Raw genomic sequence first — 72089 nt, forward strand, 5'->3', positions numbered from 1 at the left:
TATGAAAAAGTCAACACAGCAAACAAATTTCATTCACAGATGATTCATCGAAAAAATATGTGGTATGTGCTCGTTAAATTATAAACAAGTGTGCCCCCTGCTAGTATTTTTCCGTCCTTTTTTTCTGCTGAGCCTCGCCTCTCCATGTGTATCCATCCAGTCTGCCAGCCAGCGCGCTTGCAGGCCTACCTACCAGATACTGATGCCAGCCTCCCCCGGCCCTCCCCGGCTATCAACCAGCAGCAGGGGTGGAGAGGCCAGGCTGAAGAGCCCACTCAGCCTGCCCAGTGATTGCCTCAGTCTATCATCAGCCAGAAGATTTCTATTATTGCAGATGGATGATTGGTCTGGCTAGCTGCCGGCCTGGCAAAGCAAGCTCATTTTAGAGCAGTTTGAAGTGCAAGCCCCACTGTATTGAAGCAAAGGAGGGGGTGGGGGGACAAATCGAAAGGGGGATTTGGTGACGGGTGCTGAAATAATGGAGCAGAAATGGTCGTAATGACAAGCCGTGCAGACGTTGGGAGCATTATGCACGGAGGACGAGGTTGTTAATGTGGACTGCCTCTATTTCCGACAGCAATTTAAACGCTAATGGGGAAGGCTTTTCTGCTAAATAAATCGACGCCCAGCTCTTAGAACAAGGAGTTTGTTTACTGTTTGTATGTTGACGCTGGATGAACCCAAAACACCGTAACAAATTCATTGCATTCGTGTAAGCGTCATCATCTCCTTAGCAGATTTATTCAATGAAACGTCAGAACCTTTTGGTCATAGTGGATGAAAGGTGCAGCACTCAGAAGTAAGCACGATTATGAGTTTATGCAGTTGGAGACACTTCCAAAGGACCTTGACTGAATGAACGGCTTTTTGTATTATGTGTACCTTCTCTAATGGATTTCAAAATGTTAAGAGTTCCTCCTCTTCTCCAAACACAGCATCGCCTTTTCCTCACTCTAATCCATTACAGTGAATTAGGGTCAAAAGGCAGCACCCAAACCAACCCTTCACCCTTCTGTGTATCAGACAAAAGACGCAGTATTCACCACAGCTAACAACCAAAGGGGATTTGAATGAAAAAAAAAAAACGATCATATGACTGTCATGTGGCCACATCCACTTCCCCCCTCCACCATGTTTAACTTTGTTGTTGTGTGGAACAGAAAATCAAATTACCACAATACATTTCAGCTGTGAATCTGACTATTTAAAGCACTTTATGGGCTAACTTAGCAATACTGGCTGCCTTTATTGCCTGGCCTGAGGTCAGTTTGGGCTCTTGTTGAAGCATTAGACTCTGCGCCCTGTAACCTGAATCAATAGTCTTAAGGGACTTTATCTGACTAAATGGCCTCTGCACTGGGGAGATTGGAGACTTATAGGAAATACAACCCAACATGTTTTTTTCATACATTATTGATCTTTGAATTCAGAGCTTTAAAGTAGTATATTGTGTAATAGGGGTCAATAAATGATTTTGTTTGAATTATTAACGATTGCATCAAACAATTGCAGTACATCAGTGTCTTATGTTATCCTCTATGCTTTAAAAACTAGTCGAATTTGTTTCTATTTTGTATTATCAATCATTTTGTTGAGCAGTTGTCACATTTTTAATGGTGGATATTTTAGTTTGGAACAAAAATCTGCACATGTATGATCATCATGCCTAGAGATATCTCCCAGCCAGCCGTTTCCACAGTGCTTCCTTTGACTCTCTCTCTCTCTCTCTCTCTCTCTCTCTCTCTCTGTCTCATCTGTTTATGTAGCAAAGATGCTTTGAACCTCAGTGCATCGGTGGCTCTGTGGCTGCCGCTGTCACCTGCTAATGTCATCGGTAATGATGTGAGGCTCGTTTCCTTGAAACAGCATCACAGAGCCGGGACTCAATCATTTCATTTACGCAAAACAAAGTGAGACAGCGACAACTGTGAACCAGCCAAGAGAGAGAACCGGCGACGCTTTCGTCTGCAAATCATTTCACTAACACCTTTGAAGTGGCGACACGCCCCTGGAAAATGTAGCGAGAAGCCCCCGGTTTCTCGGATGAAAGGGAAGTCAGCTTCTCGTCAACTTTTGACCTCTATACGCGAGAGATCACATGGGGTTTGGGCCAGCTGCTGCTCCAGACGCTGCTGTTGTGTTTGATAAACGACAGTGAGGCTTTTTTTTTCATACCTTATTGAATTGAACTGAACTGGAGACAACTATAGTGATGAGTTAAACTGAACTCAAATGAAGTGAACTGAGCTCAAATGAACGGACCTGAACCAACTCAGCACAAAAATCAATTTATTTGTAATTACTTACTCCTCCTCCGCTCGGTAGTCGGAGCGCAGGTTCAGCTACAAAACAACTGGAGCAGGTAGAGATTCAGTTTCTTGCTCAAAGACACTAATGCAAGGTGGATTGTTGCTGTCGAGAATAATAATATATTTGGACTATACCGCAGTCTGGATACAGCACAAGGACTGGAGTTCGTCTGAAGTGGGCTCTATCTTGTGGCACAACACAGGTGAAGCACATGGAGGTCAAATGACAAAGTACTAAGCAGGAGATCCATGGCAAATGTGATTAGCCTTCTGGAGCATCCGCCTTAAGAAAACAACCCCCACTCCCCCTCAAAGCGCTTTCTTCCTCATACTAATGAAGACTCCTGGTCTTCGCAGAGGTTAACCACTACTCATCGGGAAATAATCTGCCATTTGGAGGATACTTTCACCTTAAAGTGCAATGAGTAAATCCATTTTTAGCATAGGTGGGCCCAGTGAGAATTGAACTCCTAACCCCTGCAGTGTTAGTGCCTTGCTCTATACCATTGGCCTATTCAAGGCCTTTTACTTGAGAGCTCTTATTAGCAGGGATTACATCAATTGTGTATCCTATTTTATTTTTTAATTATCTTTTTTTTTTTTTACAATCTAGATAAAATATTTGTAATAGGCATTATGGCATTAGGCATTTTAGCAAGTCATTTAGCCTGTTATTGAGTCCTAAATCATAATTTTCTTAAAATAAGTGAAAACATCTGTCAGTAAGGTTACATAATTTCACTTGTGTCCAATGCAAATCAACTTGTTTCAAGAATTTTTAAGAATCAAGTTTAATTTTCTTGATAGTAGTGCAGTGATCTGCCTTATTGTAAGATTTCAAGATAGAAATAGAATAGAATAGAATATAGAATATTCTATTCTATTGACAGAATTTTTCTCTTGAAAAATAAGATTTGAAAGCTGAATATGAGACCAAATGACTTGTTAAGATGGAAGTTTTTTGCAGTGTAGAGCTGAAACCGCCTCTTACAATAGAATACAATGCAATGCAATGCCATTAATTGCTCTGAGAGAACTTAAATGTGCAAGGCAAGCTCAGAAGACACAACAGTGGCACACGGACAACACGAAAGTTCACAACATTCACCGCTGAATTATCACTCCCGGCAGTCTGAGAATAACGTTTAGCATTTGCATAGATTCCCTGCGAGGATTGTTTTCCAACACGCCACCGTCCTTATTGAATTCAGCTTGAAACCTGTGAGTCTAGTGTGCGCTAAGCCCTTACACTGATCGCTGATGCGGTGGGCGTGCTGTCAATATTGGCCCATTCACTGTGAGTGAGCAAATCTCCCCTTGACATGGCCAGCCATGCGAGTAATAGCTAGGATTAAGATAGGAAGGTACACACATGAATATACAAAACGCAGTATGGCGCGGGCGGATCTGAGGCGGCAGCCGGGGGAAATTACCGAGGCCTCAGATGTGCAGCGTGCATAGAAACGAGACCGACTGGGAGCTCGGACATGAAAAGACTCATTCATTGTCAGTGACCCTGATGACGAATGAAGCTTTTAAATCTGAAGCCATTGTGAATACATAGAGGTAATTTCGACTGCTGAACGGTTTCATGTTGACAAAGTATGAGAGGCTATAGTCAGACTGCGTGATTGTGTGTGTGTGTGTGTGTGTGTGCACCTGTAAGTGTTGAATGCAGATAAATGTCTTCTTTGCTGCCAACTCGGAGGCTTCGTCTCTGAAGGTCAGTCCCTGACAGATGCTTCGCTATAGCCACCGTTGCCATGGCTCCCCAGAGAAGCGCCGTGCTTTTCTGACCTCGTGGCTCCCGTTTTATGCCAAGTCACCTCATACAGCTTGTCATCGAGTCATTATGCTCCGCTCTCACGGCCTTACGCACCAACACACACACACACACACACACACACTTACTGTACAGCACCTTTAAGTCTGGCACACGTGGGCGAACATGCGTGGGGGGGGCAGGCAAATACACGCACACACACACACATGCAAACATATGCAGACACCCACGGATGCAGTCACACCTACACACACACACACACACACACAGCCTCAAAGACACTGACTTCGAATAGCTTATCTATGGAGCCTGTCACTGAAAGCAGCTCAAACTCCCCATCAGAAACAAGTCGCAGCTCCATTTTTCCTCATCCCACCTTATCGTTTTCTGTGTCGTGGGCAAAATACAAGAGTGAACTCGCTCGCTAATTGGATGCTTGACGCGGGACATTGTCCTTTTGCCGTGATGTGACAGGCTCATAGAAAACGCTCCTTTCACTGGCCTTCAGACGAGGCCGGGGCCAGGCGGAGACAAGACTAAATGGAACACCGAATCGTAACCCATATTCAGCCTGGCATGGCGTTACCTAACAGGCAGAGAGAGAGAGAGAGAGAGAGGGAGAGAGAGAGAGAGGGAGGGAGATAGAGAAAGAGAGAGACTTCCAGAAAACTGACAGGGATTAGGCCCTATTTGTTTCCCATTTTGACTATCCCTCTCTGCCTGCTTGTGTGTGTGTGTGTGTGTGTGTGTATTTCTGTCTCCCACTCATCGTTGTCTAATTGGCACTTAACAGCTGCCCTTCATGGCCTCCTCACTAACTCCGTTTCCGCTCGCTTTTTCCCGCCGTAGGAAGCAGCGGCGCCGCATCAAACATCACCCAGCTGAGAGGGCACTTTCTCTTGCACCCTTCACTCCCTTCACTCCCTCGCACCCCACCCCTCCCCTCCCCCTTCACCCCTTCCCCCCCCTTCCCCTCTCCTCCCTCGCAGCTATCTGCGCGGGAAGGAGTTTGCACCCCAGACAGCCCCGAGCGCTCATTATCGCTTTTCTCAGTCGGCCTGTCGCTCTGAAATCCACCCCTCCTTCCCGCTCGTCACCCTCCTCCTCCTCTGCCTTTTCCCCCCTTTTTTTTCCCCCCGGCTCTTCCCCTATATGTGGAAGAGTAGCATGAAGAAGACGTCAGGGTGTCGAGGATGTTCTGCGTCTAGGCTCCGAGCCAAAAGGGACGGTACATACGGCAGACATATGGCGAGGTTTGAAAATCTTATCTTTATTTCGCCAGGCACATCAATCAAGAACAAATTTCCTTTTTTTTGCGGCGAGGGCCTGGCAAAAGGAGACGGGATGTTCCGAAATGTTCCGAAATTTGTAGCCTCTAAACATAAAGGCAGACGGTGTGCAGTATTTGTATAAATGGTATGTTCAAACACATCAGTGCATTTGAACGTCATATTACTCTAAATGAGGTGAAATGAAGCGAAGCGCTGACACTCAAGGTCCCCCGGTTGCAGCAGACTAATGGAAGGAGAAGCGAGCTTGAGACTGGAAAACATCAAGTGGAAGAGGGGAGGGGGAGGGGGAGGGGGTGACAAGACATGCCCTCCTGTCCCAGAACAACTACCATCAATGTGCCCTTGAACAACACACATAACCCACAACAAAGCTCTGCTCAGTGGCCAACACAGGAGAGGATGGGGCTTGTACTGGGCAGCTCCCAGGTGTGAATGTGTAGAGCCATGTGACTGTAAAAAAAACCCCAAAAACCTTTTTTAACAAGTATTGGGTCTTAAAATCTTATTCTTTTGTGAAAATAAGTGAAAAAATCTGCCAGTGGGGTGAGATAATTTCATTTATTTCCTTTACAAATCAACTTATTTCAAGATTTTTCATTAAGTGGCATTTTTGTGATGTTGGTGGAGTAATCTGCCTTTCAAGAAAATTGAAATGGAAACAAGTGAAATTATCTCACCCTATTGACAGATCATTTTTCCATTCTTTTTCCACTTGTTTTAAGGAAAGATTTTACAACTCAATACTACACTAAATTACTTCTTAGGATGGTCATTTTTTTGTCATTTTATGTGTGAACAGCATACATGCTTGGTAGATGTTAAAAAAAGAAGAAAAAAAAGAAAGTTAAAGTCATTTAAAAAAAAAAATAGTGTTATGAAGTTTTAACCCCGGCAATGTCAGCTAACCATATTAGCATTCCCACATGGGGTTTGGCTGTGAGTTGGAATAGAAATGGGCTGGTTCAGTGAGCAGGGGGAGTCGAGGTCCCATTCGTCTTGTCCTGTTTAAATACACTGGTTAACTCCTGCCAACAGGGAAGCCATTCAGCAAAAGGCCAAGGGCATCTGTCATGTGTTCAGCACATTGATATTGTCCCCTTCCATCTTCCTCTCCCTCTCTTTCTCCACCTCTTCCTTTCTTCTTCTCTCTTTGTTTATCTCTCTCTCCCTCGGTTTCCCGCTGTCACTCTCACGCTTACTCCTTCTCCCTCTGTCTCTCACTCTCTCTCTCTCTCACTCTCTCCTCCTCTGTCTCTCTCTTTTGATGAGAAGGAGTGAATATGCAGGGAGCTGACATGATTAGCAGCCTCATATCCCCATGATGGATGGCGCCTGCTCCATTATTAATACAGTAAAAGCACCAACTGCCAGGTAAGAGCAATGTCAGCATCCACAATATAACGCTGTGTGCCCACGGATAATGGTGTGCACTTATTTTTTATCTATGATATGCATGGGCTTGGGCCCGGGGAGGGGGGTCCTCGACTGAGAACGGGCATTAAGACGAAGCTTTCACTTTTTATTTGGTAATTCCCCGGTCCTGGTGGCGGGATGGCACACTGCAAAAATACCTATTTCAGCAAATAATCTTAATTTGAGTCTTCGAATCTTTGAGTCTTTTCTGAACACCAGTGAAAAATTCTGCCAACAGTGTGAGATGAGCGGGTGAGAAATGCACTTTGCTTCAATGCAGTTTCACAAGTTACAGGAATTTCCTTGAAATGAGGCAGATCACCTAAGTAGAGTCAAGATGACCCTACAAAAAAAATCACTATGCCTATAATATTCCCATAATGTTCCTACTTAGGGATGTAGATTGTGTCTGTGTCACTTTTAGCATCGTTTAGGCTGTATACTAACTAGCAGCGCTACTCACCGGCAGCAGTGGGTTTCCCCATGAGATGCCAACCAGTTGACAACCAAACGACACGCAGATGTTAAAGAATAATTCCTGATATTTGAATGTGATGTTCAGATGGTTCTTTTAACTTCAAACGTTAATAAAAAATCAGTCACCATGCACCGCTAATGTGAAGTGAACGGGAGTCACAGCGGCAACAACAGCATGTTTAAAATTTTGGGCAAAATCATCATTTTTTAACATAAAAGGTATAGTCATTGAATTAACATGGTTTAAATCATTTGACCAAGAATTAGGCTACATAACATTGGCAAAAATTAACCACTGCTAATGCTAAATGAGCAGGAGACATAGGGCCAACAGCAGCATGTTTCAAATGTTGGACTAAATGATCACTGTTTGACATGAAACAATGTGTTGTCATTGATGTAAAATTACATAAGATGCTGTAAAAAATACCCACCACTAATGCTAAATGAATGGGAGTGAAAGGGGCAACCTTCAACGTTATATGGCCTACCTCTTGATCAAATCATTTTAAATCATTGTAAATCAGTGACTCATTTTCTGTTATTCGACAATGATTTAACCCAAAATATGAAAAATATTGCGCTTGTCCCTGTGCCTCCTCTTCATCTAGGTGACTAATTGTTGCTGATGTTTGTGTAGAAACCAAACCCTTCTTTTTCAGTTTCACCTGGCTCTTAGACTGGCTCCTCCCAGGCCAAAAAAACATCTGAACATCCCACGAAAACACCAGAAATGATCTGTTAAATATTTTATGCTTCGGTCAGCCGTGTGGAGATAGGCTAAGGAGGACACAGCCGTGCCGGGTTGTTGTTTTTTTTCTTTCTATTCTTTTCTCTGTTCACCCACCGCTGTGGAGCACATGGCCCTCGGTTGATGTTGATGTCGTCTGTTTCCCTTCTGTCTTATCTTCCTGTACTCTATCCATTCCTGCTGAACGCACCGGCAGTGAAATATAGTCTGTGTTACAGGATTATGGGAGTAGGAGAGAGAGAGGGGGGAGGGGGGGGGGGGGGTTAGAGAGAGATTGACAGAGAGAGAGGGAGAGTGGCAGGAAGAGAGGGAGACAGACAGACAGAGCAATAGAGAATCAGAGAGAATGAAAGAGAGAGAGAGGGGAGGGGGAAAAGGGAGAAAATGAAAGATAAGCAGAGGGAAACAGAAAGAGAAAGAACCACAGAGGAAGAGAGAGTTGTGTCAAATGGATAAATGTCAGCGGGCGCTTCATCGGCCGTCTGAGCCCGAGCTCTCCCTCCCAAAATGCCATGTGTAAATCGCATAGCCAGGGCCGTGGGCCAGCCTCCCCTAGCACTGTAATGAGATTACAGACCTCTACAACGCTCACTGTGTGTGTATGCGAGTGTGTGGCTGTGTGTGTGTGTGTGTGTGTGTGTGTGAGAGAGAGTGCTATTGTGCATGCATGGAAGTGTGCGATTTTGATGGCTTACATGGAGCGAGTGAATAAGTGGCATTACTCACACCACCAAATAAGACGTATTGAAGTAGATTTTGCTACTACTTATTTATCATTCCACACACGGCCGGCGGATGATTTTTTTTTTTTTTTTTGCCATACTTAGAGCACATGGGCTGCATACAGGAAGTCTACAGTCTGATTTCTATCAATGTGGGTCAGTATTATAAGCCTATCCACTGCCACATGTTAAGGGAATTTTGTTTTTACAATATTGACAACTTTTAAACTACCTTCCCATTCTCATTCTCTATTTAGTGTGTACCCTTATTTTAAAAACTACAGTAATCCTATAGTGAATTATACAAGATACAAATATCACAACAAAGTCCCTATAGCAATATTATAGTGCCACCATAAGAGATTTAAAATATATCATGAAGCAGGATATGGTCACATGTAGTCGCTATTGAATACCATAGACACACTTTAAGTCTCTATGGGAATATTATAGTGATACCATAGGAGATACAAAATACTATAAAGTACATTAAGTTCACTATAAATTCACTATCACAGACCTTATAGGAACATTATAGGAATAATATGGTGATACTATCAAAGATGAAAAATAGCATTAATCATGATAAGGTCACTATAAACTCTATTAAGACACATATTCCCTATAGGAATAATATAGTGATACCGTTGGGACAGTGGTTCCCAACATGGGGTCCGGGGACCGCCAAGGGTCCTTGAGGGGGTTCCAGGGGGTCCACAGCAAATTAACACAATTAGAGAATGTAGAAGAAGACTGTTTTGATCATAGTTTCACTGTTATCTCTCTACCTACGATACAGATATAGCCATGGAATTATGGACAATATCTAAGAATTAAAATATTCTCAGATTTCGGTCCGAGAGACAAAATCTCATCACATGGGGGTCTGTGGCTCTAATGTGGACTAAATTAGAGGTCCTTGATATGCAAAAGGTTGAGAATCACTGCCATAGGAGATAAAAAAAATAAAAAAATAACATAAAGTAGGCTGCAGTAAGGTCACTATAAACTCACTATTGAGCACCACAGACCCTCTAGGAACATTATAGGAATATTATAGCGATACCGTAGGAAATTAAGTACTGAGACACACTATAAATCCCTGTAGGAGCATTACAGGAATATTACAGTGTGTTTTTCCTTATGGTTAGCCAGTGGAGAGCAGGTGATCCCACCTGCCTCATACATCTCATTACAATTAAAAATGTAAACCGTGGAACAATGCAGTCTAATATTAATGCTGTTTCCAGCTCCTGTTTGAGAGCACACGATGTTTACACCACGGCTTCTCCTCTCAGACTAGCCTTTCAGACCTTCTTCCAAATCTAATATACCCATCCATAAATAGCTCACCTATCGAGCCCATATTTGGCATGAGTGACACGGCAGGAGAGCCTATCCCGGCGCGGGGATCTGCATAGCCCCGCCTCTCCACACTCCGCCGCCGCTCTAATCACTCGCCCACCGCCCATTTACCGTATACGGGCACGCAGGGCAGTTGATTGACAAACTAAGCCACGCCCATTCACTTACCGGGCCCCTCCCCTCCTTTGGCTCCCTATCAGTGTCTATTTTGGCAATACGGATACGCATGGAGCCTCCATCACCTCCAGTCTCTTTTACGCACAAAGTCCGATAATGCGCGCAGGTACAGGAACCCCAGCAGCCAGATTTCACATCAATACACTGAGCAATTAATTTCCTCTTATGGACTAATGTGAAAGAAGTGGATGTAGAAATCTGACACAGCCAAGAAGGAGGTATATTTCTTGTGGATCATTCTTGTTTTCCATAACCCAGCGTCACCATGGATGTCTTGGCGAACCACAGTATCTTTCAGGAACTTCAGCTCGTCCACGACACCGGCTACTTCTCTGCCATGCCGTCGTTGGAGGAAAACTGGCAGCAGGTACGTCTAACTTTTCATTCTAGCCGATGTAACCCTCATCACAGAGCTAGAACCACAGTCCGACCGCTGATGGTTTGCGCTCGGGATGCAGGCGTCAACTTTTGCCCGAGCGTGGCTCTCTAGTTGAGGGAGAAATACGGAGATGAAATGGTTTATATCACTCGCATATCTTTAAATGAGAGAGAGATGGCAGTGTGGATAAGATGTGAACGCACGCCGGTGTTTTAACCCTGCGCGTAATAAAGCTGTCAAATGCGATTTGGGAAGATGAAGAGCTGAATCCCATAATAAAGACGGAATCGGCGGTGAATAAAACATCCGCCTCCCTCAGATTACTCAGAGTTGTGACTCCCCCGGCACGTAGAGAAGTCCCCGGTCTTATTTATAATAGATACCCTAACATGTCTGTCTTTGTAGCATCTTTGAATGCGGTGGAAAAAAAATGTGGGAAGGCTGTGCGGGGAGAATAGCTGTCATGAGTGGAATATCTGCGGTTTCGCTTCCACATTTATCCCCCCCACACACCCCCACCACCACTTCTTCAAGTTCATTGGATGAATATGGAGAAATGACCGAAACACAAGGGAATCCACGCAGGCAGCCACATGGTGATGGATGCGTGGGGAGACGCACCGGCACTTTGCATGGCCATTACTGCTCTCAGTTATTTTCCTCTCTGTCACAGTATCACATCTCTGTTTTCTGTTGATATCAGTCCAATTGCTGATAAAGTTTCCTAATATAAAGTATGAGTGTGTATTTTAAGGCTTGGTTGTGATCCTGTGTAATTTCCATGCGTTTAAAACAATCTTAAAATAGGCTTATCCACACTGTAGTACCAAATAGTGCTTCTCTATAGGCTTGTAGCATAGCAGAACCCTTTTTGGTGCTATAAAGAACCCTATTAGAGAGGTTCTCTGTCACACATGGGTCTACATAGAACCTTTATGGTGCTGTGAAGAACCGTTTAAGAATGCAGGAAATGTTTAAAATCAGTGGTATTAAAAAATAACTTTTTTAAGAATCACATTGTGGTTTTTTAGTCTAATTTGCCATTTTCTTTAATTCCAACACATATTAGATGTCATTATGGTTCTATATGAGCACTACCCTAACCACTGAACCCTCGTTTTGCGGTGTGTAAGCGCAGAGAAGGGCCATGCGGCCGTCGGCCCACCTGCATTGCTGCTGCTGCTGCTGCTGCTGGTGATAATGCTTCCCTGCTGCACTTGACTGACCGGGCAAAAATCATTGCATGGAAATTTGATGCCGGTATTGTTCATGCAATGGGAGCTTCAGCTTTACCCCCCCTTCTCCCCTGTCCCATGCGTAAAGAGAGAGAGAGAGAGGAGAGAGAGAGAGACGGCGATGCGTGACCACGAATCCAGTCGTTGTGGCCAGGCAGCCTAATTGGCATCCCACTGTTAGCCACTGACGCATCCTTTCATAACAAGTATCCAACTCCCCCCTTCACTGTCAGTGAATTGTAAATTGCAGGAGTCTACATTTACAATATGCTGTCCATCTCTCTCCTGTATCTTTCATATCACACCCACACCCTGCACATTACAATCAATACCTAATGCAAATGGCATGGTGCTGTAGGGTTGTGTAGGTAAGGCTGACATGGCTCTTATCTTATTAGACTGGAAATGTCAGTCTGCTCTGACTGGAATGACTGTCTGCAGCTCATTCGACCACGCTGAACCGCTCCAAGACAACAGTAAGTGAATGGCTCAGTTCCAAAAGACAACGTATCCATTTTGGAATAAAAAACATCATTACCTCAAGTTTATCATTCACTATCTCTGAAATATAGAGGATCCAGTTTGTAGAAGTGTAATTTTGTCAATCAAGCATTTACGTTATCTACTGTCCTTTAGAAACTAGCATAATTTGTTTTTCATTTTGTAAGAGAAAGTGACACTTTTTCACATAGTGGTTATCTCATTTTAGAGGTAAACTCTTCAACTGTACCCGCAGCTTTAGTCCCAGGTACGCAGATGACATTTCAAGAAAGAAATGCCACAACTTGCCTGATAATATCTAGATCCCCGTTGGACCCGTCAGGGATGTAAGCCTACAAGCCTCTTGCTCCTTCTGCCATTTCTGCTTACAAATGTGTTCACTCATGTTTCATCTTTTTATCATACATATTTTTTTTACCATCATCATAATTCAAAACAGGACAGGATATTCATGAAAAAATTAGTTTAAAAAGGGCTAATTGCATCTCTCATCATTAAAAAAATAACTTAGGTTTTTCTACAGATTGCCCTTTTTTTGGTTGAACCACTGTGTCACAAATATGCACAGTTCAGTCTGATCCAATTTAAAAGACCTCTTTCTACCAATGTGCTGGATCTTGGATCTTGAGCCTCGTTAGTCTTGTGTCCCATTACAAGTCAATGGAATAAATATCTAAGCTGTAAGACGTTTTTGGAAAAGCCACCCTTGTTCTGTTTACTGTTGGGATGTGAAGATTGCCTTCTGTCCTCCTGAACACAGGGATTATGACTTGTAACACACTTTAAATCCTCTCTCTCCAGCACAGACATGTTTTTTGGCAAAACCAGCCTTGTTCTGTTCATTGTGGGGACATGAAGATGCCATTGGCTCCTCCTGAATACAGGAATGATGACTTGTGGCTCACTTTAAAAGCTCTGTCTATAGCAGAGACCTATGGTTTGAGCAATCCCCTCTGTACTCCAGGCACAATTCAGATTTGATGCTTTTACGGGGTCTGATGGGGAGATAGGAGGCCGTTGTGGTCGGCCCTAAATGGCTCCCTGAGATGTGATGGCAAGAATGATGACTGTGTCCCCTGTTGGTGTCTGTGAGGCATGATTCAGATGGTTATAGGGGGATGGGGAGTGGAAGAGGAGGAAAGTGTTTTGGAGGTCTGCAGATGGTACATTTGGGGCTGCTATTTGTTCCATTATTGAACCTAACAGTGCCAAACTGAACTGCGCTGTCTTGTTCCAAATCCCAATACAGTTGGTTGTTCGGAGTTGGAACAAACAGCAGGATTCACTTGGATCTGGAACAAGCAGAGCTGGTCAGAACGTACTCATTATTTGTGGAGCCCAGTTTCCCTGAAAACAAAATGTACACATGTTCTCTTGCATCATTTTACTAACAGAGATGGCTTGTGATCTGGGCTGCAGCTTCCAGTGCTCGTTATCCTGTTTTGTAAGGATTTTCAGCTGGGATTCGCCTTGGTAAAGCCTCATTTGGCTTTACTGTGGAAAATATACTGCCATATTGGCACAGGTAGTTGCTATAGTGTCAAAGATGTAACAGCTGGATTGAATTTCAGGCGGAATTGATAGGATTTTTCACCTGCCTTCAGGCTCCATTGGATGATGCTCCCTCCTCCACAACACTTGACCCTGATGGGCAGGATGTAACAGGACACCACCGATGTCTGTCTGTCATTGACCTCGGGACACACTCCATACCCTCCAACACACACAGTCCCTCAGGGTTCAAACACACACACACACACACGCACACAGACTGAGTGCCTACCCAGTGTAATGATGCCTACCCAAGCAAAATGGCTGTATGTTGCCGCACGGTGCATTACAGGCTTCTATATGTGGATATGTGGACAAATCTGTGTTTCTAAATGTGGAGGTAGCAGCATGTCGCTTCAGCACGACCTCCATATGTGCGCTTAGATACTGTACGTCCACTTACATTTCTTTCTTGCACGCGAACACATGCGCGTCCGTCCGTCCGTGCACGGCTCCTCCGCCAGCAGCAGCAGCGGCGTCTGGGGGGGGGGGGGATGGAGAGGTGGTGGAGGGAAGTTGCCGAGCACGCACATTCTCCCCGCCGCAGGGTTTCGCATTTCACAGTCCGGTGGGCTCGAAACCCCCCCAGGAGCGACGCGCGTACACAGATAGACAGACAGAGAAGAAGAGGGTAAAGAGCTGTGGTGTCCTGAAGAAGAAGAAGAAGAAGAAGAAGAGGGGGGCGGGGGGAGTGTAGGGATGCAGACGGATGGGAGTGTTTCGTATTTGACTGAGGTTGCTCCACACCGGGCTGTTAAAAGCCGCGGTCAGGGCCAGCGAGATATATCGGCACGGTGACCCGGATCCCTCTGTGTCAGCCTCTTCCTGGATGGAGAGGAGGAGGAGGAGGGCTAGAGAGAGAGAGACGGAGGGATGTAGAAAAGAAGATAGAGAGTAAGAGATAGAGAGATAGACAGAGAACGGAAGGGACAGACTGAGAAATCGTGTGTGCAGCTGCGTGTATGTATGCGTAAGTGGAACTGTGTGTGTGTGTGTGTGTGTATATATATATATCCATATGTGGCCGTGCGCGTGCCTGCGTACGTGCGCGCCCGTGCGTATGTGTCTTAGTATGTTATGTAATCCTCAGTAGGCCACAGCTGCTTTCTCACACACAGCAGGCAGGCCGGGGAGCGCAGCCAACTGGCCCCCTCCTTCCTGTCTCTCTCGCTCTCTCTTCCTCTTTCTCTATCCCGACCCTTCTCTCTCTCTCTCCCTCCCTCTCTATCTCTCTCTCTCTCCGCTTCCTCATATAGAATCAGCACACTATGGATTTTTGATCTCTGCAGGGCTGTTGTATAAGCGCAGGACATAAGTGCGTTTTCAACACACTGCTGAATTCCTATCTGAGGACATCGGTCATTGTAACACCCAAGTCACTTTTGCTCACTTTTTTTTTTTTTTGCAGAGATCCAGTGATGAGAATGACGTGTAGAAGTCTGCTGTAAATCCTGTTATTGATGTTGTATAATGTTTTTACTGTCCAGGTGAGGAGCTGTAATAAACCTCACTTCTCATATCTTTTTGCATGACCTTTTACTCAACCGCTATTTGATGTAAATTTTTATGCAAATCAAAATCAAATCAAATAACTGGCGCAGTTCAGGCTAGTATCCTGCGAGCGGAGGAAGAGGTGGATAAGAGGACTGGGATGAATCTTATTCGTCTCAAAAGAGCTCCTTGCGCTGTCGCCTTTTATTATTTTTATTACTCGCCCGTGGCTTTATTAAACTGTCAAATCAACTGTAAGTATTTGACATGGAAAGGCTGAAATCAAGGTTGGATGCCCCCCACAGTGAAATTGAGTTAATTCCCTTTCAGTCTAATTGACATCTGGTCCTGTTTTCACAAAGCCTCTCGAAATGCGATGAAAGGTAGGAGAGTGATGCTGCCATCTCGCCCCAGACGGGACAGCAGCAGCATCACTCCCTCTCCCCTGTTTTAACCAATAGTGTACAATAGTGCTACTTGGGCATTTGGTTTATAATTTTTCATTTTATTCATTATTGGTTAGTACAGACATTTTTCCCCCCACACATAGCACACATAAGCACTTTTTCTTTCACTGCAATTAATTTCCTCGAAGGATCTGGATGAGCGTGTGCTACCTCATGACGCTCAGATGTGGTACATGAATTGGATTTGTTGTTTTCTTGCCTCTGACTAGATATCAGTCAGAGGATCTTGAGGACGGAGGCCACATCTATTAGACATGGCTCAACCCCATGATGCACCGAGGCATGAAAGGAAGTCTTTGTGGGGTGGTGCACAATGCGGCATCTCCGCCAGACGCCCTAAGTGTATTCAAACACAAGCTTATTACTTAATGCAGCAATTCTAGGAAAAAAATGGGCATGAGTTGAAAAGGAAAAGGGCTTTAATAATAGAGCTATGAGTTTATCCAATTAGTATAAACAGACAAATGAGCTGTAACAGCAAAAACTCAATTTGGCTGCTAAGCAGTAGCAGTGCTTGCTGTTTGCTGGATAGCAGTTGTAGCAGTTACTTGTAAGCACAATACATCACTTACACTAACTTCATACGGGTTCATATCATACTGAGATGATACTGTTCATATTACACTGTGTGTGCTTCTGTGTATGTGTGTACACTACCAGTCAAAGTTTGGACACACCTGATTGAATGCACTATGTTTCTCATTCTCTTAAAGCCATTTTGATCTAAAGGCTTATGCTTAAATGCTTGAAATTTGTTTCTTAGACAAATATAAATAGTGTAGTTGATGCCTATGTATGAATTTCTTTCCAAAGCCTTTGCCTTTCCATCAAGGCAAAGGGCGACTTTGGTCACTGCATAATTCGTTTGTGTTATTTACTATTATTCTAAAATGTGAAAAGTAGTAAAAATAGTAAAGTAGTAAAAAAGAAAAATGTGTGTGTCCAAACTTTTGCCTCGCGTATGTATGTATGAGTGCATGCATGTGTGTATATGTGTGTGTATTTCACCCTCCCGCACTGGTGTATGAGTTGCTGTTTGTGTATGTCTGTGTGTGTGTGTGTGTGTAATGAGATGTGTGAGCGACCCCCTGACCCAGTAACATCCATTCCTCGCCATCAGAGCGCCGAGTGAACTCCGCTCCCTCCGCCTCATCACTCAGAGCAGCCGGTGGAGTGATTGCCGGTGATAGGTGCCCGCTCCTGCTTTATGGGCGTTGATGAAAAGGTGGGGAAGCGCTGATGAAAGAGAGGAACGGCGGAGGATGTATTCATTTGTCTGACGCCTCGGTGACTGGCCCGTCAGCTGCCGCCCGGAGAGGAGGCAGAGGAGGAGGTGATAGAGGAGGAGGAGGTGTAGGAGAAAGAGGCTGGGGGGTGGGGTGGGTGGGGGGGGTGGGAGCGCGGTGAACAAGCACATCTTTATGTATGGCTTCCGTCTGCGAAGCGCTCCGCCACCCCAGGTTTGATTAACAGTGAGCAGAAGAGCCAGTCATTTTTTTCGCCTCACACCAGCACACATGGCTTGGCAATGACTTTCACATCATTTGAGGCGAAATCGGGAAGCCGTTACAGCGCCTTACAGTGATCCGACATGCTTCGCTGCTGCCATCCGGCTTGGCAACCGCAGGGAGGAGAGAGCGAGGAAAAGAGAGAGAGAGAGAGAGAGGGGGGGGGGGGGGTCCTCAAGCATTCGTTTTATGTTTAGGAATCACTACCGGACTCTCTCTCTCTCTTTTTTTTTTCTGTCTTTCTGACATATTCCGAGAAGAGTCACAGTTGAATATCACTTTGTTTGATTTGCCCTGGTGTAACCCCTATTTAAAAGTCAGTTTCTCTTCAAAAAAAAAAAAAAAAAAGTTGTACCTAGGAGAGTTATGCAATCACAATTTAGCACAATGCTGAACAACACTGTAAAGGCTTCGAGTGATGCTTGGTTGCCTTGGTTACTTCCTCTGTATCTTCCTACTTGGCCCCACAATTTGTTTAATTCTCCAGCCTGCTCAGATATTTGGAGAGCCATTGCCTTCTGATAATGGCTACACGTTCAGACAATGTCCAGGCATTTTAAAGCCGTCCTTGGCTGTGACATACCAAGCATTACATCCCATCCTACTGCCTACCTGTTGCTAGGCAGCCTTGGCAAGCGGAAGGGCAGCTTTGGCCTATTTGTTTGTTTAGCTGTCAGTCTGGGAGGCTAATCCCACCCCAAGGGACTTCTAGCCATCCAGAAACCGGAGAGCCGGCCATGTGGACCATCCCTCACCCGAGACTGAGGGAGAGGGAGAGGGAGAGAGATGGAACAAGGTTTAGAAGAGGGGAGAGAGACAAGGGCAATTTGCCCTGAGTAAACACCGCTGCTTGTTGTTGTCATCCAAAGCCAGTCATCAATCACGGCCCTAAGCTCTCGGCGGTGACAGCCACAAGGACGCGCCGCGCTCCGAAACCGGCCGGATAGTTTATAAACCGAGACAGTCATTGGCAAAGATCACAGCTGAATCGCCAATGCGGACCTTGTTGACTTGTTAAGGAGAGAGCGTGCTTTCGTAAAAAATACATTTAAAAGGGTGTTACACCCGCTTGCAGGGTGCCACAGAACTCAGTTAAACCATAAGAACGCCGCTTACCATGTTGGAGGAGGGGTATGGGCTCGAGAAAGAGTTAGGAGACCTTGTAGTTGTATATTACGTAAGCACCAACAGGTTTGTGTGTATTTGAGTGTGTGTCTGCTTTGCATGCAGTCCTCAGCACTCGTGCGGCTGCCCAACATGCAAAACCAGCGGTGTTTTTCCATCTGCTCCCAGGCCAGCCGGTCAGCCAGTCACTGTGTCAGGACCTCTCTCTTCCCTCGCTCTCTCTCTTTCGCCATCCCTCTCTCCGCCATCGATCCGCCTGTCCTGCTTCCCCCCCCCCCCCCCCCCCCGTATCACTCTGCCCACCTCCTTCTCCCCCCCTCCTCCGGTCCCTTCCTTCTTATCTCTCACCGTTGTCACTCCGTTGTTCCATCTTCCTTTCCCTCCTTTATCTATCTACCCATCTCTGTTTCTCCGTTTTCCTCTCTCTATCTCTCCCTCTATTTCTCTACTCTGCTTGATATCATTTACTTTGAATGCAACGCGTCGTGTCTGCTTTGGCAGCTCCATACTGTGATTAGGATGAGGATGCAGAGACGGATAGTCAGAGCAGGCAAACAGATGGAGGGATAGTGAGGGATAGACGGATGCAGTGTCTTTCAAAGATGGGGTCAGGAACTGATGGCAATTTCACCGGAAGATTAAACTGGGTCCCAAATTACCCTAAAGGTATTGGGGTATCTACAGCAACTGGGTATGTCACATTGCTTCTGTCATTTCAAGGCCCTGCAGTGCTAAGTTGTCTGAATAAGACACGACTTGTGGGTTTGTAGCCTCAAAACAAGGCAGATTTGGCTCGATTTGGGATTAGCCTATATGCCAAAGCCTGAAAAAACATTTTTTTCAGTACAAAAATGATTATTTTGACATGCACCCTCGGCGAAAAAAGATCGTATATGTGTCGGACCACAAGAGTAGATAGACGGACAGAGGGGTGAGATGATTTTACACTCTGCTTAACTCTTAAAATGGCCTGGGAAGTGCCCTTCAGTGATTTAATGAGACCTGTGGGAAGAGCCATTCATCAGTGTGACAGCGCACCTCTGTTTCCCATTGTTCTGTTCTGGTATGTGAGGGGAGCAGTGTGTGTTTTAGCCTTAATGATGGGCTGGCAACCCTTTGATTAGATGAATCTCCTGACGCTAATTAAGAATTGGGCTGCCAAAAGACATCTGTGTTTATGTCTTCCTTGCCCCCTCTCTCTCTCTCTCTCTCTCTCTCTCGCTGCATGTGAAAGCACTGTACTTCCATTCGTGGCCATTTTCATGTTTTGACGTGAACTGGGAGTTTGGGTGGTTGACATAACCGCAGGGCCAGTGAAACACACGCAAAAGCAATGTGCTGTTTGACTGAGTTCCTTATCATCTGCATTGCTGCACGGGTGTGTGAGACTGTGTGTGTGCTCACCTGCATGTGTGTGAATGTATGTGCATGCTTCCCATGTATCAGTGGTTCTCAAAGTGGAGACCTTTAGGGCAGTGGTTCTCAACCTTTTTCATATCAAGGACCCATAATTTAGTCCACATTAGAGCCACGGACCCCCATTTGATGCAATTTTGTCCCTCGGACCCAAATCTGAGAATATTTTTATTGTTAGATATGATTTTGTCCAGAACTCCATGACTATCTGTATTGTAGGGAGAGAGATAACAGTGAAACTATGATCAAAATAGTCAGTCTCCTACATTCTATAATTGTTCTTGTAAATTAAATAATGAAGTTTAACGATTCATCAATTTGCTGGGGACCCCCTGGGATGTTTCAGAAGGTTCCCAGCAAAATGAACAATAGATACGGTAAGCCATAGGATTTATCCCAATTAGACAATGTGTAATATTCTAATCATAGGTTTCACTCTCGCTGCTTTTTGTGTCCATGTACAGTGCAGACAGCTCTAAAATTCAACAGTAAATCAACAACAACAAAACTTTTCTCATATGGGAACAAAATCTTAGCAAATGGGGGTTCGTGACATAAAAACATTTGCCGCTGTATGTTTTTTCACTTTGAACTAAAAGGATGATGGTTACATAAATGTTTTATCTATCACATTTCCCCCCTTACATGTATTCAGGGGAGTGGATGTGATAACTTATGCTAACTAGAGGGAAGGCATTCCCTGTCCTCCCCGCCTCAAATCGCTCCCTGCTCGTCTCTGTGCAAGTATTTGTGTGGCTAGACAGCGTACCCTCCAACTTTCCAGTTTACTGCTATGTGTTATTCAGTCTATTGCCCCAGATATTATTTCATTGTAAAATGATGCCAATTAGTAAAGCCAGTCGCCGGTGGCTGTGGTCTGGCTCCCTCTCCGTTCCGGCGGGGAAAGTTATTTGGGTCGGAAGCTATTTTCAGCCTGTGATGTTGCCAGGAATACTTTAGGGAGCAGCCACTGTTTTATAAGAGAGCACATCAATAATTTTCACTGGTGTGTGTGTGTGCGTGTTGTGTGTGTGTGTGTGTGTGTGTAAGCGAGAAAGAGAGTGCGAGAGAGAGAGAGAGAGAGAGAGAGAGACAGAAAGAGAGAGAGAGAGAAATTCGGTGACAGAGTTTATTAGGTATGTGCGTGTCTGCATCTGTGTGTGCATGTATGTGTGTGTGTGTCTAGTCTGTCTAAGGCGCCTAGTTTCTCTACAAGGTTCAGTGGAGCAGGTGTGTGTGTGCGTGTGTGAGTGTGTGTGTGAATCTTGGCCTTTCTGAGTCATTCAGGCTTGAACTGCCACTAGCCAGCCGGCCCATCAACCAGTCAACCAGCTAGCCATGCAGTTCAACACTTTGAAATGGCTGTTTGACCTTCCATTCATTTAAAGCACATTTATTTCCCAACCCTTTAAACTCTAACCTCAAATCTTAACGTAACGCTAATTCTGCCCTTAACCCCTTTGCCCTATAATTTTTTTTTTTTTTTTCAAAACGAACGCTGCAGCAGTCCCGGGCTTCATAAGGATAGCAATGCAAGAGCACACACACACACACACACACACACTGACACACGCAGAGGTAGAGGCCAAAGTCAATGAGTTCCTAACACCTTTCTTAGTGATTCTAGCCGCCCTCGTTCCCCCTCCGCTGAGCAGGCTTACATTGTCAGGATGAAATTGGGGTGAAAAGTGCTCGCACTCCGCTTGAGCCTCCTGCTGAAAAGCCAGACGCTCGGCGGAGAGGGGTGAGCGAGTTCAGTCTGCCTCCGCCCATCCGCACACAACCTAAACACACACACACGCGCGCTCTCTCTGTCTCTCTCTCTCTCTCCCTCTCTCCCTTTCTTATACACACACACACACACACACTCCACCCTATCTCTTGGAGGAGAGCCCGCAGCAGTAGCGGTGGCGAGGAGACGTCTTTCAATATTTTAAGCAGCTTGGGCTAATCTTTGTCGCTCAGGTTTGTTTTGAAAGCATTGCCGCGGGAATAAAGACGGAACGACAGAGGCCCACCTCCTGTTTGCTCGGTCTTGGATACACACACACACACACACACACACACATAGACACGGATATAAAGCACGCACATACTGTAGACATGCGTGCACTCTTGCATAACTCCACACGCCCCCACAAACGCACCTCGAGACGCACACTTCAACACGTCTTTGACCCCGCGCTACGCCCGCCTCGGCCTCAGCGAAGACTGTGCCAGTGACCTGCTTTTGCGGTTTGTGTTTGTTGTCTCGCTTCTCGCTCTTCATTCACCCCCCCGACCCCTGACCTGCAGTCAGCGCCGTAATGAGAGACAGAGAGCCTGGAAACCTGCGGCCCTGGAGTGTTACACAACACCTGCACGGCAAAAAAAAAGGCAGCGAGTACGGAGGTGGTTTCTTATTCAGCCACCAAGAAGGAATTGGGGGGGGGGGGGGCTTGTAAGAATGAACCATTTTGGCTCTTATCGGCACGGGCACGGCGCCACAGTCGCACTTCACGGTTTGCGGACGTGATCGGAGTACCGAGCGCCGCCCCCCCCCTTTTTTTTTTTTGACTGGCACCGCACGACGAGGAAGCAGAGTTTTTCCGCTTCACTGTTCCCTTTATCTCTCCCCTCTCTCTCTCTCTCTCTCTCCCCTCTCTTGTTATTTTCGGCCCTCCTCCCCTCTCTCTCTCTCGCTCCTCTTTTCTCTGCTCGCCGCTCTTTTGTTTCTCCGTGCCTTTTTCCAGCCGAGGCCCCCCCCACCCCCCACCCCCCGCCCCTGTTCTCTCGCCACCGTCATTGTGTGCGGTAATGAAGATTAGCCAGCCTGCCGCACACAATGGGGTCCCCCCGCATCCGGAGCGCAGACTCCCCTCAAATCCTGCCGCAAGCTGCCTAACCCCGGTGTAAAACCACTGTTGTCGCCGACCCCCCTCGGTCCACACACCCACCCGCCCACACACACACACACACACACACACGTGTTCCGGCACACGCGGCATAAATACATACACACACACACACACATAAACGTCCCGCATGCTCTCTGCACTCTGGCTTGTTGAAAGCAAATGGCTGAAATGTCCCCTGATTAGATTAGGCTGGTTTTGACAGCTGAGAGGGAGCGCTTGGCGACTCATACGCCGATAAACAGCAGCTCACCCAAATCCAGTTAAAGAGAGACAGAGATCCCCTCCCCAGCGAGCGCAACACGGCTCCAGTCGCCGGGATTATCCCCCCCCCTCCATGCCCTGCTATTCTCCTCTTCTCTCCATCCTCACACCCGCCCCCCCCCCCCCCCCCCAACATCATCCATCTTCTCCAGTCTCTAGATGCTGGCCTCTCTTTTTCCTCTTCTCTTCTCTTCTCTTCTCTTCTCTTCTCTTCTCTTCTCTTCTCTTCTCTTCTCTCCTCTTCTCTTCTCTTCTCTTCTCCTCTCCTCTCCAATCCCCTTCTTCTCCCCTCACCTATCCTATCCTCTACTTAATACCGGAACAAAGACATTTTCCACACTGTGTCACAAGCTATTTAGGTGGAGCAGCAAAGGTCTTTATATCCGGCGCACTTGTTGGATCCTTTCCCTAAGACCTCCTAAACGTCTTTATCACTCAAATGGTCTGCGGGAGATTTTCAGGAGTTCAGTCTGCTTCCTTATCAATCTACTTTGTGTCTTTGGAGGAGGATGTACACTGCAAACATCCAGCTTAATCTCATTTAGTCTCATATTTAGCCTTCAAATCTTATTTTTCAAGAGTGGGTGACTGCCAGTGAGGAGAGATAACTCCACTTGTTTCCAATGCAGTTTCACTTGTTTCAGGAATCTTCTAGAAATGAGTGTCAGTATGTTGAAACAAGTCAGAGTTAGGGTTAGGGTTACTATCATTACTGCATTACTATCAAGAAAACGACACTTGATTCTACAAAATTTCTTAAACAAGTTGATTTGCATTGGAAACAAGTGAAATTATCAAACCGCACTGGCAGATTTTTATTTTAAGAAAATTATGATTTTAAGACTAAATGACTTGTTTTGCAGTGGTAGGTTTGCAGCTTTCAATGCGGAAAGCATGATCTGAACTTAAATTGCAAATTATCACAAAACAAATGTCTAGCCATAACAACAATTATTCCTGCTAGTTTGGAATGAGTCAGTTAGTGTATTTGAAGCAAATGAAGAATCATATCTCAAACGCCATATATCCATTTTGGGAAATATAAAAAAAAATCATCAATGTTTAATTTGGTGTCTCTACAGTATAGATCTTGTCTGCTAAAGGTGTTATCATTTTGCAAAGGTGTTAACATTTAACAAATATCTCTTTTTTGAATGGAGTTCTTCCTATTGGCTGCCATAGCGTACCATTGGAAGTGAGAGGGGGGCGTCCCCGGCGTCGGAGCGTGAGGATGTGTGTTTTCTGTTGTGTCTGCTGCGGAGAAAGCGATGGGAAATGTCTTTCCGCTCCATTAAACAGAGGTCACCAGGTTTTTGCGCTCTTGAGTGCTCCATCATCGTTGGCTTTCCCGCTAGATGAAAGGTGCTTTGAAAATCCCCCGTCCGCACACAAAACACACAAACAGGCTTTGCCAAAAAAAAAAAAAACCTCACAGCACCTGAGGGCTTAGCGTGGAGATGTCTCGCCATTACCTCAAAATTACTGAAAATCTCTCATTGAACCTCGCAGAGAAGAAAGTGGTGCTAATATTATGTTAAAACCCCCTTTTTTTGAGCGACATAATGGTTAGAGGAACCATCCTGTGTGGGTAATAATCTCAGCCCGGTGTGTCAGTCAGCAGTCATGTCCTTCAGCGAGACACACCGAGTCGCTGGGAATGAGAGAATCAGCCTAAAATGTAAATCTTAAGCATTAAGTCCAAGACAACAAAATTGAATATGCTGCCCGAATATTGTCTCAAGTGCCCGACGTGTCTATTAGTGCACCCATCCAAACAAAAATTGACAGCGTGTAAAAAAAAAAGAGGTGTCAGGTTTACGACCAAAATGTGCATTATTCCGTCAAACTCCGTCAGCAAATTGTGATTTAACAACTCTCAATGTCTGTTATCAGCTGGAGGCCCGCGCCGCGTAAAAGCACCTCGAGGTGCTGCGTTGCCAGGCTTTGACGGAGAGCGGCTCAGATTATTACTGCGAGGCTAATGTCGTCTGATAAGGTCCGCGTGTGTAATTAAGCTGTTGCCGTGGCGCGTTATCTGGAGCCGGAGCTAGGTGAGGCGCCGCTGCCTGGAGAGATGGAGCTGTTAGTCAATGAGGAGAATGACTCAGTCCCCCGACTCTCTCTCTCTCTCTCTCCCCTGTCTCTCTCTCTTTCTTCTCCTCTCCTAATCTGCCACATAATTCTTTGCGTGTGCATCTAGAGGCGGGAAGACGCCGCCGCTTCGTCTTTTCACTCCTCGCATCCTCTGTCGCTCACACTCTTTCTCACTCCGTCCTTCAAGCTCGATCTCTCTCTCTCTCTTTCTCTCTCTTTCTTCTCCTCTCCTAATCTTTAACATAATTCTTTGCCTGTGCTTCCAGAGGGGGGAGGATGCCATTGCTTCCATCTTTCACCTTTCACACTCTCTCTCTCTCCTTTCCTTCTCAGACAAAGTAGCTTCATCTCTCACCTCTAACTCTCTTTCTTGCTTTGTTTCTCTGTCTCTCTCTCTCTCTGTCTCTCTCTCTCTCTCTCTCTCTCTCCCTCCCTCCTCTCCTCTGCTCCGTTGTTCCAGCCTCATCAGGGCATCAGGCGCCGTCAGATCCCTCCCGGCCAAACCCCGAACCCCCTGCCACTAGCTCCGCTGAGGATAGCGGGGCGACGCAAGGGCACTCCGCTATTCAGATCAGTGTCGAGGAAAATTAAGTGTTATCTCCCCAACCTCCCCCACCCCCACCCTTATACCCCCACCCCCCCCACCCCACCCCATCCCCCGTGTGGGCCGTAGGCAGGTCGCTCACTCAACTGGGATCCGCCGATGACGGGATGCTGCTCTCTGAGGGGCCTCAGCTCTGGGGCCCGGCTCTTAGCAAGTGCAAGGGAAGAAGCAAAAGGGCTTGGAGGGTGTGTGTGTGTGTGTGTGTGTGTGTGTGTGTGTGTGTGTGAATAAGAGGGGGGGCGGGGGGGGGTGCTGCTGTGTAAGTATTGCTCAGTGAAGCTATAGATTACCCTCTCTGTCAGCCACGACGGCCACCGCTGATGAGCTCCTGCGCGGTATCATTTCCTATCGATTACGCACTGCGACACACACACACACACACACACACACACACACACACACACACACACAAATACACGCACATACAGAGAGGCTGGTGGCTAGATGGCCCATGCCTCGGGCTACTGGTCATTTAGCTGTCACCTCAAAGTGATGGCTCGGCCAGGCTCACCGGATCAATGGTAGACACAGGTCCTATAACACACTACAGCGGCAGTGACACACACACACAAGTACACAAACACACACACACACACAATGTGAAAGCTTTCTGAATTCAGTTCCCACTCAAGCTTTACCTTCTATTATAGCGCCAAGTGAGTTGCTGAATCACAAATAACACTAACAGAAGCAACGGTAAAGAGATCGACTGGAATGTAAAGTGAAACTGTGTCCAAAAAAAAACAAACTCAACATAATCAGAAACGAGAGCTAGACATCTTTATGACCTTTGTAGTCCATATTTTTTCCCACTGGAGCCCTGATGTCGTGTCTGTTATGAAGCCAGCCAATGATGTAGCGATACCCAGAGGCGCTGCAAGGAATCCTGGGCCATCTCTGAAAAGATGTGACAATGCCCCCCACTCCCCCCCTCACCCCCAACCCCACTGCTTGTAACAATAGCGCAGCATCACCCCCTCCAGCTCGGGGGGCCCCTTTCAACCCCGCTAGCATCACCCGTGACTATTACTCACAGCACCTTGTCTCTATCACGCCATCTGTAAAAACTAAACACGATCATCCTAAAATTAATGAGCCATATCCACTCCATTACATTTAGCTGCTTAGTGGTGTTTTGGGCCTTCCTTTAGGGCGTTATGCATGCTCTTCTGTTCATATTTATAACCCAGGCTTTTTATTAGCGACGTAGCGGGGTGCTAACAGTCGGGAGGCAACCCGCGCTTTGATGGTGATGGCAGGCGGCTCCGAGCGGGCCAAATGTGAAGGGAGGTGACGGGGAGAGAGAGAGAGAGAGAGAGCGGCTGCCAGGTCGAGGTTTCCGGGTGAGAGAGAGAGAGAGAGAGAGGGATGGGGGGAGAGAGAGATGAGGGGAGAGTTGTTTTTTACCGAAAAGTACGGGGTGTGTGAAGGAGGGCTGGCTCCGCTGACGCCGCTCTCTCTCTCTCTCTCTGCCTGCTTGACTTTGTGAAAACGTGTCTCGCGATCAACGAACATTTGTCACACCTGCTGTATTTTAAGCCTCACTAACCCGAGGTGTGTTTTGCATACGTGATTCAGTGTGTGTGTGTGTGTGTGTGTGTGTGATAAACGTGTTTGCGCATGAACACGTTTCTGCGTATGTAGAGGAAAAGACATGCAGAGCGAGTTCTGTGTGTGTGACTGGGTATCACCAATTCACACATACTTTTGAGTCACTTTTATTCCCTTTTTATGATGATGATGATGATGATGATGAAGCCAAACCTCCTCCCAGGCAGGTAGACTGCTGCTTTTCCCTCCACAGCAGCCTGACCAGCCGGCCTGTCGGTGCAGCTCTGCCCCAAGGCTTTGTTGTGATAGCAGGAGCGGGTGAAATGTCACACAGCTCTTCGTTTGATGACCAAACACTGACACAGATAAGTTCAGGCCTCGGTCTAAACCCAGGAGCATTCACTGGTTATATACTTGGGGGGGGTTTCACTGGGGAAGAGGAACGGACTGGAGTAAAGGGAACTGAATTCGACTGAACTGGACTGAACTAAACTGGAACTTAAAGCATAACTCCAGTTCTTGACCTGGACCTTCATAATTTAGCATCACAGCAATTGATTCTGACCAAAATCATGTCAATGGCTTCACTATAGAGCTGCCATGGGAGTGTGGCCATGGGACACTCCAAAATTCAACCCCAAAAGCACTCACAGCATATCTTTTTCAGCATATTCAGGCTGAAAATGGTCAGTTATGCTTTGACTAAGCGGTACTGTGCACACCACATTAACCCCAATTGCAAGTGACATTGGCTTGGGCAAGAAAACTAATAGAAACTTTAATAAAATGAGCCAAGTGGAGGGAATACTCACCCACACTCAGTTTACCCACATTTTTTTATTTGTGAACTCAACCCAAATAATTAGTTAACCCATCTGTCCTGATATACATTTTGATGTAAGAAATTCAAAGGATGCAGTTAGAGCTGGGCGATATATTGTATAATATTGATATTGTGATATGAGACTAAATATTGTCTGGGATTTTATGGTAATATTGTGAAATAACTTAAATGTTACTTCTTCCTAGTCGTACAAAGGCTGCGCTACAGTAAAGGGACACAATTTTCTGAACTTATTAGCCTGTTCTGGCTGAGTAAAATGAACAATGATTGCCTTACCTGCTTCTCATATTCGCATTACTAATGATCTTTACTAATTTTCAAAATTTTCTTGTGTGTAAATATCTTATGAAAGCGGGAATACTCATCCCCAAAATACCGTCACATTATTGATATTGAGGTATTGAGTCTAAAATATCCTGATATTTGATTTTGTCAATATCGCCCAGCCCTAGGATGCAGTATAGTAAGTAGAATCTTACCGATCTTAGTGAAAGGAAAATTGGATTTTATTGAACCCAAAAGGAATTTTTTCTGCAATTCTCACTTCAGCAGGGTAGATGTTTAACGACATGGGGGCTTGAACCCGGGTTCTCCAGGTTTAGGATGGACTCCCTACTCACTATACAGTCCTGCTGCCCCGAAACAAGTATTTTGGAGGGGGGGTGGTGCTGGACCAGCCAGTGGATTGTCTCAGCTCTGCCTGGCTCGGGGCGAGGGAATCGTCCCGGAGCCTTTCAGGAAACGAACCCTGGCTTTGTGCGGAGCCAGTTGATGCTCAGCGCTCCAGATGGGCGTCTGTCCAAACAGAGCTGAAGCGGCCTGTTAGCGCTCCTTTATCTTGGCTATTGTGCGATGCTTTTGGCTCTTGACTCATAGCCCACACACACACACACACACACACACACACACACAGGCATACAGACACACAGGCATACAGACACACTCACTCGCATGTAGGTATACGCGCACACACTCACACACGTACACATAAACATACAGGTACTGGCATAATTACACTCACACATACACACACACAGCAGCAGCATCATAATTCCGTATATACACACACTCAGAGCAGCATAATTACGTATACACACACACACACACACACACACAATAGCATAATTACGCCTACTAGTAGAGTCACACACACACACACACACACACACGGGGACTAGCATAATTACACTCACACATAAACACACACACACGCACAGTAGCATAATTACGTGCACACATACACACACGCATACATATACATACACCCACACTAGCATAATTATGCACGCTGGTACTGACACACACACTAACACAAACACACACACACACACACACACACACACAGAAATCGCTGATCAACTGCATGACCTTCTCTCTAACAACGTTAATGTCACCACCCCGGGGGCGAGAGGAGGAAGGGCCGTGATGGAGTGATGGGAGGAAAGAAGGAGAGAGAGAGAGGGAGAGAGATGGAGAGAGAGAGAGATGGAGAGAAAGAGATGGAAAGAAAGAGGAATGGGCCACGGCAAGCACGATAAGCCATAGCCTAACCTGTCATCCTTAACCCCTCCTCCTCCACCCCAGCCCTGCCTCTGTCATCCTTATTACCCTGTCAAACATCATACACACACACACACAGACACACGCACACACACACACACACACACACATATGCACATACTAGTATATATACTCCCAGAACACTTCACCTCACACCTACATCCTAACACATCACTGTGGGTTGTAACCTAACATTTAGTGTGGCTGAACCCTCCTGTGTGTGTGTGTGTGTGTGTGTGTGTGTGTGTGTGTGTGTGTGTGTGTGTGTGTGTGTGCGTGCGTGCGTGCGTGCGTGTGTGTGTGTGTGTGTGTGTAGAGTTCAGGCCCGTGGCTAGCCCGCTGACAGGATCCTGTTACGCCAAATGTCACAGTTCCAAAAAGGATTCACCCCCCACTGAGAAAATGAAGTCAAGACCTCCCTCGCTCATTCTCCCTCTCCTCTCTCTCTCTCTCTCTCTCTCTCTCTCTCTCTCTCTGAACCTCCTTCACCTTGTCCCTCCATCCGCCACATCTCCTCCTTCTTCACCTTCACTCAGCCCCCCTACTTATCCGTTTCTATCCTCTTTTCCGCTCCCTTGAACTATCTCTCCCTCGCACACGCGCTCACCTTGGTTTGCAGTCCTCAGCGTTTTGCTGAATAAAGTCGCCTTTAACTGGCTGGTTTTTAGCGGATAATTAGTCCTCACCTTGGGTGGAGGGGACGGGGACGAGAAAGGAGAGGGTTGAAAAAGAGAGAGAGAGGGAGTAGAGTAAGAGAGAGAGAGAGAGAGAGGGAGGGAGGGTAGAAGGAGGAGGCGGGGGGTGAAAGAGAAAGGGGGCGATTTAGGAGAATCAATAGGGAGTGAGGCTGAAAGAGAGGCGATGGCGAAAATGAGTGAGAAAGAGAGCGATATGGGGGATGAGTGTGCGTGTGTGTGTGTGTGTGTGTGTGTGTGTGGACCATGTTGCGAACAGTGGAGGAGCCGCCACTCTATACCTCATGGGTCAGCGCATGTTATTCCCTTCATCATCTCTCGATGCCTTCAATATTTAATTGTGCTCCGAAACAAGAAATAAAAAAAAACACACTCTCACTTAATTCGATTCACGATTCAGTGGCTACAGCCATCAAGGAAACAGTAGGGACCTCTCAGATAGCGCATGAAAGAAATAATTTTATTTTAAAAGCCTCCACAGAAAAAAAAAAAAAAAAACATGTAGGCGTGTGCGACGGGGGGAGGTTAGGGGGGGTGAAGAGGCACGGCGCATTATCTTTGCCTCTCTCACGCTAGATGTGGTCTCGAGGAGCTTTTTAATTTGATGTCAGTATGCAAATACTGTAAACAGTCAGAAAACAACTCGAAAATCCCTTTTTTTTTTCCTAGAAGAAGAGGACTGAGAGGAGAAAGCGTACTCCCTTAGCAACAGACTCCCCCCCTCCAAAAAAAAAAAAAGTGCCGTTTTATTTTTAGAAGGTGCAAACAAGGAAGGGGTGGGAGGGAGGGGGGGGGGGGGGTTGTAAGATTGTAAATGTCTCTGATGTGTTCAGTCTGTACAACCTTATTCCTGATAATGGAACTAGCTACTCTGTCTGTCAGTGCCTATTTACACACAAATGAAGTGGCTAGTACCACGCGCCCAGTGGAGCTGCTAGCCTCCATCTCAGCTGTCAAAACGGGTTAGTGGCTACAAGCGAAACACAACGATCCCCGGGATCAAACCGCCGCTGTCCGTTCAAACATAATAGCTTCATCCTCGGACTCGGAGCGCCTCTTTTCCCCCCTCACAAGCTCTCGACTTAGAACGGCGCCGGCTTGTTGTGAAGTAATAGACTTCTCAGGATGCCGGTTCACACAAATCGGGGATGCGGCCTTTTATTTGCCCCACGGAGAGAGAGAAGTGTTTGGAGTAATAGGAACGAAGCGGACCATAACTACAGCTGAATAAATCTTCCTATCTGGCTCAGTGGAACGCGGTGCACGCATGGCTTGTCAAAGCTCTATAAAATGTTGTTTGATAGGAGTTCTGTTCAGTTTAGGCCTTCTCCTCCGCTCTCCTCCGCTATCCGCCGTCTTTCCTTCGTTCCGCACTACAGCGGTTGCAATCAATCAGTGTGTAATCAGCCGTCTTGCAAGAGCTGCCAGGTAATCCCGGCTGTCTTGGTGGCCGTGTGTGTGTGTGTGTGTGTGTGCTCGTGACAGCTGGCAGAGTTGCTAAGTTGCCTGTCTGGGTGAGCGGACGACACCATGCAGATTCTCTCTCTGAGGCGTGTAAAGACATATCAGAGGATCTAGTGCTTGTTGAGATTGTCAAGTGGGATTTCATTTAGAGCTGTTGGTTCAGAACAAGGATGAGCATTTTCAACTCAGCAGCACAAATGCAGTGCGTGTGTGTGAGTGTACACTACCAGTCGAAAGTTTGGACACACACATTTTCTTTATTTAATTATTCAGTGACCAAAAAAGTGTTAAACAAATCAAAACTATCTTATATTTTAGATTCTTTAAAGTAGCCGCCCTTTGTCTCGATGGAAAGGCAAAGGCTTTGGAAAGAAATTCATACATAGGCATCAACTTCTCTATTTATATTTGTCTAAGAAACAAATTTCAAGCATTTAAGCATAAGCCTTTAGTTCAAATTGGCTTTAAGATCATGAAAACAGTACATTCAATCAGGTGTGTCCAAACTTTTGACTGGTTAGTGTATTTCTGTGTGAGCATAGATTGTCTAAATTGAGATTTAATCCCATCTCTTCTCCCCTTCTCTCTCTCATAGACCTGTCTAGAACTGGAGCGCTACCTGCAGACGGAGCCCAAGCGTCTGTCGGAGCTCTTCGACCAAGACCTGGACGGCCTCCTCACCCCGGCCTACCTGAAGGAGGACAGCGAGGAGGAGCTGTCGGACGCCCTCCTCCCCAGCCTACCCGGCCTCCCCGAGCCCCCCAGCCCACCCCCGGCGCTCCTCTGCCCCGCACGGAAGAACCTCCCCTACCTCAAACCCAAGGGTCAGGGGCCGGAAGGCGCGGAGGGGACGGAGGGGGTCCACCAGGCCCAGCTGAGCGCCGTCACCTCCCTGACGCCCCCCTCGTCCCCGGAGCTGGGCCGCCACCTGGTCAAGCCCAGCCAGACGCTGACGGCCTCGGCCGACGGGACGCTCACCCTCAAGCTGGTGGCCAGGAAGGTGGGGCTCAGCGCGGCCCGGCTGGTGGCGGCTCACGCCCTCCCCGTCCGGGTGAAGGACGAAGAGGAGGGGGCGGCGTGTGTGATCGGGGTGGGGGAGCTACCGGAGAACAAGAAGAGGATCCACCGCTGTCAGTTCAACGGCTGCAGGAAGGTGTACACCAAGAGCTCCCACCTCAAGGCCCACCAGAGGACACACACAGGTGAGAATTAGACAGATATAGTGATTATTAGTAGTAGTAGTAATTGTTGATGTTGTAGTTGGAGTAGTAGTAGCAATAGAAGTGGTAGTAGTGGTAGGATTAGCAGTGGAAGTAGTAGCAGTAGTAGCAGACGTTGTGGTAGTACTAGTAATAGAAGTGGTAGTAGTAGTTATAGAAGTAGTAGTAGTAATAGGAGTAGTAGTAGTAGTAGTAGTGGTGGTACTAATAGTAATAAAGGTAGTGGCAGTAGCAGTAGAGCAGTGATAGTAATAGAAGTATTAGTGGTGGTAGTAGTAGTATTGGTAGTAGTAATAGAAGTAATAGTAGTAGTAATAGCAGTAGCAACAGTAGTAGTATTGGTAGTAGTAGTAGTAACAATAGAAGTAGTAGAAGTAGTGGTAGTAGTAGTAGTAGTAGTAATAGAAGTCGTAGTAGTAGTTATAGCAGTACTAGCAGCAGCAGCACTACTACTAGTAGCAATAGTAGTAACAATAGAAGTAGTAGTAATAGAAGTAGTAGTATCAGTACTAGTAGTAGTGCTATTCGTAACTAAGGTATCAGTAGTAGTATTCCCCATTAATCACTGTTTATTTTTTCAGTTGAGGCTTTCCAAAAGCTTAATAAGACAAATTCACAAACAACTCAGGTTTTGTAAATATTGCATTTTGGAATAAAATATTCCATTTCAGTAATGCATTTATTTCCGTTCAAGCTGTCATATGCGCCAGTGGTGTTTTCTTAAAGTCTCAGCCACTCAATCAGACATGCATACTATATGGGACAGTATGCTTCTGGAGTTCCTTTGGTCTATGAGGAGAAATAAATAGTGTTGGCACTTCTCTACAAGATAAACAGAGATAGAAAATATGGCTTGTTTTTAATATTTTCAGTATGGATTGGTGGCATCATCAACACTTATTTCCATCAGTTTGTGTGAGCATCTATCTATCTATCTATCCATCCATCCATCCATCCATCCATCCATCATTCTGAATTTCTAGATAACGTAACTTGAGATAATTGAGTAAAATCCACCTGCTTTGCTTTTGGAACAAGTACAAAATGTGCAACAGAAAATGATAAGAAATGCACAAAAAAAATCCCTATAATCTTTGGTACAGCCTTCTGCTCGGTCCCCTTAGTGGCATGTGGATATATTACCAAGTAAGATAAAAATGTGATGATTTACGAAAACCCAGCTCCCCTATCTTACTCTTTCCACCTAAGTACAGCTGTGTGCCAAACCAGGACGGACCCTCCTTGTCAAGGTTCTTCTCAAGCAGGACGGGGGGAGGGGTGAGGGGCCATAACTCTCCCTCTCTTCCATCTCAATCCCAAACCACTCAGACCCCTGTCGGCAAGCTGTCCTCCGTCTGAGTAACTGCACAGTGATGGATGAATTGACCTGGATAGGCCGCCATTTCCCCGTTTTATTTCAGGCCTTCCCGTCCTCTACGCGTTCTATAAGTCTAGGTCAGTGGTTCTCAGTCTGGGGTCGGAGCCCGTCTGAGGATCGCAAGATGATTTTCCTTTTTTGGGGGGAGGTCATAGGATCATTTCAAGACCATGAAAAAATATATTTTGAATATAAAAAAGTTTATGTTTATAATCTTGGTGAGGAAGCAGCTCTTCCTGTGGGATACTGCCTCAAGGCTTCCTCCAATAGTGAATGAAGCAAAATAACTGGAAAAGGGAAAATAGAAGCCATTGGTTGGTATTGCAGTGCCATTCTGTATGTGTAGGGTTAGGGTTAGGCACCCTTTTGCTTTCGGATAGTATTCACAACAAGCATGTTTAGTGTTCCCTCCTTTAGTTCGGTTCGTTTGGGCAGGTGAGAACGATGCCTTTCAGACATGGGTGGCACCAAATAATGGCACCGAGACTCCTGAAAATGCGAGTCTCAGTCCTCCTCCAAGTGAACTGTGGTGCGGTTCATTAGGAGTGAGAGCGTAACCATACCAACTATGTGAAACGACCCCAAAACACAAGGTGTTATGGGTGTAAGCAGACAGATGTTGACATCTGATAGCTAGCAATTCCTCATGGTTGGAAAGCCTAGAGATAAAGCCTAGCCACAAAACAAACTGAGGGGACTGCAGTCTAGACTGATGCTCATATTCAACTGTTCTTAACTATGAACAGCAGAGAAGGTCAATTACAACAAGGATTGCAGACAAGTGCATTGTGCTTAGCTACAGGGACTGGAGTGGGATTTGTTTTGACTCCCCACTGCCACCAGAATCTCTAACCTGGCAGGATGACAGGTGACTAAAACTCTGTCCAATAAACAAGCCACTTGTGAGTCCATGTGACTTTTGTTTACAAGCCCTGGTTTGCTTGTGATTGGGCAGTGTGACCTAAACAAACCAAAATGCAAAAATGCAACAAAGTAAACTTGTCAACTGTGGTTCGGACCAAGGAAAACAAACTGTAGGTGTGATGGCACCCTGAGAGGTGAGCACCACAGGTTTAGGTGTCAAGCCGACTGTGGAGCAGAGGGCACTGAGATGCCATCATTGATTTCCCCGGTGTGACTCATCTACAGCCCCTGCGACCGCAAACTCCACGCCAACTGGGCCGGCTCAGGGAGAGCGGTGGCCCTGATGCAGTCCAGTCATAATGCCCATATGGGTAGAGCATGGCACTAACACTGCCAAGGTTAAAGGTGCTACATGTAGCATTTTGTATTTTTCTAAATTAACTATTTCCCATAACCCTGTTGCTTTCTGTTACAAAGAAGATGTTGCTGCTTGTCCCCCTCCTCCCTGTTGTCACTCCATTTGTTTTTAAGAGCAAGAAGAAGGATAAGAGCCAATAACAGTCCTTGATAACAGCCAATATGCATTCCAATGAGGTAAACTAATGTGAACTAAGTTGAAACTGAACAGAATAGTGGAACTGGAATTAAGTTGTGTCTTAAAAAGTAAAACCACTTCATCTTTTGTGTCATAAAGCAATCTCTCTTTGTGCTGTAAATAAATCCAGCAGATTTCCAGCTAAATCCGACCCAGTGGCACGTAGTATAAAATACAGTGTAGAGGCTGCCAATCTTCTCTTCTTCTTTACAATGGTCCCGTTTGTTTCCGCTAATTATGCTAATGTCTTCAAATGAATGCGGTAATGATTTATTGATGTTAAAATGCGACACGTAGCACCTGTAAGGGTTCCCTTCCCTCCTTCCTCTGGCGCCCCCCATGCTAAACGTTTGCTCCCATGGTACTAAAAGGTGCTTTGGATAAAAGCATCCAGCAAATGGCATCTGCTGTGTTATTGAAAATGGGAAGTGACAAAGGAGGAAATGTAGACATAAAACGATAAAAGAAAAACACAAAAGCCAGAGAGAAGGCATGAGAAGGGAAGAGGATGACGCAGAGTGAAACAAAGAGTAAATGAAGACAGAAGAGGGGAACGGGGGAGGTACGGGAGAAAGACCCTCTTCAGAAAAAGACAGCAGTGCCACAGGCTCCCCCATTCACTGAGCCATTATCCCGACAAGTTTAAAGATGTCATTACTCAAATCCTCTTTTTCTTAGTTGTTATTTCCATAAATTACCGACGGAGAAAAGGCTATGATTTAATCTGGAATTAGACGGGCTGAGTTGAAATGACAGTGCCCCGTAGAGCTTTTTGTGAATAGGCTTATAGCAGATAAGGAATGGCACAATTAGATTTTGGGCAGGGTGAGGGAACGGGTAAAACACGAGGCCCGTTGGGTTATTCTGCCTTCTCTCTCTTTCTCTCTCTTTCTCTCTCTCTCTCTACCTTTCTTTCCCTATCAACCTGCTCCCTCCCCATGTTCCTATCTCTGTCTGTATGTATGTCTCTCACTCATACTCCTCTCCCTTGCCACTATCTCTCTCTCTCTCTCTCTCTCTCTCTCTCTCTCTCTCTCTCTTTCTCTCTCTCTCTCTCTAGGTGTCTCTCCCTCTATCTCATTCATTTTTCCTCTGTCAATTTGCTCCCTCAGTGCCGTCTCTCTGTCTCTCTAACATACTTTATTTCTTTATCAGTTCCCCCCTCTATCATTTTTTTCTCTCTCAATCTGTTTCTCCTCTCTCTCTCTCTCTCTCTCTCTCTCTCTCTCTCTCTCTCTCTCTCTCTCTCTCTCTCTCTCTCTCTCTCTCTGTCTCTCGCTCATCAGTGAGACTGAAGTGGTAGTTGTGGGCAGGGGCCTATAAAGCGTTCTCCAAGAGCCTCCCTAATGACCTCAGAGACCTGGATGCCCTGGTTCAGCTCCAGCTAATGGAGGGAATGCAATTAACTTCAACACTGGCACCTGAGAGGCTGGGGCGAGTGTGTGTGTGTGTGTGTGTGTGTGTGTGTGTACGTGTGTGTGTGTGTGTGTGTGTGTGTGTGTGTGTGTGTCAGGGTTAGGAAGTAACAGATTACACTTAATGGGATTACAGTGACTCAAAAAACACCCAGTTATCAGATTACAGATGCTTTTGAGAAACATGTGATTGCTTATTGGATTACGCCAAAAAACATTTTTAAAGGGAAAAAGCATTTAGATTGTGAAAGCATCATTCTGCATAGCTTGAAATGGGTGAATGGTGTCAGCTAATGGGGATCCTATTAAAGAATACAGAATATAATAATGGTTTAAAATCATTTTAGATGACAATAACACTATCCAAATTACAGTCGGTAAATCAGAATAAATAATCCACTTAACTTCATAATCTATGTATTTTACAGGCAAAGTAATCCAAAAGTAACAGAACATAATCAGATTATGTTACTGAGTTCGGGCTAATCCAGTGGATTAGGATACTGATTGCCATTTTAAACTGGCAATTAGTAATACGCTACATTGCATTTTGAAAGTAACCTTGTCGATCCTGTTTGCTTGTGCCAGTGTGTGTGTGTGTGTGTTTGAGAAGGCGAGTGTGTACCTGCTCTACTTGCCTGTTTGTACGAGGGCATCTTCAGGGAGAGGAAAGAGGAGGGGGGGGGGGTTCAGTTGCTAGGCGACGGGGGGCAGCGTATCGTTGGAGGAGTCGGTAGCCGAGTGGTTATGTACTGCTGCAGGCTCTGGTCTCTCAACCCACCGCCCCCCCCTCCACCCCCCACCCCACCCCGCCCCTTCCTCCCCTTGCCCCGTACAGCTCTACGGTTACCGTCGCTAGGCAACTGCCTCCGTGCTCTGCCAGCGTGCACGGTAATTGGCCGGTGGCATGGCAGCGTGCCGTTGCCAGATCCAGCCAGCTGCACTGACTACTGCCTCCTCATGTTTCACCCCCCCTCCACTCCCCCCACCCCGCCCCCTCGCTCCCGTTGCTAGGCAACACAGTCAGGCATCCCTGCCTCCCGGGAATTTCATTGGCCAGAGCCGGATGGCCCAGACCTGCTGCTCTGGGTGTTTCTGGGAAGTGAGGCACTATGGAGGGATACGTGTCCACAATGAGGAGCATGTATGGATGGATGGATAGATGGATGGATGGATGGATGGATGGATGGATGGAGGGGCAGAGGGATCACTTCTCTGCCTCTAACCTAGGGATGTAGAGGAGGGCATTATTATTTGTTGATTAGAGTTAACCCCTCTTTTACCTAAATACAACATAAATTCACTGCACACATAGTAAGCATATAGTGTCAAACTGATGTGATATTAAGATAGTGTCTTTTCTGGAAAAAAAAATATAATTCATAATAACTAAATTCATTATTTTCTTAAAGTATAATTGATTTTTGTTTTGTATTATATTGGTGGTTGTTTGCCATATGAAGATGGCTGACTGGGATTCATAGTTTCCCCACCTTTTTATTCACCAGCTCATCACTGCTCAGACCTACTGCCCCTGTTTCTCACCATCAAACCTTACATGGCTCCTGCTAATGGACAGAGTGCTTTGTAACATGGCTGCTCACTGAGCATGTTTGATAGAAATAGCTTCAGCAGGTCATGTGTTGGAAGATGGTTTTTTTTTTTCTTGTTTGGCCTGGCTTGTGCAATTCTGCATTGCATCTAGGACAACTTTGCTAAGAAATCTTGCTATTTACTTGATGTTAGTTGCATTTGACACACTGAATAAAATCAGAAAAACAAAAGACAGTTGTGAAAATGTGAAATCGCAGTGTGAACTTCTGCAGTTTCCAAATCACAGAGCCTGCAATTAATTGCTTAAGAGAGAGGAGCATCCAAAATAAATTTCTAAACAAGGTGTTTTCGTGCTGCATGAATCAAATCCATGAATCAAAACCTTGATTTCTATTTTTAACAAAATCACTTTTCTTTAAACACTTTTAAAGTTTTAAAAAATGTATGACAAGAAAAACGTACGATATGAATTGCAGTTTAAGTCACAATTGCAATATTCTGTCAAATAATCGCAATTAGATCTTTTTTGTCAATATCTTTCAGCCCTAATCCATTTCATGAATCTGCAGACAACAAATGTGATTTTCCTACAATGCAGTTCAGGGGCCTCATGCTTAACTTGGTTTAAGTCTCTTTGAAAGTGTGAATGCCGATGTGTGGATGCCTTGCAATGTGGGACAGATAATAGCATCAAAGCGGACGACTGCTCTCTTTACACAGGCAGTCTTGTCTTGTCTTTAGTGTTGATCAAGGGCCTTTAATAATCAAATTCAACAAATTAAGCCAGTTTTTTTTTGTGTTCAAGCTGGGCCGGTCAGTGTGTCAATGTGACTGTATTCAACAGCGAGCGCTGGTCCAGATGGGATGTGACTGATGCAGGTGACATCCTTAGAGCCGGACGCAGCTGGCAGATTGTAGTTCCTTGCCATTATGCCGTGTGACTGGCCTAATTATCACCACCCCTCCCCTGCCGGCGTATCTGCAGCCCTCTTTCCCTTAATCCACTTCTGCTGCACTCTTCTCTCTCTCTCTCTCCCCCCTGTTCTCATCTCAACTCCTCTTCTCTCTCTCTCTCATCCACCTTGCTCGCCCTCCTCCCCCCCCTAATCCCCCCTTCTCGCACTCGCGCTCTCTCTCATCTTCTCCCTCTTCACTTCTTCTCTCGCTCCACTTCTCTCTGCCCTCCACTCCTCTTCTGCGTGTTCAGCAAGATTGGAGACCAGTGGGAGCTTCTCCGTCTCTGTGTTAAACATCGCCTTGCTCTCTCCCCAACCCCTAAAAAAAAAGAGAGAAAAAAACGGGGCAAAGGGATCTTTATCAGTGAAATGGAATGCAAACTGCAATGGAATGGCAATATACAGCATATCTATTGAATAAAATCCCTGCTAAAAGACATTGTATTGCATGAATACATATATTATAGTTTATACTGTGCATGCATGTTGCATCCTATATCACACAGCAACTTTATGGACAGCTCATGTCTCGGTTTCAGTCAATGCATCGCATATTCAAACAATAATTTGGTTTCACACTGCACAAAATCTCCATCTTAACAAGTCATTTAGTCTATTATTGAGTCCAAAAGTCATAATTTTCTTAAAATAAGTTAAAAAATCTGCCAAAGGGGTTTACTTGTTTCCAATGCAAATCAACTTGTTTCAAGAATTTTGTAGAATCAAGTGTCATTTTCTGGATAGTAGTGCAGTGATCTGCCTTATTCTGACTTGTTTCAACATACTGAGACTCATTTCTAGAAAATTAGAAAAATTAGCGGTATCTCTCTTGAATTTTTATTTTGGTTTAAGAAAAATAAGATTTGGAGGTTGAATATGACACTAAATGACTTGTTAAGATGGACCTTTTTAATGATGATGACGATGAAATGAATGAACACATAAGGTTTCAGCATGAGAAATATATTCTACATCAATATCAAACAACTGATCCATCAGGGCTTTTTATGACCTCTGGATGCTCTGGTGCATCTGCTCGTACAATTGCTAGTTGGAGTAGTGACAAACAGAAGCGTGATTGGTTTATGAGTGATGAAACAGGTGTGTGTGTGTGTGTTTCATCCCCAGGTGAGAAGCCGTACAAGTGCTCGTGGGAGGGCTGCGAGTGGCGATTCGCCCGGAGCGACGAGCTGACGAGGCACTACCGCAAACACACCGGCGCCAAGCCTTTTAAGTGTAACCACTGTGACAGGTCTGTCAAAACACAATGCTCTCTCATTTTCTCTCCCTTATGTGTGTTTTTTTTCCCCATTTTCCGAGGGTTATTTGAAGTGCTGATACTGGCACGGTAGGGTATGTTTTTCCGTTGTGTTTTCGTACGCAGTTTGGTTCAGTAAGGAAATGCTAGAAGATGCTGGTAACACGCCCAAACGTGTTTGGTACTGACCCACTTTTAAAGGGTGCTGGCAGGGTTACAATGCACTGCAAACACCAACAAACTTGTTCAGTTATGTTATCTTGTATCCAGACTTATCAAGCTTATTTTAGGATTATTTTTTTTTTGTGAAATCGTCTTACCACACTGGCAGATGATTTTACCAATTTCAGCAAATTTGACTTTTTTTTTAGGATAATGTAACTTGTTTCAGGACATTTAACTTACTTTACTTTTGCTTGTAAAAGTGAAATAGTCATTGTTTTATGATGATTTCTTGAAAGAAGTCATATTGGCATGTATCAAGTGAAATTTGTTGAAACTAGCAAGATTATCTGCCAGTGCAGTGAGATATTTTGACAAAAAATCTCATGAAATAAGCTTGATAGATCTCGAAACCAGTTAAAACCACTTGACAACTTTGCAGTGCAATGCAAGTCTAAACCTGCACAGTCTTTCAATGGAAAACCAAAGGGTGCGATGCCACAGCATAGTAAGCATAGTACAGCATAGTAATTGTGCAAAGGAACAACCGCACCTGTCTCCTCTCAAGGTGACACATGGCCTTTGATTGGAGGCTGCTTCAACACTGGCACAGAAATGACCGGTTTATTCACTGCTTAATACTAGTGCTAAACGGCTCAGCCAAAGCACTGCTGCCTCGCATAAAAGAGGAAATGTGTGAAACGGTAGTACAATCCATTAGTGCTCTACTGCACTACTAACCATCACTGGTATGGAAAATTAATTAGGTACAAGCCAGAATTTATTTGACCATCTAAATTTTATAACCATCTTATACCTTCACAAAGTTCTTGAAGTGTTTTTACTTTTAGTGGGAAATTAAGGTTGTTGGAACTTTCTGATGTCGCCATGACCCAAAATGACCAGTAGAGCATCAGAGTAAAAACTAGAAGGGCACTCGGAGAGCGCAGACCTCCGCCAAGGCCAATAGTCCAGTCTTCTATGACAGTGGTTCTCAACGTGGGTTCCGGGGACCACCAGGGGTCCTTGAGGGGGTTCCAGGGGGTCTCCAGCAAATTGATGAATTGTTAAACATCACCATTATTTCATTTACAATAAGTTAATATGATTAAAGAATGTAGAAGAATGAACATTTTACATAGTTTCACTGTTATCTCTCTATCTACTCTACAGATAGTCATGAAATTCTGGACTATATCATATCTAAAAATAAAAATATTCTCAGATTTAGGTCCGAGAGACAAAATCTCATCAAATGGGGCCTTTGGCTCTAATGTGAGATAAATTAGGGGTCCATGATATGAAAAAGGTTGAGAACCACTGTTCTATGATATGCAAATGTGCAAGCACAACCAATATACGTATCCGCTCCAATATTTTAATGGCTTCTTCCTTGTACCATGCTACACCCTTCCACGAAGTTTCACGAAAATTGGGCCAGTAGTTTTTCCGTAATCCTGCTGACAAACAGACAAACAAACAAACAAACAAACGGCACCGAATACATAACGTAACATAAGGTAACAATGTTTTCCATCCTTGAGATGCATGTGAAAAGTGAAAAGTCACTTATTCAGATAATCACAATGTAAACAAAGATAACAGTGGGAGGACAGTGTTTCCACGGGGGCGGGGGGGCATACATAAAGCATTGGGGCTTTGATGGCCACATTTACTGACAGCGTCATGGTTTTCAAAGGAATTCTGGCATGAATTTGTCACATATCACCCCCCTCTTTTCTACCTTTACTTTTACTCTATGCTTTGTGCTGTCTTACAAAGCAGAAAAGATAATAGGAATCTTAAACTGAGATGTAGAGGCACCTGGCCTTGTCACTTTGATGAGACGATCTGAGACTGTGGTTACACTTGTCCTTTCAGTGCAGCTTTTGTGGCTGAATGCCCAAGATCAGATACAGTATGTGCGTCCAGACTTAGCCTGTGATTAGATTTAATGTTCCTGCACAATATTTACAGGGAAAATGCTGTTTGGTGCAAGAGAGAGCCTTCTGAAGATGCTTTTAATGGTGTAGACAGTAAGATCCAATCATGGAGCGTACAGACCTGACAGTTAATGCGTCCTGGCGTGATCAGATGCTAAAAGTTGCATTAAAAATACAAGTGTAACCACAGTCTGCGATCATTTTGCCTGTGACTCAGCCTCTTAATTAATAGCCTTGGCCGCTATTTATTACTGAGGCAAAGCAAAATGTTAATTTGTCAGGTCTACTTAAATGTGGCTCCACTGACAAAGTCATCAAGCCTTCGGTGGCCATTATTAGCCATAAAAGATCAGCTCACATTTAAATTATTCTTCCCTGTCTGTGATCCGGCCCTCACTGACACCTCCGGGACCTCCGAGGAATATTGTCCATTATTCAGTGTGTATAAGAGAGTGTATGTGTGTGTGTGTGTGTTTTGTGTGTGAGTGTATGTGTGTGTGCGAGGCAGCAGAGGGCCATGCCGTGTCAACTTAATCAGGTCTCAGCTGGACAGACTGTAAATACAGTGCGCCTCCCCCCCCTATTTCCCACCTTCCCCACCACCAGACCCCCTGCAGGCGCCTCCCTAATTCGGGCCCACCTCTGTCATGTGTCACACGGCCCCCAGCCCCTCCAGACACACCCCACCCCCCACCCCACACACACACACACACACACACACAGCACCTCCCCGACACCCTGCTGAGATGAAGGAAGAGGGAAACAGGGGAGACAGAGAAGAAGGGGTGGAAGATTGAGGAGGGGGGTGGGGGGGGGTGGGGAGGGTGAGGAGGAGACAGACCCGCGGTGTGCCAGCTGGTGTCGTGCCCCCGAGTCGTGAGTCATACTTTACCATCTGTCTCGCCGAGCACACACACACACACGCACACACACACACACACACACACGCACACACACACGCACACACACACACACACACACCTCCATAGCCATTCATTAATCCCACATGTGCATATTCACATGCACACACTCATGTACACACACACACACACACACATATGCAGGTGTGACAGGGAGACAGATGACTGGTGGCTCATCACAATGTAACTCCCCCCTCTTAGCCAAACACTGATTCATCCAGACATCTTAGACAGGAGCCTCTGTCTCAGTGGAAACAGCCAATCTGAAACTCGTGTCAAACAGAAAAATCAACAGTTGTACAACTGCTAAAGGGACTTTGAATGTAATCCAGGGCCTCCCAAACAAGGGCTCTATGTACTCATTCTTTTTGGCTTGCCAGAGAGATCCAAGGAGAGTGATAAGTGTAATATTTTGGTGTATTTTGAATTAATTTGGATAGTCCAATGTTTATACTGAGCTAAATATAAGCATTTACATCTAACCCTAACCCTAAATTCAAATTACCCCAAATCACTTCCTAGTGACACATTATAGTCACTTGGTAGGAAGGTGAGTATCAACATTGTACTCTCCAAATAAAGTGTGACCTTAATTTTATTTGAGGAATGATTTCAAGATAAATTGCTAATTATAAGGAATATTAGCAAACCGCATGATGATTTAAAGCCAGTTGGCCCACCAGCCTGCTGCAGTCCATGAAGAATCCATGAAGAACTGTCGTGGTTTTACATATACATGGAACAACAATATGTCCTATACTTACTCTGGGTAAAATTAAGAACCTATGATGCTTGAATGATGCCTAACTTCAATCTAAATGTATGGAAACTGGGCTTAGACAGATTCTTCAGGCCTTCTCCCTTCTGGAAACAACATTCAGCACCCTATTTCAGTTCTTTCTTAAACATTATTCAACAGAACCAAGTTAGTATACTGTAACACAAGCCAATGAACTAAAAGAGAGCAACACTTGATTTTTCCCCAAACACTTTCTCTTGAAGGAGCAAAGCTGCAGCATTAGTTCAGCCAGCATGCAATAGAAAAGCAGGTCTTTTACAGTGTCTACATCTGTATGCATACATGCATGGAATAAACAAAACATCAGCCAAAAGCCTGCGTTATGTCAGTTTGTGGCAATCAGGTTAAAGTAATCAAAGATGTTTAAAACCCTCGCGGAAAAATAGGCCACTGTACTTCCAGAGCAATTTCATTTTTCACTCGGCAGCTACGCCTCAGCAATTCCACGAGCCTGATTTCAGATGAGATGCTTCGATTCATCTAATTTAGCTATCGTTTTACAGCACATGTTTGTGTGCTTTCCCCCCCCCCCTTTCCACTCTGTTTCAACAGATCCATCTGCAGGCTCTCTAGTTATTCATGGCGCAGCTGAAGTCATTAGGAGTGCTGCTGAAAACGCTGATTATGAATTAGTTACACATATACTAATTGCGTGTGCATTAGTGGCTCGGCACTCACTAGCTAACAGCAACATTTAGCTCTATCGACAAAACAAACTTCTTTCCTCTGGAATGGTAACACGCTAACAAGCTCTCGTTCTCTCTCTCTCTCTCACTCTCTCTCTCTCTCTCTGCCTCTCTTTTCGTTGCAGGTGTTTCTCGCGGTCGGATCACTTGGCGCTGCACATGAAGAGGCACATCTGAGGAACTGGAGAGAGGTCAGCGGGAGTGGAGGAGAAGAGGAGAAGGGGATGGAGAGGCGGAGGGGAAGAGCGAGACAGAGAAATCATCTGCAGAAAAACAACACCATGGACGTCGTCATTGTGCACAGAGGAAGAGGCAGGGCCGATGGTATATACACTTTGGACTCAAGAAGTACCACATTTGGCCGTTCTGGACTCGAGGGAGAGGCGGTGGCACCACGCGGACTACGGACAGAAACCCAGGCAGACAGACAGGCAGACAGACAGACCGTAAGCGGTTCTGTCAATCTGCGCTCAACCAGTTGGTCCATGATTCCACCGTGACTCAGTGTCACCTCACAAATGTCTCCCGCTGTCGTCGCGTGGATGATACAGACGCTCCAACCCACCCGTCTTATGTGTCTCAGAGGGGATGTCACAGAATAAACTGCGGACCACGTGCCTGTCGCTGGCCGCTCTCTGGTTTGCCGTCCTTACTTTCTTCGTAACGGCGCCCCACGTGCCTGAGAGTACACCGGCCGCCAAACTGGACCAGTTAGAAACTTATTGCTGTTTGTATATTCAAGGCGTCCGCTTCTTAGACCACACTTTGAGCCCTCTTGACTGAAGTGAAGCAAGGCTTTCGGATGTTTCCAACAATAGCTAAATGGCAAGCGAGAAAGCCGGCTTCCGCTCCGCACAGTGACCATAACTCATCCCCACTCGCCACAGCCTTTAAATTTAGCCAAAGGGTTTATTATCTTAGATAGGACAGACAATAATTTGACAATTTTTCATTTGACCTCTGTCACATCTGCCAACCGGATCCATTTATAAATCCCTCTAGTATTTTTTTTTTTTGCTCTGATTCGATGGCGTCGGAGTGCTCTCTTGTTTGACCGGAGCGTAAGATTGGATTTTTGAGCGCAGCCAACAAGACTTGAAGACGGGAGTGTGTTGCGCAGATGAATGGGCTGGGAAGAGTGATTGAGGTCATCCTGAGGGCCGGCATGCTTTATGAACATCGTCCATTGATGGTTGCCACTGGATGAGGCTAACTAATCTACTCTGGGAAAGACAGTTCATCTCCTAGAATGTCAGCTGAAACACAGAGTATCTAAACAGACGCCAGATGGCTCTCAGACTTTTTCTCCTCTCCTGGATTTTGTCTCTTATGAGCATAGTTATTCTCAGAAACTGTTGCACAATTGACTCTTTGCAAACTTCTTTTTTGTAAAAATGCTCCACTGTCTTGAACTGGAAGACAATTTGGGACTCACCAAACGCTGGCTTTCACACGCCGTCAGTGTGTGGACTGCCACATGCACAAACAGCGTCCAAGCAGCTAGCTGACTGCGATAGCACACGGAAAGCAAACAAGATCACTAAGTATGTAAAGGTTATATTGTTTCTAAAAAAAAAAAAAAAAAAGATTCCCCTATTTCTTAAAAAAAAGACAATTGAAAAGACCATTTTGAAGAACACATTGGAAATGGATGCAGCCAAAAAAACATATAAAAGTGTCTAGATGCCTGAAATGATCTCTTTGGCCTATGAGAGTGATTGGCACCTGTCTAGTCACTGGGTTGAGGAGGGTTTTGTCCTGTTCACACCACCCACACACAACTCTTCCAGTTTAGCAGCTCTCAGAATTCATTTCAAAGAAAAGCGGCATTCAAGAGAGCAGCTTTGCTCTCTTAATCGGCCCCTATGCATATTCAAGATCTGTCTACATTCCTGCTGACTTCCTGACCATTTATGTCTGAATGCAGATTTTCACCCTATTGGAAATGGAAGGATTGTAGGAAGACATGGGGCATCACACACAAAACAATCAATTGGGTGGCTCTTCTCAGAGCAAATAAATGTGAATGTATCCGTTGTAAGTCTGTACATGTTGCTGGGAGCCCATGAAACCACTTGGGTTGGGATTCAAGTGTGGTTGTGGTCGAAAATGGTAAGAGACCAGATGACGTTTGTGTTTGTAGTTTCACTTTTTCATGTAGAAATGAAGGGTTGTACTTTGCAAAATCACATGGAAGCATTAGCTAGTCACAGACTTTTTGTTGCTGGTAGCTTTTGACAAGTTAATATACATTTTCCTGGTCCCAACGTTGCCCACTGGACCAATGGGAGACCATGAGTGAAGGGTTACCCAAGTTTGCAGTGGAAGGTCGAAATTATGAGAGATCTGCCTCAGTCAGCAGTGGTAATTCCCCCGTCAGCTCATGAAACTCATGGATGCAGTGGAGTGAGACACACACACTTTGGCCGGCCACACACACACACACACACACACACACGCACACACTCTTAGACCCAACTGGAATTAACATGCGTCCTTGGTGATCGGACTGTAGTCGGACAAAGCAGAAATGCATAAAATCCAGGTGTCGCATTACAAAAAAGTGTAAATGTAATGCATCTCCAAACCACGTACAGCAACTGCGTAAACAGAAATGAACACAAGAATCCAACGGGAGGCAGGAAGCTCATACAGTAGCATCCAAAATGGCAAAAAATTGATTTTGAGGTACTTGCGGATGGGGAAAAAGCAACTCTTTTTTTTAAAGGAGGTAAATATTATGAGAGCAAGTGAGGCTTAACGCAATCTGCTTTTTGGAGAGGGAAAAGAGAAATCCGATTTCACTGTGTATACCGGAGACGCATTTTAATTTCAGGTATAAATGCAATCCAGCTGACTCATATCTAGACACAATCTGGCTGTGGCCCTGGAAGTGTTAACATCCTATGACTAGCTGCTGTAGCAACTCCTGCTTCACACAGCCCTATCTCCCTTAATGTGCAGACAAGCCAAGCTCATTTTATATACAACATCTCAGTGACTGGCCTCCACATGCAAAGAGAGAGGGGAAGTGACATGATGCATGCAAATGTCTCGTATACCTACTGGTTTACTTTCACGGAGGATACAGCTAACACGCTATCAAGGTCTCTCCTTTTGTCTGTTAGCATTAAAATGTCATCGATCCTAACGAACAAACTCAAGTACAACATTCATTTTTTTAGATTTGGTTCACAGACGTTCTAAACATGTCTGGTTTGGATGGGAATCTCAGTTCAGCCCGACTCTCCGTGTGCATCCATGGAAGATAAAATGAAGACTTTTAAGAGGTTTAACCCGCGGGTTAAAATTGTATCGTCAATGGCAGCTCTACTTGTGTGTTTCAGTATTTCAGCGGCACACCGTACACTCTCCTGTTGAACTCAATGGATGCGAATGCGTGGGGATGCGAATGTGAAATGTGTTCATTGCAGCTCGGGAGCTTTTTTTTTTTTTGTTTTTCTTCATGTTCTACACCCATCGCTGACAGTTGGGGTTTTGGACTTTAACACTGAATGTGTTGTGTTCATGTTCATTGAGACTGTAAAGAGCCCAGACATGGGAATATCCCAACAACAAGGACAATTTAAATATGATTTGGTATGACTTTCTTGTGACTTAACCCATGATGTAATACATAAACAAGTTGTCCTCCTCATAAGTAGGTTGGGAGTTGGGAAGTGGGGATTTCAAATGTGAATGTGTTTTCTGGAAAGGTTGTTTCATGTTGTTTCCGAGGATGGGGTTCGTTTCTGTGTCATCTTAATGAATGATTGTCAATTCTGCTGTGCCTGTGTGTTTCGTCTGTCTGTATTTGCACTCTGAAGTTGGAAAATCACTTGCATATCTGATGCTTTCTGTCCATTTGTACACTACAGTTCACACATCGCCCCGGGCGACAACACTGATCACAATGTCTGTACAGTTGCTGTTCAAAACACAAATGCACACAAATATGAATACACACACTCCAATACACACACATGCACACATACTACATGCATACACACATATACACACACACTACATGTACACCATCTCACACACAGAGAAATGCTTACAACACATACACACAGATTCACACATAGGTACACACACAGTACACACCTAGACACACACACGCACACACACACTACATGAATGCAGACACACACAAACACCTACACACACGCACACACGCTACATGCATGCAGGCATACAAAGCCTGAAACATAAAACATGTATACACACACACACTACATACACACAGGCACACACAAACACACCTAAACGCACACACATGCATACATACTACATGAGACACAGGGAAACACACACACACATAAACACATACAACACACACACACACACACACACACACATACATCCTAAATCTCACACAGTCGCACATACAAACAACTACACAAACACACTCTCCATTCTCCGTGTGTGTTTTTCATCGTTTTTCATGCCACCTTGTGAGAGTCAGAGATCCAGACTGCAGCTCTTGCTCTCAGCAGAGGGAAACATGCATTACTATGTGTGACACCACCTCTGTTTCCACCAGGTCTGAATTTCAAATCAAACGCACCCCCTTTTTCTACCAGCATTCCCTCATCGCTCCTTCCTCCCTCGCTCCCCCCTCCCACCCCCTCCATTTCCTCAGATATGATCCCTTTCAACTCCTATTCTCTGTCCGATGCCCCCCCCCCCCCCCAAACCCCCCCTCCCCCTCCTTATCCACCTTTCTCCTCCGTTCTCTTTCTCCTTTTCTTTCGCTGTACAAAGTGTTTCAAATTTATCATTTGTATATTATGACGTATGAGTACGATAATGTTCTTTATTATGGAAAAATGAGAATTTATTTTTGTTACCGGTTTGTTTCATAATTCCTTTTTTAAATTGGTATTGTAATATCTCTATGCAAGGAACTGTTCGGTGAATCGTTTTTATTTAAGAATGTAATTATGTGTAATAAATGGTAGAAGCAGTTTGGCATGGAGTATTCATGGTTCTTGGCTGGTCTGTTAATGGCAGTTTCATCCGGTAACAATATGCACCTCATCATCCATCTTCTGATATAATGATTTCTGATTTCTTATCAAGTCTCAATCACAGTGCCATTCAGTCTGCTAACAATGAATGCCTAACGCACATTCATCCGACCTCCAGTTGTATTCTCACTGACCGGAGGTTTTTTAAGGACTGACACGGTTTGGCTTTGCTGCACAGTTGTAGCAGCTAAGTTACAGATTAGCGAAATGGGCTTGTGACGTAAGTTTGAATCCACAAACCAACTGGGAAAACACGGGCAGGGAAATTAATTTACAGCGACTACTGAGGATCCTTTTTTCCCTCTCTGCAGGAAACCGCCCCTGGATGCATACCGGCTAAAAAAAAAATCTATGCTATATCGCTCCTTTTGATCAAACAGAGGAAATGGGCCAGAATACCTTTACTTTGCCTCAATGCGCTCTGTCGTTGTCTCCCTCTGAGAGAGCTACGGCATGTTAATTACATCTGTTACCAACCAAGGTGATGACTTATCCACTATTCCTGCCTTTTGACCATGACTAGCTGATAAAAGGGTAATCGAATAACTAATGACTAATTAGGGAGTAATTACTCCCTGGTAAATGGCCCTATGCAGTGTATTAATTCTCCTTGGGTCTGGCAGTGAGATACTCCCATAAGGTTTTTTGTTTCATTTAATGCTCCCTAATTGAAATGGGCACCCTCATCAAGCAGCTTACACGTATCTGTCGAACTTAATGTTCTTTTATCTGTAATTACAGACAGCCACGTCACGTACTATCTACTCCACTACACCTAGTACGTCAATCTCAGACAGGTTATGAAATTAGAGATGAAAGAGTCATTTTTCACTAAAGGTCTTGCATCCCATGGGGACTTTTTTTTATCATCGTTTACGTTCCATATGATGGAAATGACGATGTATGCGAGTTCACAGAGAAACTAAATATTTGGAAGTAAAGAATGGATGTGGAGTTTCTCAGCTGACAACACACACACACAGGCGGGCATGCATGAAAGCACACATACACACACACACACACAAACGCACACAGAAACTATTAGATAGCATGGGTCCGTGGACTCAGTCAAGGAGCATAACACAGTATATTGCTTAAATATCTGCAGATAGTGTTTCCTTTCTATCTTTCTATCTACAGACAATTTTCTCTTAGTATGTGCACAAACTACCAGTTAGCATTAAAACTGAAACACACACTTCACACACACAGACACACACACACACACACACACACACACACACATGCACACACACACTTCACACATTTTGCTGCTTTCTAATAGGGTTTGACAGCTGGTGTCTATAATAGAATCAATGCACAGAGACTGTGTGGAAAGAGGTGGATTCTTTACCCAGCTAATTACACTGGGGATTCCATGCAGAATAATGTGAATAATAGAAAAGCGGGATTGATAAACAAGCCTGTTGTATGCTTGGATACGCGTACCCAGTAACCTTGTTCCTCTGCGTTGTTCCCCTCATCTGCATCAAATGATCGCATCTAAATCTAGTATGGCAATTGGATTAAAACATGCCATGATATCACCTAGTCTTTCTAAACACATACAGTATAACATGTGGATTTTGGCTTTTATCCAAAGCGCTCTACATCACCATGTGTGCATATATTTTTAGCATGGGTGATGTCAGTGAGAAGCGAATGCCTAACTGTTTCTTTGCACACATATGCACTTATCTTAGCAGGGTATCTGCAGGTTTCAGACAGCCAGTTTCAATACTACTTTTTTTTTTTTAAATCTTTTTAATGCTACCTGGAATTGAATTTGAGATTAAATTAAAAAAAAGCTGGTAAAAACAGCCTATTTCTGATTGAACATGGCTAATGAGAGTCATAAAACTATAAATGGGCAGTGTAAGAAAAATGAATATTTTAGGGACATCATGTCCAATTATGTTTAATGAAGCAGATGTGGTAAAAAAATAAAAAAAATAAAAAAATGTTTGGCATATTGTATTGATTCTGTTCTGTATTAATTTAAGAGTGGACATGCATATGGTTCAAACTTACTGTAATCAACTGTGAGTGCAAGTAATGTTGTACAACATAAGAAAATAAAACCGACGTTACCGGCAGTCACATTCACATCGTTTGGTGAAACTACACAGTTCATGCCATTTTCCTATTTTGCTTGCCTTACTTTCCAACTCTGTTTAGACTAGATATCACCGAATGTAAGGAATCTATACCTTTATCTAATTTCATATTTGCATCAAAATGAAACTGAAAATGAAAATCACTGCCATTACTTTCCTGTTTCACACTGTTACATTGCTTTTTTTTATTATTCATTTTGAGTATTCAACTTTTATTTTGACTGTCAAAACACTTTGTAAACTCTGTTTTTAAAGGTGCTATATACATAAAATTAGTATTATATTATTATTATGACACTGTGACAAAAATTAAGACCTGTAATAACTGTATTTAGTGTTTGGAATCCTGCAGCTTATCGGCTTGCCTTTGACTCATCTACTGTCTCCACTGTGCTAGTCAGCACAGAAACACCTGAGCACAGTTGAGAAATGTTTCTTTGTTTCAATACACAATGAGTCAGTCGTAGCTTATGCCATTGAGGGAAGGTGTAAACGGTGTGACCGCGCTGAATTGAAGCAACTGTAATGAAAGAAAGAGGGATTCTTCAGGCGAGGCAGTGATTCACTTAAAGAGCCAGAACATAAAGCCTCTTTTTATGTGGTTGTGCAACAGAAGACTCCACCAAGGGAGCTGCCAATGCCGGTGGGTGTCTTGTAGGCGTTTGGCAACCATATAGGGATGTGACTGTCACATCTGGCAATGTGGAGATGCCAGCTTACTGCGAAGCGGTGCTATGAGTTTAAAGCCTCCCTCACAATATCTTATTCCATGCTCAGACCGTCAGTGCACTCTGTCACTAATTTGGGTAAAGACAAGAAGTCCTTACTAAGATTACACAGGACTATTTAGCAAGAAGCAACTGATTTGCATAAAGACAGGGTGCAAACACTTGTCTGAAATGCCTCAAAATTTCCCTTTGCACTTCCCACACAGAGTGGAGTTCATCTCAAAGAGGAAGAAGTGTCCCAGGAAGGGTTGTGTAGCCATGGATCCTTTGGTTCCCTGCCATGGACAGCCAAGTGCTTAGGTATTTCCAATTATAGGGAATATGTCGAGGTGGCCCTCGGTAATTAAAGCCTAATCATGCTGGTGGATTCAGAGAGGCATCCTCATCAAGCTTTCATTAGTCTCCCTCCTTGTGATGCCCAGCAGCAACCCAACCCCCTTTAAGATGCTCAGATAGCCTGTTTCCAAACTATGTCCAGCAAGAAGCGTATATGAAAAGGTCTATCTGCTATCAGTCATTTTGTAAGAGTAGATGTCACTTTTCTGAATGGCGGATATCACTTCAGGATGAAAACTCTTGATATGCATGTGTGTTTTGGTGCAGGCACTAATATTCTTGCTTTTATGTTGTGTATTTCTCCCTCAAGGAACATTTAGCGTACTGAATTTGGAGCCAAAGTGTAGCATCTTGCTCTTCAGACAAGAGAAATTGTTCAATTCAGTCGTGCCCACAGGAGTTTGTCACCGCACATTTTCGAACAAATTTGCTGCAAAACAAAGGTGCACATACAGTATGTCCTACCTAGACCAACAAGAGCTCTATTTTGAAGGTACTTTGCAGTTTCAATTGGGGCAAAGTATAATCTGTATGTAAATCTACTAGTTTTTCCATGGCTCCTGAATGGTTTTACAATTCAGTGATATAGCGTTTGGATGGAACTACAGGCGAGATCTCGTGTTTTAGAGAGGGGAAGAGAGAAGAAGAAGAGCACCTGGACTGGGTTTTAAAAAAGGTGGTCTCGTGCTCCGAGAGAGATCAGCCAGAGTGGTCTTGAACTATGCGAGAGCACCTGGCTCTCCTGCATGCTGCGTGTTTGACAGACAGCACAGACACCTGGAGGCCCGGTGAGAGAGCACAGTGTAAAAGCCACCGCTGCTCTACAGGGCCATGCATTATGCAGGAAGCTCTCTCTCTCTCAGTCTCTCTCTCTCTCTCTTTTTCTCTCTCTCTCTGTCTCTCTCCCTCTCTACCCCCTGCTCTGCGGTAAAAATAGATCAACAGACCTGAGCGTTCAGCTCTTTTTTATGCTTCTCACTTTCACTTGGATCTCACCAGGTGCAGCGGCTGTGGCTCCTGCCTCAGATTTCTTTCAGTGAGCGGAGTGTGGATATCTGAGTGTTTGCGCGTCTGTGATGTGTGTGTGTGTGTTTGTATTTTAGAGTGAACATGTGTGTATGCAGGTGTGTCAGAGTACGTGTGCCGGTTGGCAAGGTTTAGACCGATATATCGGTTTGCCGCTATATTCATCTTTTAATAAAAATCAGATATTAGCCGGTCAGTGTCGTCCTCTGCCAATATGATGGAGGTGAGGATATGATTTTACTCTGCAGCTTCAGAGTGGCAATGTGTAAAACCTGCATCGCCTGCCTTAAGGAGCTGCTAACCCACCTAGAAGGATTTCATTAGCATGGGATTCAGTGGAGAGTTTTAGTGTCAAATGGTCTAACTGCTGTGTCAGAGGCTTTTCCACACTGCTGAGAATACAATTCAGGGGGAAACACTGAATCCCTGTAACTGTTTTGCATTAAAATTGTCCAATTCAAAGATATTGGATATCGGTGTAAAATATTGTAAAAATACTACTATTGGCAGCTTCAATCGAAAAAAATCGGTATCTGCATCGGCTTTCAAAAATCCATATTGGTCGAAATCGTGTATGTAAGTACACTGCATCTGTAAGTGTGTGTGTGTGTGTGTGTGTCATGCATGCATATATGCGTAAAGCCCTCCTGTTGCTCAGTGTGGAGGCTCCCTGAAGACCATTGATCCGTATCCATGACCACACAGTCCTCCCCGACTCCTCCCTGATTGTCATTCCACTGCTAATTAAACAGTCCCGCCTAACGAGTTGCCGGTGGTAACAAGGTCGGACGGGAAAGGTCACCCCATCACGCTCCCTTCGGCCGGACGGCGTCAATACCGAGCCTGCCTGGAGGAACAGGTACAGCAAGAGAGGTCATTATCCAAAAATGGCTTCTGGATGGGTTGAACTCACGGATTGGACGGGTCACTCTTAGGAGTAAAGAATGGCGATAAGGGTTTGACTGATATGGGTTTTGAAGGCTGAAGCAATACTCGTATAGTCACCACAAGACAGTATTTTGAGCTGATATTCAATAACTTTAAATTTGAGCAATTTCATGGCAAAAAATGACATGTTTGCCTTGTTTTTCCCAGACGTTTATTCTTGTGAGGGTGGAAAAGCCTCTGAAACAGCATGTAGATCTTCATGGGACACTAAAACTCTCCACTGAGACCCAGACTAATGAAAGTATTTCAGGGTTAGCAGCTCGTTAATGATGGGTGACCGACCACCCCTATTGACCGGTAGGTGAATCTCACTGACTCCCTTTAAATCAAGAATTCATTTACCAAAAAAAATCAATCAATCAAATGAATAAGTAAAATATGCAAAGATAATACAGCTTACAGACTGTTTATGTAGCGGTGGTCAGGGAGGAACCTCCATTATATGGGTGCTGGATGACATCACTGGCTGATACCTGATATTTCATAAGGGCCCAATATCAGCCTGATATATTGGCAAACCGATATATTGGTCTAACCCTCATATAGCAATATTAATTTTATCTTCAACAGAAAGGACTTTGAACAGAGGCTGATTAAATGTGTTTAAATATTTCTCAAATTGGTGGTTGATGTGATATCAGACAATGAAGAGAAAGTGGTTTTGGTTTATTTTAAAGCGAGCAGAGCATGGAAATGTACACAGAGAAACACAGACCCAGACTCACAACACATTCACACACACACACACACACACACACACACAAACACACGACCCATATATAGTATCTGGCCCTCTCATCATTTATCTTAGAGCGGCAGAATCAGGATAGATTGGTTCAATTAGACTGGCCTTTAATGTAATCTGTTTAATCCATTTCTATCATCAAAGCCAATACCTACCTCTCTCCTCAGAGAGTGGGATTAGTCCTCCTAGTGCAACTCGGTGTGAGAGAGAGAGAGAGAGAGAGAGAGAGAGAGAGAGAGAGAGAGAGAGAGAGAGAGAGAGATAGAGAGCGTCTCAGCTATAAAAATGCCGCCTCCAAGTCACTCAAATCTCCTCAGATCTTTGTGCTTTACAACTGGCAGTGGAGAACACAGAATGTCTCAAGTGAAGTTTTAATGGGTAAAGATTTAAGATCTTCATATCCTTCCGAAGATTGCGAAGACTGCTTGGCACAATACACAGCGCCACTATAAAAAAAGGCAATGGAGGATTGGTAAAGACTCTTCCCTCTTCTCACTCCTCTCCCTTAAGCTAGCAGACACACGCAGCAATGCCGATGACTTGATCCCAAATCTCGCTGCTGTCACGGAAAAAAACCCCAGAACTCAAATTTAAGGGACTGCCTCTGTGTTGTTTTTTTTTTACTTGAAGGTTTTACATGGTACTTTATTGGTAGAGCGAGTTTCAGGACCCCGGGGCCTATGAAACCCATTCAAAACCCGTGACAAAATTTCAAAAAAATGCATGGTTGTCAATCTGGCAACAAGACTGTTTTCTAAATTCATGGATTTCATCCAACAGCTGCAATCTGCTTTTACCTGCTGAGATTTCTGCAGGGAAGTGGGATTTGATGCTCAATACCCATCTATCCATCCCCCTATCCTGCATGCTTCTGTATTCACACTCCCTCCTCCCTCTGTTGGAGGAAAGAAGAAGTCAGTGTGCAAGTATTTATAACTGCAGACAGTTGTAATCACCTTCCTCTCCATGTATCTAATACGGACTGAAACATCTTCTGAAAAAAGCACTTTACCATTCTCACTATACACGCTCAGTGCATAAAATTACATATTCTCATATTAGGTTTCACCCTCTTTCGCACAATCTTCGCCTCAGTTGTCTCAACACTTTCGTTCACCTGTCTCCACCCCTTCATTAACATCTCCCTTTGAGTGGAAACCCTGATGTGGATTTAACTGGTGAAATCAAGATCACAGCCTTCACTCGGTTAGTCTATTTCATGCAAAGAGCCTTTTAAAATATATCTTTTTTTTCTAGTATTTTTTACACCCAGTGCGGATTACCTGCATGCTTCCCTTTCAGTAGAATTCCCCGGCATTTGCAACACTTGCTCTTCACAGTCGACAGAAGCACTTCCATAGCTCTTTTTTATTGTGGCAAAAATGCCTGCAGATATTAAAGCAATACATGAGGCTGCTTGTCTGAGTCCATTGACTTCGTGTTTTCTAATGGCCTGTGTGTGTGTGTGTGTGTGTGTGTGTGTGCAAATGTGTGAAGACATCGTCATAAGACTGGGTGTGATAAATTGGTTATGTCTGGGTAAACACATGTACGTGTGTGACAACATTTTCCCCCCAAAGCCTGTCATTCATGCTTGAGTCACATACACACACACACACATTATCACATTAACACACAGCAGCACGCATATGCACAAGTGCACACACACACACAAACACACACACACACACACGCACATGCACACACACTCACACACAGAAAGAGGCACAACAGTGGACTGTGGTCTTGTTGAGTTGAGTGTTGCTGACAGGTTTGATCAAAGCTGATTGATTGGACGACAGGAGGCAGGGCCGGACATAAGAACATGGGGTCGGGGTTCCCGAGGCGTCCCGGGACCCCCACCCCCCACCCCCCTTCACTAATCCCTATTGCAAACAATATCTGACGACCGATATTGATTAGTGGACGGGATGGATCAATGCGTGTTGATTGGACAGAGAAGACAAGGGTCCCAGTCCTTGGTGACTAAGATGCTGGGTTCAGGACTGTTTTAGAGGATGCCAGCTCACTACATTTTAACACATATTTTGAAAAAAAAACTGCACTACTATCAAGAAAATGACACTTTATGGAATTCTGGAAATAAGTTGATTTGTATTGGAAACAAGTGAAATTATCAAACCCCACTGGCAGATTTTTTCACTTATTTTTGAGAAAATTCTTATTTTCAGACTTAATAGACCAAATGACTTTTTTGCAGTGTATAAATCCAATTAGAAACACATACTGTAAAGATTATGGGACACGAACCATCTGGGGTTATGAGAGTCAACCCCGTCCCATATCCACTTGACCCCATTCAAATAATTGCTTGTGATGATACTTTTGATGATAATTAGGGTATTAACCACATACTAGCAGGCCAGTAAAATTCCCTTCCTCCAGATGGTCATTTGATGCTTTAGCCCTTGGCTCATTTTTATGATGCCATCTGAATATTGCGTAAGAAACTATGCTACGTAAGATAAGGTAAGAGAATTAATTGATACACTCAGTCACTGCAGCTTCTTAGTGGTCAGGAGTTACAACTAACATGTTTAAAAATTCCCAATCATCCCTCTCTCAGCAGCCCTTTCCTTCTTGGCACCAAGCATCATATTTGTGCATTTAGCGCCGTCTGCTGTTTGTTGAAAGCAAGTGCAAGTGCAGAAATCTAAATCTGGAAAAACTGTGTGCAGGACGGCGTTTCCTTTTGGTAATCTGGAAACATGATATTTTCTTGGCTACAAACACATATCATGCGCTATCTTTGAATATCCCTTTCCTTAAACACTCTCTGTGCAAATCACTGTTGACAGGTCCTACTCAGTTGCACTCTGATTTCCTTAGGTTTCATTTTTTATGTTATTTTTTTTTACTTGCCTTTGTTAATGGATATATTTTGTTGTGTTTGTGTCAAAACATCCTTACCTCGAGTTCATCATTTAGTATCTCTCAAACATACAGTACTAGATCCATTCTGTAAAAGTGGTGTCATTTTGTCAATTAAGGACTTAAGTCACATACTATAGCTACTTTGAAACGTACTGGAATTTGTTTGAGGTATTTTATAGGAGTATGCGTCACTTTTAGTCATGGATAAATGGATATCTCATTTTGGAGGAAAAGGTATTGTAGGCCTATGTTTATAGAGTGTGAACCACAGGGACAGGGTTAAGGTTAGCTATCACCTCTGTGTCAGCATGTGTGTATACAATTAACACATTTAAACTACCTAAAAAGCAAAGCATTTAAGAAATAATGCACCGGAAAAAAACATTTTAACACTGTCAAAAACAACAACAACTATTGTTGATGTACCTTGCATTTGTGGGCCCACTTTGTTGTTTTGTGGTGTGTTTTTCTAATTCCTGTGGAAATGGAGGGAAAGTTTTTATTTTTTTATTTAGCATTTATTTAACCAGGTTAGTCCCACTGAGATCAAAGATCTCCTTTACAAGGGAGACCTGGCCAAAAGGGAAGCAGCATAGTCACAGTAAAAACAATAAACAACAGATAAAGTTACAACATTAAAACTTGCTCACATAAAAACACTTGCACACCGACAAGGTAGACTGCAATGATTTCACCAGAGCTTTAAACTCATTCAGTGTAACAAGGGCTTGAAGTTGCAGTTGACCTTGTAATTTATTCCAAGCATTAGATGCCGAAAACCTAAATGCTTTCTTGCCCAGTTCAGATCGTACTTTGGGGACCACAAATTGCAGAGTATTCATAGATCGGATATAGTGACTTCCATATTTCCTTGTTAAAAGACAAGACAAATAGGAAGGAGTAATACCCAGAATGGTTCTGTAAATAAACACATACCAATGACTGAGACGTCGGGCACATAAAGATGTCCAGTTAACTTTAGAATAAAGTTGTTTAATTACACCAAAAAGTAATGCACTGGAATGCACTGAACATGACAGATCAATTGATATATCATTGACCTGTGATGATAGGCTACATCAATTGATGATACATCCATAGAAGAATATAAAGAGAGTAAACTTTTCCTTAGCAATAATAAAACAATAAAATCTACAATCCAGTGATCCAGTGATGTTTTTTTTAATTTTTTTATGTAGCAGTGATTTTATTGGCAGAGGTGCAAGAGGGCTGGACAAGTTTAGCTGTGGGATTAAATAAGTAACTTGTTTGTTCAGTATGAAAAAGCTCACAGCGCACAGTCAGATACTCGGCCAGGTAAACATCTTCAAAGGCACTTTGACACAAAAGCATGGCTGAACGTCTGTATGAAGGTAAAGAGCATGCAACTGCTTACTTGAAGTATAGGGTGGCTCCCCATGAACTGATTGCCAAGGTATTGGGCTACATGGAGGAAAAGGTAGGGACTCTGGAGTCTGTTTATGTGTGTAAGCATGTATGTGTATGTGTGTTTATCTTGTTATTATATAGATCTCTGGATGATAGAGTATTACATAATTCATCAATATTGTGATGACAGTTTGTTGGGTAACTAAAAGGAAAAATAATTCAGTTTGTGTTAGTTTTCAGGTTAAATATTCACTAACATTAGTTTTAAAGGAATAGTTCACCCAAAAATGAAAATTCTGTCATCATCTCCTCCCCCTCATGCCAAATGAAACACAGGTGAAGTCTGTCCATATAACACACAGGGAGGTTGCCAGCACAACTCCATAGCAGCCTTCTCAAAAAACAACTGAAGTCAGTGGGGACCAGTTCTTCAGAGTTCCAAAAAGACCTACAGTATATTTACACCATCATTTAGTGTGAATCTTAACTACAGCTGATTGATTTGCAACAAATAATGGTGTATAGGTCTTTCTATTCACAGTGTGATTGTTTGGCTGTTTTTGTTTTGGAACTCTAAAGAACAGGTCCCCACTGACTTCAGTTGTTTTGGAGAAGGCTGCTACCAAGTTGTGCTGGCAACCTCCCTGTGTGTTATGACTGACAAATTCCACCTTTGTTTCATTTGGCATGAAACACATCTGGGCTCGTTTGAGCTAGCAAAAAGGAATTACAGTCTCACTCTCTTTCTTCTGACTGTTAGCCATGCCGCAGTGTTACAATACTTATTTGGATTTATTGATATGTTTTTATTTACTTTTACTTAACTATATAAACCTTGGCATGTACACATTGGTGCTATAGTATTGCAGTGCAGCATCTTATAGCATATATCTTGTAGCAGCATATATCTCCATCTCTTCATGCTTGAAGAGAAAGCTGTGACGTCATGTCAAACTGAGTAAGAATGAACTTTGTTCAAGGCCAAAATTATACAATCTCAAATGTAATGGAACAAAATGTAGGCTACAGTACAAGACTCTGCCCTCAGAAATGAAGGACATTTTCAGAATGGGAAGGGATTGAAATGTTCAGACCGGGACGTCCCGGTGGTCTAAGGCACATACTGTGTAACCGTGGCCTTTGTTGCATCTCTGTCTCTGTCTTTGTCATCCCCCTCTCTCTCCCAACCTTTCCTATCTCTCTTCACTATCAGCTATCTAATAAAATGCCCCAAAATAATCTTTAATATAAGAAGAAAAAAAAATGTTCAGACTGCTGAAAAGAATCAAAATTCTAGCTGGTTCAAAATATTAAAATGTACATGCATATTTTCTGAAAGTAGTTGCATTTTTAAACTCCAAAGCACCTTAAAGTACCACCAGTAAATTTTTTTTAGTAGGAATACTTCACCCATGAATGAACTCCTAATCCTGACAGTATGAGTGCCATGCTCTACCTACTGAGCTGCAGAACCAAAACACACCAAGTCTTCTCTCCCATTGCTGCAGGTTTCACTCATTAAACCCATCAGGTAGGTAGGATCAGGTAAAGTCAAAGGTCTGGATAAACAGGTTGCTAATTGTATTTTGTTTTGAAATGCCATTCCTTTCAGACCACACAACCGTTCAAACTTGCAGTGGATGTGGGCTGTGGCTCCGGGCAGGGGACGACCCTATTGGCTCCGTACTTCACCCAGGTGGTTGGGACAGACATTAGCCCCGCCCAGCTGGTGATGGCACAGGCTAACAGCAAGCCTCCGAACGTCTCATACAGGTGAGGTGGAAGGAGGGAGTGGAGGAGTGAAGAAGCTGAATCCTGTCCAGTCTAATCCAATTCAATTTCAGTTCATAAATTCAGTTTTAATTTACTTTATTTAAAAGATACAGAAACCCCCCCAGAAAGAATACAAACAAGCAATTTCATTAAAGCTGCAGTAGGCAACTTTGCACATTGGTGGTCCCAAATGGCAGCGAGAGGTAACTGTTTGAATTTTGAGGACTTCATTACCCAGAAATCATGTAACGTGACATCAGTAAACTGCATACTCTGTCCCAGCTTTCTTTGGATGGAGCGCTCACTGGCTGATGTTTAGGAGACACAATCTAACACCAGAATTTAGGCAAATAGGGCAAATCTATGGCATCTCAATTAGCGGGGATAGGCCGCTTTTACTCTGTTGCAGCCCCACTTCATGATGTAGATAAGGCAGGTGTATTTTCACATCAAAATCACTGTCTGGTGCAGCTTTAAAGTTCAGCAAACCAGTCAAACTGAAAGGTAAACATAATAATGTGACAGTGAAATCATTCTCCAGCGCACTGAAAGGCTTCAGACTGATTTCATACCTTTATATCTGTAATCTTCTGCCAAAGCAACAGCAAAATACATCAGAGCAAACAACGCAAGGTAGACGTGATGAGATCGGCGTCTTGATCTTCTGTTTTGTTACCTTTATCTTAAAGTCCCATTACTTTTACTTCTTGGAAAACAGACTATCTTTCATGCTGACCTCATGCTGCACCAGCAGGCGTAAATATAGATTCCAACCAATAAAACCATCACAGATTTTTGAACAGCCCCTCCCCCTCCGCCCCTCCCATCAAATAAAATTCCTCCTTGTCCCACATCTACTACATTTTTCCAACCACCTCCATCCATGTCCCAAACCCCAGGCAGTGTCCGGCAGAGGAGCTGCCGTTTGCGGCGGGCGAGGCGGACCTTGTGACGGCCATGACGGCGGCCCACTGGTTCGACCGGCAGCGGTTCCTGCAGGAGGCGGACAGGGTGCTGAGGCCCGGCGGCGGCTGCCTGGCCCTCCTGAGCTACACCTTGGACATGGAGCTGGAGTATGGAGACGTCTCCGGCACACTCACTGATATCTGTAAAGAGGTCCATTCCCAAATCATCTCCTTACTTCTGAATAAAAAAAAAACTCCTTTCCTGAAATTAATCATTCAATATCTCTAAAATATAGACGACATTGTTTCTAAACACGTGGTTCTTTTGTTAACTAAAGTTTCAAGTTATTTACTAGTCTTGATAAAGTACCATAATTTGTTTTTTAATTTTGTGCTATCAATCATTTTCTAAGGGTAGGTGTGATATCTCATTTTGGGACAAAACTCTTATTAACTGGAGCCTATTTATTGGATCCATCCAAGCTAAAAGTGTAGATTTTTCCCCCAAAAATTGCATTCTTATAATTACAAGTGAGAAGGCTTCTGAGAAATATGACATAAAATTCTTACCACGTCTTCTAATTAGTGTGGGACAGTTTGACTTGAGGCTAGATTGGGTCAAAACTGTGTTGTGTTTTTACATTCATGGGCATTATTATCGTATATGTATGACATAAATAACTGTGGCAGCTGTTTAGAGCACAGTGTGATCGAAAATACCCTCAGTTTAGACAATTTATTAAATAGCTTTTAGATGTGACTACAGAACCATTTTGGATTGAAACACTTCATTTTTTTGACTTACATTCCAGTTTTATGCCGCCCTGCTGCCGTTCCGCAGTCCCTATCTAGGACCCAGCTCAACACTGATCTACAAAGACATGTTTGACTCCTGTCCTTACCCTGACAAGGAGTGGTGAGTGTTACAGTTGTGATTATATTATCTTTGAAATACATTTCTTTGACCCTGAATAATATTCTATTTATCTCTAGAGTTAGCCTATTTTGTATTTAGAATGCTGCCAATGCTTTTGAGTGTGTGACTGAGTGTATTTGAAGTTCCAGTATAAAACAGGACTTATAATTGTCCACTCACATACTAGTGGGACTTCCAAGTTGGCAGTTAAACAGTGTTGCATTCACATGCTTTTTGATGGAAAATCAAGCCGAGAAGACAAACAATATGCATGTATGGACGTCCTACAAGCTAATTTAACAAACTTAATTTAAACAAATGTTAGTTATGATGGTTAGTCTGGTTAACTACAAAAGTGTAATAAAGGTGCATGGCTATACATAAATGTTATCTTCCGACTTCATGCATCTCCTCATCATGTGAAAATTCCAATTAGGAAATGTATATGTTATATACCATGTGATTGCATTATTATTCTAATAGGGCGTGGCCTAATGGTTAGAGAAGTCCTCTTATGATTGTAGGGTTGCCAGTTTGAATCCCAGTTCAAAAAAATCTGCGCAAAAAAAGTGAATAAGCCACACTCTCCTTGCTCAACCACTACTCAATGTGCCCTTGAGCAAGGCACTCAACCCCCAATAACTCCAATGCAGCTGCTCCACAGCAGAAGACTGTGGTTGTACTGGGCAGCTCCCAGGTATGAATATAAATCTGTAGCTGTAGATGTGAGGCAGAATACTGCTGCAAAAGTGCAGACAAGCTCAGCAAATCATTCCTCGGTAAATAGGTGAATAAATGTAAAAATAGCCCTTATATAACTAGGAATATAAGGGCTAAGAATACGTTCTTATTTACAGCATTGGCTTAAGGGAGTAGATAGATGGGAAGAGGGAGAGTCACACAGAACACACGGACATCTGGGAGTTATCTAGTACTGAGCAGCTAAAATAGAGCAGTTGGGGGTCAAGTGTCTTGCTCAATGGCATCTCAATATACATAGTTGAGGGAGGGGAGAGTGTTACTGATTCACTATCCTGCCCAAATTTACACAGCTAGTCTGGAGCTTTGACCAAGTCCGCTTCTCTAACCTTTAACCCTCTCTAACCTGCTTTGTGTACAGGCGCTGATCAACAGTCACTCATCAGACTCACTTTTTCTTTATATCATCATAGCTAATCTTTAGATTGACTGATTATGCCGTGAAACAACCGGTTAGGTGGCTTGCAGGTGCATTTCTGAATGTCTTTGTTTGTCGTGTCGTGCGGCGTTATGTGTGTACATTGTGTGATGTTGTGCAATTGTGATGTATAATGTAGGCTAAAATTTCAGTACTTTTTTAATAGCCTATACAAGACATTTTAGATAGTTGTAGTCTATTTAAAAGCCCAACCGGGACTAGGGTTGGAAATTAGAAGTAGCTACAAACATCTTTTATATTTAAATTGTGAAGTGTAATTATGTTAACTGCACTGTCCTTATCAAATAAACTACTAAATAAATAAATAAAATAGGTTGCATCAAAAATGACCATACACATTTCTCTTGACTTGAGAGATAAACTGGTCAGCACTAATATAGTAATATAGTAAAATATTTTATTAATAGTTTGGCGATGTTTCTGTGTTTTATTGTGTCCAGGGATGAGTGTTTCCGGCTGAGAAGGTCCTTGCCGCTGAATGGTTACATCAGTATGGTGGAGACTTTCACTAGCTACCAGAAACTGCAGCAGAAGGATCCTGCAGAAGCTGAAAGGCTCTCTCATAACATCAGGAACAAGTGAGATATTATCCTGCTATATCCACCAATTTAACCATTAACTCATGGCTGTGACCTCGCACCTAGATTGCCTTGGTCTTGTCTTGGCATTGGACATTGATGTTCTAATCTCTTCCTTTATTAATTTATGATTATCAAGAACTCGCAAATAATTAATTGATCTTTGAATACTGTCTGAGTCTTGGGCTTTCACATTTTATGAAAAAAAAAAAGCCAGAAATTGTTTGAGTAAGCTTAACTGTTGGAGGTTTGTGCTGCTTTGATAATATAGCCACCATTAATTCCCCTGCTACTGAAAAGACAGAAAAGCCCAGCAAGCAAAATTTACGGGGGAAGCGCTGAGCTATAAATTCTGAATGGAGAAAAAGTGTGACATTTTATGTAATTACTATCACAGTTTGGAAAGATTTACACACTATTCTGTTCTCAGTCTCTGAGATGAGTTGACTTGCTCGAGTCTTTGTCTTAGATTTGGTCTTAAAGGAGAATACCAGTGTCATTTAGTGTTAAAGTCCATTTACCACTAGTCTAGTTTACATTTTCCTCTATCATTTTCCAAAGCCATATAATTAGTAACATTTACTTTATGGCGGTATCAAACCTAGTAAAATGGCTGTCCCTGTTAACAAAGACACCCTTCATAAGAAGACATGGAAGTGACAGTAAAGTTTGTAAGGCAACATGTTATTATTATCATTATTTTCTGGTGGAGATTTCCATTTCTTCCAGAGTGAGCAGAGTGTAATGTAACACAGCACTGATATGAAAACACTCAACTCTTGGACAAAACCAAATCAAGGCTTCTTGTTTACTGTGATGGATTCTCTGACGATTTTCAATTCTATGGAAGTTATTTTTCGTACTGTACAAGAATGAACAGCAGCAAATGGCTTCTTCTGCAGGGAGGAAAATGAGCCTTGATATCTATAAGATATACGTACACTGACCTTGTGCAGACAAACCAGGAATAATGTAAAGGAGAAGGGAACTGAGGCCATTGGCACAAACTTAAAAGTTTAACCCCACTTTGCCTTGATCTCGATTCTGCTTCAACTATAGGAATTGTCTTGATCTCAGTTCAATCTCAACTAAGATGTTCTTGACTACAGCACTGCCATCCATCCTTCCATCCATCCATGTATTCATTAATTCATTTTTAGATCCTACTCTTCTTCTCTTCCCCTCTCCTCCATCCCAGGTTGCTGTCTGCCATGGGCGCGTCTTCGCCCGACACAGAGGTTGTGGTGGTTGTGAAGTATTTCTACTGGCTGGCACGCAAACCATGACCTTTCTTGATGACTCATGCTGTATATTAAGGTTTCTTAAGCTTTGTCAACATAGAACACAAACTTGGGGACCCAGGCCTTTACTGCTTTTCTCATAATGTGCTAATAATACACAGCTAATAGCTCATAAATGAGGTTGTATATGTCTGTTTTAAAAAAAGATGAGACTCAGACTGAACACTAGATGGTGCCATGCCTTACAGTATAAGTCAAGTGTACAGTACAAAAAAGTCAATCTTAAAAAGTCAGTGAGTCTCATAATCAGTCTTAAAACTGTATTTTTCTTAAAACAAGTACAATTTTTAGAATTGTCAATATGTGTCAAGAAGTGGCAATATCTTTTGCATTGTAAACAAATTACATTATCAGATTATCTGACCCCATTAGCATATTCCCTTTCATTTGTTTTATTTTTATTTTTATTTTTTTTTTTAAAACAAGATTTTTAAGATTCAGTACTAGATTAAAACTTGTTAAGATGGATATTTTTGCAGTGTGTGTGTGTTCTTGTATGCGTTCTCTCTTTCCACTAACATACAAGTTTTTCTGACTTCTTTCCCTGTTATTAACAGTGCAGCCCATTTATCTCTCTCTGATTTATTCATTTTAACAGTAGCTCTTGTTTTTTTGGAGAGCGTCATTGCCGCCAAGTGAGATGAGAATACAATTATTGTGTGTCAAACAAATTGTTTTTTTTTAATAGGAAAAGGAGCCTTTTACAAGGCAAAAAGTGAATATATAAATAAGGAAGGTAAAACCTATTTTCCTTGGCAAAGGCCTGTGATCCCTCTCCAAAACTCCTGAACTCGTTTTTCCTCTCCTCTACTGTCCTCTCCTCTTTTCTCCACTCTCCTCCTCTCCTTTCCTCTCTCTCTCTCTCTCTCTCTCTCTCTCTCTCTCTCTCCTCACCTCTCCTCCAAATTTATAACAGTCATTCATCCAAGCGAACAGACACTCCCCGAGTGTCCTCTGCTCTACAGTTATTTATGTGTTCACAGGTTGTTTGGGGCCACTAGAACAGATGGTAATTAGCATGCATGGCCTCCAATTCCCCTGAATCTCAAATACCTTTTTTTTTCTCTTTCCCCTGCCAAACTTTGAGACTCTGGTTTTATAAATAACTTCTCCATTCTTGTCAATGTTTGTGTATAGCAGTGCAATTCTCAATGGGTTATTGGGAAGGTGGTAGTCAAAAATGAGTGAACAGAGAAAGTCTGTTTTTGTACCAAAGAGAGCAAACATTTATCACATCTTACTATAGCGCATGCTAAGTCATACTTATTATTATATCACTGCATATACTCATCATTCCATATACTCCTCATATTGGAGTGATACAATCTCAAAATATTGAATGTCTATAATTTAATGAGTTATGCTAAAATCACCCACAAATCCTTTCAGACATGTACGCATGTCTGGGTCTCTGCTTGTCCTGAGTCCACATCTCCAAGCCTTGAGTCCAAATATACAGTAGATCAATAGATTCCCTATAGCAGTGGTTCTCAACATGGAGTCCGGGGACCACCAGGGGTCCTTGAGGGGGTTCCAGGGGGTCCCTAGCAAATTGATGAATTGTTAAACTTCACCATTATTTCATTTACAAGAAGTTAACACAATTAGAGAATGATTATTTTGATCATAGTTTCACTGTTATCTCTCTACCTACAATACAGATACTCATGGGATTCTGGACAATATCATATCTAACAATAAAAATATTCTCAATTTTGGGTTCAAAAGACAAAATCTCATCAAATGGGGGTCCGTGGCTCTAATGTGGACTAAATTAAGGGTCCTTGATATGAAAAAGTTTGAGAATCACTGCCCTATAGCACTCCCTCGCTGCGCTTACTCCTCCACACCACCAGGGCAGTCACGAGCAGTGTGACCAACACGGGCACGGCGATGAACGGGCCGAGGACGCTGATCGGCGGGTCGTGGAGCAGCCGGCCGGTCAGGGCGCAGTCGTGGAAGTAGATCCGGTGGATCTGCATGAAGAAGCGGTCGACTATCTGATTGGGCCAGAAGCAGTCCATCCTCAAGGCCACCTGGTAAGTGCAGTTGGTGAGTCCCTCATACGGCCTGCAGAGGGCGACAACACACAGTCAAACACATAGTGGACACATGCATGGTGAACTGGGCAAAAGTTGGGTTCGGCTCAGAAATGAAAAAGAAAATAGGGCATGAGGGCAATTTCAATAAATATCCTAATGTTACTCTCAGATATAATCAACTCTTTCTCAAATCTGTGTAAAGCCAGTTCGCAATGATTCAAGCATTAAACCTTGTGATTAATTTACTTCATGCTGACATTGCTCTGTAGTAAAACACACAGATAAGTTATCCAACATAAAAAAAGATGCCAAGTGTTACATGATGGTTCAGGGTAAATCGTTAAAACAAATCCTAGATGACAGGTCTCTAAAATTATAAAACTTTTACACACTGGATCCTCCACATTTTTGAGATATTGTCTGATAAACATGAAGTAAAACAAATTTTCCAAGGAGAATATAGAGCATTTTGGTATAGAATAGGGGTGTTGTTGGGGTCACTTATGTGTCTTCCTCACTCTCCTTATAACAAATTGATATATATAGCGTTTTGGAAATCAACTCTTCACACTGACAAGGTCTCTCAGGGTGCCCTTCAAGTGTCCCGACCAGAGTGGGGATGCCTGTTGGTAGGAAAAAGGCAAAGGAGCGTCTAGAATTACCAGTGGGCTTTACACAGCTAAATATATCCGCTAGGTGGAAGAGGGCAGGAGAAATGGAGATGCATACCAACATGGTAGCGCAGCATTGCACCATACCAGGAGAGATTCTGTTCCGGATGGCCAACGTGTTTAACGGCGTGGCCGGGGGGGCTTTCTAATCCGAGGGGTTAGAAAGCCCCTTAAAGGAACAACAACCACACTGAAACACTATCCAGAAACAGATATTGGTGATTTACTTTGCATTTCTAGGCCTATTTTGTTGTTTCTCATGAGGATAACTGGCCAAAGGAAGCATGTGACCGTTTAATAGCAAAACATTTTTAATCTATCGAAAATATCAATGGTAAATGTCAGGTTTTGTTGTCAGTCCTTCAGAATCAAAGAGTGAGGGCTTCTTTGTAGAGCCGCCATTTTGCACCGACGTTCAACAATCATACAGGAAGAAATCTAGAGATACCTGTTTCTTCATTGACAGTAGCCTCAATAGTCCAGAATGCAATGCAGCCACAAGACATGTCGCATTTTGCTTAAGGGACGAACTCTCAATTTTTCTTGACCCCCCAAAAAATTCACTCTGCTCTAACTATGGACTCACTATTGCAATAGCTCACTCCACCAACACGTTTAACCCACAGCTGAATGCAACAAGGTCACGCCTGTTCTCTCTCTGGGGGTTGTCAAATAGCATTCTGGGAAATGTAGGAAATCACTAACTGGAGTAGAAGTAGACGAGGCAGGTTGAGGGAAAGCGGGTACACCAAAAAAGTAAATTACAACACTTCATCACAAAATAACTCCTGGAATGCCTTGAACATCATAAATTGATGATATAGATATACATTTTTGTCAGTCAAGAGCCATATTTCCTGTTGAAGTGTCCCGGAGCAAGACATCATACAGTCATCACAGAGTGTCAGCTGCCAAGTAGAATGTAAAATGTCCTCACAAGGATGGAAAGATGAGGAGAATCGTCCAAAGTGAGGACATTTTTTGCCAGTCGTCACTTCTTAAAGGGGTTAATTTAGGGTCAGGGATTAAGAAATGAATGTTGTCAATGAAGGTCCTCACAAGTATAGTAATACAAATGTGCGTGTGTGCGTGTGTGTGTGTGTGGTGTATGTGTGTGTGTGTGTGTGTGTGTGTGTGTGTGGTCTCCAGATAAGATAAGTGTCCAGAGACTGTAGTGTTTTTAAAGCCCTAAGCAATATTAATGCAAAAACAGTTGTGAATGACACTATCTGGCTCTTATCCAAAGAGTAATTTGTTTTTTTTAAGTTGAAGAGTTTTTAATATGAAACTAACAAGCAAGTCCCAAGAGTTGAGTCTGGCGCTTTTTGGATTTGTCTCAGTGTTTAGCTATTGCAGAAAAAAAATTGGATTGAAAACACAAACATGCACCCGCATACACACACACACACACACACACACACACACACACACACACATTCATACACAATCACACACAGGTTTGGGGACTAACAAATAATATGTAATAGGATTATAATAATCTGATTGCAAAAACAAAACATTAACTGTAAAATCTGCGTTATCTTTCAGTGTTAGTGAAAAAACAATCACATTACTAATTTAAAAAACGTGCAGCAATATAACAAGATTACAGACACAAACACTGCATACACACACACACACACACACACACAAACACACACACACACACACACACACACACACACACACACACACAGACAGATCCCCATCAGCAGCAGATAGATGGCAAAGATTGTAGGGCAGGGTTGGTAGAAAATTTAATCATGTAAAGCTCCTTTAACTTTCTCTTTCTTTCTTTCTTTCTTT

The 72089-nt window shown here is 43.8% G+C and overlaps 3 protein-coding genes across 3 annotated transcripts in view; 2 read left to right on the plus strand and 1 right to left on the minus strand.

The window, feature by feature from the left end:
- Nucleotides 1–10554: 10554 nt before the first annotated feature.
- LOC139667012 (Krueppel-like factor 7) lies at nucleotides 10555–45859 on the plus strand. The gene is made up of 4 exons (XM_071546385.1): nucleotides 10555–10656; nucleotides 32528–33134; nucleotides 41043–41166; nucleotides 45808–45859. Exons 1-4 carry the CDS (start codon nucleotides 10555–10557, stop codon nucleotides 45857–45859), a joined length of 885 nt encoding a protein of 294 aa, XP_071402486.1.
- Nucleotides 45860–60833: 14974 nt separating this feature from the next.
- LOC139667013 (putative methyltransferase DDB_G0268948) lies at nucleotides 60834–67945 on the plus strand. Its single transcript, XM_071546386.1, has 6 exons — nucleotides 60834–60969; nucleotides 62512–62672; nucleotides 63572–63788; nucleotides 64390–64493; nucleotides 66132–66269; nucleotides 67468–67945. Exons 1-6 carry the CDS (start codon nucleotides 60862–60864, stop codon nucleotides 67553–67555), a joined length of 816 nt encoding a protein of 271 aa, XP_071402487.1. The 5' UTR covers nucleotides 60834–60861; the 3' UTR covers nucleotides 67556–67945.
- Nucleotides 67946–69384: 1439 nt separating this feature from the next.
- LOC139667014 (receptor activity-modifying protein 1-like) overlaps nucleotides 69385–72089 on the minus strand; it is an 8624-nt gene continuing 5919 nt past the window's right edge. Inside the window, exon 3 of the mRNA XM_071546387.1 lies at nucleotides 69385–69640. Within this exon, the coding sequence (XP_071402488.1) occupies nucleotides 69385–69640 (256 nt within the window). The remainder of the gene's footprint in view (nucleotides 69641–72089) is intronic.

The sequence above is a fragment of the Centroberyx affinis genome, unplaced genomic scaffold (genome assembly GCF_046629955.1).
Source record: "Centroberyx affinis isolate AG114_WGS23_722 - 3 ecotype Tasmania unplaced genomic scaffold, CSIRO-AGI_Caff_v1 ptg005247l_1, whole genome shotgun sequence".
Classification (NCBI taxonomy): Eukaryota; Metazoa; Chordata; class Actinopteri; order Beryciformes; family Berycidae; genus Centroberyx; species Centroberyx affinis.

Bases quoted from the DNA above. Each gene is read 5' to 3' on its own strand.
- LOC139667012 (XM_071546385.1), top strand. From the start codon at position 10,555: ATGGATGTCTTGGCGAACCACAGTATCTTTCAGGAACTTCAGCTCGTC. The intron at 10,657-32,527 runs GTACGTCTAACT...TCTCTCTCATAG, and splicing joins TGGAGGAAAACTGGCAGCAG to ACCTGTCTAGAACTGGAGCG. The intron at 33,135-41,042 runs GTGAGAATTAGA...TTTCATCCCCAG, and splicing joins CCACCAGAGGACACACACAG to GTGAGAAGCCGTACAAGTGC.
- LOC139667013 (XM_071546386.1), top strand. From the start codon at position 60,862: ATGGCTGAACGTCTGTATGAAGGTAAAGAGCATGCAACTGCTTACTTG. The intron at 60,970-62,511 runs GTAGGGACTCTG...CATTCCTTTCAG, and splicing joins TGGGCTACATGGAGGAAAAG to ACCACACAACCGTTCAAACT. The intron at 66,270-67,467 runs GTGAGATATTAT...CCTCCATCCCAG, and splicing joins TCTCATAACATCAGGAACAA to GTTGCTGTCTGCCATGGGCG.